The sequence below is a fragment of the Adiantum capillus-veneris genome, chromosome 2 (assembly GCF_014529385.1).
Source record: "Adiantum capillus-veneris isolate H3 chromosome 2, ASM1452938v2, whole genome shotgun sequence".
Taxonomy (NCBI): Eukaryota; Viridiplantae; Streptophyta; class Polypodiopsida; order Polypodiales; family Pteridaceae; genus Adiantum; species Adiantum capillus-veneris.
In genome coordinates, this window is record NC_140932.1 from 123,646,047 (window position 1) to 123,718,135 (window position 72,089).

A 72,089-nucleotide genomic window follows, 5' to 3' on the forward strand; every position below is an offset into this window, starting at 1 on the left:
CACACATACGGTATGTACCATCTTTCTTTTGCACTAAAAGGACTGGAGAACAAAAGGGAGAGGAACTAGGCCTCACCATCCCTTTGTCTACCAGCTCTTGTACTTGCCTCATGATCTCCTCTTGTTGAGCTTGTGAGACTCGATAAGGAGGTTTGTTAGGCGGTGAGCTTCCTGGAAGGAGCTCAATACGATGGTCATCATCCCCTCGTTTTGGAGGTAGGTCCATAGGGATATCATCGATGAACACATCTTGGAATCCTTTTAGAAAAGTAGACAAGTCTAACTCTTCTTGATTCCTATCATTTTCATTTGATGAAACATTATTAGCTTTTAGAGACTCTTTGACATAAATCATGTACGCAGAAACTGAGCTCTTCATTGATTTATCAAAAGAAAGAGGATTTACAAGTGGAATAGTGCGACCACGCTCACTAGCATCTATATACATGTTCTTTCCCCTGTAGGTGAAGTAAATTCTCCTTTCAGGGAACTTCATGTTGGCAGCCATGCGATCAAACCATGGTGCCCCTAGGATAACATCCTGATGTTGGAGGGGAGAGATGAAGAAGTCTTCTTTGTCGACATAGCTTTGGACATGAAGCCTCAACTTCCCAATCAAGGGAGTAACGGAGGCTTGTTGTCCCTTGAAAGCTGCATCAGCTGTTACTATATCTCCCATCTCAAAAGCTTGAATGCCCAACTTGGTGGCCAACTCTATTGATATGAAGTTGAGAGTAGAGCCAGGGTCAAACAAGATGAAGGCATCATGCTCTCTTACCTTTCCCCAAGCATAGGAGAGTGATGATCCTTTGTAATGAGCATCCTCTTTTGGAGCTTCGATGGTGGAAGCCCTAGGAGTCTCATTGCGAGTATTCTTCTTGGGGCAAGAACGATAGCCATGTCCTTACTCCCCACACTTGAAACATTTATGGTCCTTGCGAAAAGCTTCAAGCTCTTCAGGAGAGAGTTTGTTTTTACCTTTGTAAACTCCCTTCTCCTTGGACCGATTGTTGTTGTTGTTGTTGTTGTTGTTGGAAGTGCCTTGGGAATTATTTTGAGCATTGGGTTTCCCCTTTGTATCATTTTTATCTTTGTTTTCCATGGGCTTGACATTACGTCTAGCCCCTTGATGGAAATTGATGCGTGAAGCAACCATGGTGTGGTGGATTACTTCGGTAATAGTACCGGGCCGTTGAGAGTTGATGTATTCGGCCATCTCTTCAGGTAATCCGCACAGAATTGCTGTCTTTGCTCTGCAAAGTCTATCTTTTGAAAGACAGTAGCTTTGAGATGTAAATCCCAAAACTTGTCTACATACTTGTTGATAGACTCATGAGAGAGAAGCTTCAAGCCGCGCCATTCAGTAAGAACTTTATCTTTAGTATCGCTTGGAAGAAATTGCTTCATGATGGAAACTCGTATAGTTTTCCATGTCTTTGGGGCTTCTCCATTGCCACGAAGGGTAGCCCACCATTGACGAGCTGATTTTTGGAAGTGCATAGCTACATGGCGTAGCTTGGAGGACTCTGTGAAGCCCTCGTCCCCAAAGGCCGCATCAAATTGCTGGATGAAGGCCAACACTTTGTCGGTAGCACCAAAGGTGCCATCGTAGGTGAGAAAAGAGATACTCTTTCCTCCCTCCTTGAACTTCTTTAGCTTTGTGACCTTCGCCATGCAGGAAATGATTTGCGATGTCCTCCCCTCTTGTATTCTCTAGGAGAATAGCCATAACTTTCATCGGAAGAGGAGGAAGGTGAAGAAGAAGGAGAAGAGGGTGACCTCTTCCTAGCCCTTTTCTTCCTTTGTTTCCTCTCTTGCCTTTCAGAGTGATGAGGAGAAGGACTATGGGTTGCTCTTTTCCTCTTGGGAGGAGTAGGCGATCGTCTAGACCGCCTTCTTCGTGGAGCCACATCTTCAGAAGAACTTAGACTTTCATTGCTTTCTTTCTCTTTGGATTCCTCCTCTCGAATGGGAGAGAGTCTTCTTTTGTGGGTCTCTTCAAGAGGCCTCCTAAGCTCTCTCTCCTCTTGGAGAGGAAGGGAAATTCCATAGGCACGAAGTTGTTGAGTAACTTCGGCTTGCAAGGTAGGGTTGCCCATAGCTTGTTGCAACCTAGTCACAAGATAATTCACAAACATGGGAGCATCATCATTAGCACCTTCATGTGCAAAATCAAAGCTATCAATGTTCATTCTACTCTCTTGATTATTGTCAGCCATGTTAACAAAATTTTATGTATGTACTTAGTGTATGCTTTGGCAATTCAAAACCTTAGTTGCCACTCCTCTTAGCCTTTGAAAATTGGCTCTTAAGTATCTACACCCACGGCTCAAAGTGGTTAATTATAGAGAGTAGAGGAGTAGGTCTAACATAGCAGAGTTGCCAAGGGCTAGCTCCTTTCGGACTTCTTATGGCTCAATAATGGTAAAGCCGTAGGCAAGTCTAAAAGACTCCATTATTAAGTCCAAAGCTCCCGAGGTGTGCACCATCCCCCACATAGTGGGCTTAACAAAACCGATATTAGATCCCAGCTCCACTTACTCTATTATAATTAACAACATCAACCATTTATAGGCTACTTAAGGACCTCTCTTCTTAAGCAAGAAAAGAGAAACCAAATGCTTTGATACCAATGTAATGAAATTTGCCTATTCAATTTGAGAATAGCGGAATTTAATGAGAGTACTTTCAAGAAATGATTTTGTGAGCATAGCGGGTAGACATAGTTGAAGATAGCAACATAAACATAGCAATTAGTTAACTTGGCATAGTACACAATGAGAGTGCTTGTGAGTGTGTGTGGGTGAGTATACCCCCTAGGCACCCCCCTAGCTTGCTTGGGTCGACCCCCCCTTGTAGATCATGCTTGAAGCTCATTGGACCCCTCCAGGCCTAGCCAATCACAAGCAGGAGCCATTACAAGCAACATGGGTAGCCTTGGGACAAGTGTCCCCCTTTCCCCTTTGAGAGAGAGGACTTGATAAATGCTAAAACAATTAGATAATTCATGTAATTTATCATTGGACCCCTTTGAAGCCTAGCCAATAGGCTTCAAGCAACACATGAAGGTAACATGGGTAGGGGCCTGACATGTGTCCTTGCTGCCTCTTCAAGTTGGGGCTTCCCTTGTGTGTGTGAGTGGGTGTTCTCTCTCTAGCCCCTAGCAAAAGGGCTCGCCTCCCCTCTTGTAGGAATGTTTTTGACTTAAGTGATCAAGCACCTTACTCACCAAGCATGACAAAGCACTTGAACTAGGGAGTGTTCCCACAAGCATCTCAGGCAAGCTTCTCAAGGCACCTCAAGTACCTTAATCATGCAGCAAGTCAAGCACCTCAAGCATGGAGCCAGTCAAGCACCTCAAGAATCTTAATCAAGCACCTCAAGCATGACAAACACCTCAAGCACGTCAAGCACCTCAAGCAGGACAAGCACCTCGAGCTTGGGCCGGGTTCCCACCTCAAGCTCAGCCCTAGCTTACCTAAGGTCAAAGGACTTTTACACACATTTATTGGAGGTCTTCAATGAAGCTAACCCTAAGGTCTTATGCTCCATTGGTTAGCCTTGCTCTTTGATAGACCATCTCCCTTTTGGGCCCCTTTACCATTGGCCCCGTGTTGAGATAGATCTATAAGCACATATCTATATCTTAACACTTGTTCCCGTTTATTCTCCCACATTAAGTGATCAATTTAATATGAGAAAATCATTTGGGTTGGTTAGATATTAGATTTTATGACATCTTCGCTTGCTAATCTACACCTAGAACATCTGTCGGGTCCAATCCCATGCACTTGGATCTTGACACCTGTCGACAAGGCCCCCCGGAGTACTTTCCACAAAAAATATCTTCATAAACTGAGGCCACTGCAGATTCCAGATGTTCTTCGTGACCTCTACCCATCGAGCCTCCGACCATTGCTTCTTCCACTGCTTATTTAAAGGGGCGAACCAATCAGCCTCATAGATTAACATTTGGTAAATGCCCTTTGTGTGGGGTTTAGAGAATCGGCTACTCATGGGCCATTTCTAGGCTTTCCACTAAAAAATAGATTCATATATCAGCATGAGAACACGGTCCATGCCTTCTATAACCTTGTTGACCATTTCCACTGCCCACCTTCAGAGCAAAGTTTGGCCTTGTCAATCATATCATTGGTCATGATAGCCCAAGCATCGTCTTGATTTGCGATTGAGACCACAAACTTGGCACACAGGGCCTCAACATGAACAACGGGGTTGAGAATTCCAAGGCCACCTTGGATCACCGGTCATGCAATACCTTCCCACTTTGCCCATTGCCACGGTGCCGAGGTTTTGGTGTTGTTTCTCCGTAAGAATCTGTTAATTGGTTTTAGAAACTCCCTCCAATTGAATTTGGCTATTTTGAGGAGCGGACTAGTGAAGGCAATATAAAGAAGCATAAAAGAGTTAATCACTCTTATTCGAGTCTGGAAGGGGAGCAACACATCTCCCACCTTCTCATTTTCCTATGAATCTTCTCAAGGACCCATTAGAACCTTTGCTTATGAGTAACATCCACCCCTAAGGGGACCCCCAAATGCCTAAAGATCCTACCTTTAGAGACAATCTCCCCAGACCAGACCGATGGGTCAAAAGAGTCATTTTCCATCAGGGAGATCAGTCTCGACTTTTTAAGATTACATTTTGACCCAGAATCCACAGAAAATGTCTACGCAATCTCAAGGGCCTTCTTGAGCACCTGAGGGCATGCTTTCAAGAAGAGGAGGGAGTCGTCCGTGAAAATCTTGGCCAGGAGATGATTGTTACTCTAGACAGAGTTAATCCTTGTATTTCCCTTGCTCAACAGCAACTTCAAGCATCGTTACAAGAGGATGCGATCCAATAGCAAAGAGAAGAGGGGCCAGGGGGCATCCTTGTTCGATCAATCGTTGGCTTCAAAGGAGCCCACATTTCTATCATTGAACAGGAGCTCCGAATGGCCACCTGCACCTAGAGTGTGTCTGAGTTGACAGAGGTGCATTCCAAAGCCCAACGATTTCATGACATCTTCAATGAAGGATCACACAATCCTATCATAAGCCTTATCCAGATCTAGCTATAGCAGAATGCACTCCTGCTTCGTGAAGGCTGCGTACTCAATGCCAACCTTTGTTGTCAATATGTTGTCATAAATTGACCTTCCTTTGATAAACCCGTGCTGATGAGGGGAGATGACTCTGTCAAGGAGGGATGCCATTCTAAGAGCAACTACCTTGGCAATGATTTTGTACACAACCGACATCATGATTATGGGAGCCAGTGCTTAAGCTGCGAGCAGCAAACCTGTTTTTGGGATAGGCCTGATAAGTCCTCTTTTCACATTGCGATCCAAGGACCCCTTGACTAGAGCCTGGTTAGCCATATGATCGGGACCTTGAGGTCCTCCCAGAACTCCCTGAAGAACTCAGTGGTCATAACATCCCAACCATGGGATTTCCTTGCCAAGAGCTTGTAGAGCAAGTGAGCATTCATCTTCAGAGAAGGCCATCTCACGCCGGTCGGCTTCAGGTGGGAGACTTTCCTATTGACACCCTCGAGCAGGGTCTCTATGGCTTCATCCACCCCTTGAGAGCGTGTCTCTGGTTGTCCGATGGTTTGGCTAAGGTGATTGAGCATCAACTAGCCATTTGTCTTGGTCGTGTGTAGCATTCTCATTCTCATTTGTGAGCGAGTGGATGGTGCCACAACTTTTCTTGATTTTTAGGGCCCTTAAAAAATGTGCTTGATTAGTGACCTCTGGCTGGAGGAAGGTCTCTCGGGGAATCAATCTTGCCCTCTTGACCTCCTCGAGTTGCTACTCAGCTAGGTTGGCTTTTGCTTCAAGCCACCTTATGTGTTATCCTTCAGAGGCCATTCCAGAAGATTTTTTTAAAGTCAGAATAGCAACCTCCTCTTAAAGATGCTTTCGGTGCTCTTCCCGAGCCTTTTTCATCCAAGGGCCTGAGCTTTTGATTGCTTTTTTGATACTTCGAGCAAAGAGATACCAAGCTTTAGGTCTTTCGAGATTAACATATTTATTGAGTTTGCTCAGATCTTTCTTGGTAAAACTTTTAAATAGAGGGTCCTTGAAAAAGTGTGCCCATGTAACAAGAAGCTTCTTACTCCCCTTGGGGTTCTGACCTACACCATTGGCTTTCTTGAGTTCCAAGTGTAACAGAATATGGTCCGACATGTTCTTTGTTGGTACCACCTTCATTTCACCCACCTTGTGACGCATCAGGAATACCCATCACCTAGTCCTTTCCTACTGAACTTACGGTACAATCCCCTTCACGATGCTCTATGTCACCCATCCTATGACGCATCAGAGATGTCCGTTCCCGGATGGTCGGATACTTCTTACTAATGCCCCCTCTCACCCATCCGTTGTGACGCATCAGAAGTACTCGTTCCAGGTGGCCTTACAGATATTCCCTTTTCACAGTGCTCCTGTCATTACTTTGAATGATGTACTAGGGATACTCTGTACTCGGATGTCTCCAGTGAGAAAAACCCTCTCACTTAAAATTCCAATAATTCATTTATAATTATTTTCTTGGTGTTCCAAGAGAGAACCCTCTCACTTATAAATCCAATAATTCATTCAGAATTATTTTTCTGTCAAATAAAGCCAATTTAGCAATAGTTTAGAACCCTTCTCCCGTTTCTTCTTGAAGATTGAGGTGTTGGTAGAGCTTTCCTTCCAAGATTAATCCATGCTCCTCATGAAACTCCTCTCATGTATAGAAGAATCATTTTTGCTTGGGGTATTGAACCTTCCGTGAAGTTAATGCTACAAACAAAATTTGACAGCATAAATAGTCATTGAAATGCACATTTCTACCTGTATTTGAAGTGAGAGAGAGTTGATATCTACCAATGCTTTTGTCACCGTGAGTTTTAGAATTTCCATCCAATGTTGTCTCCCTAGGGTTGCTGCTAGATGAACGCACACTAATTGAACCCACATCAGCCCCACTGCCTTCTTTGTCATGGTGTACATTTGCAGAGGAGTCAAACAAACACAATGCTCAACAAAATAAGCAAAAGTGACGCACACAAAGAGAGAGAGAGAGAGAGAGAGAGAGAGAGAGAGAGCATGGTGTACTCTACATACAAGATGAAGATTGTTGTCACACAAAGGTGATAGGCGTGCACACTTTTTTCCCGCTTTGTCCACGTCGAATGCAGGAAACTGAAGTAGCGCATGGAACATTTCTTGCTCCGTAGCTTCGCATGTGAGGAGTCAGCCCGTGAGTGAGAATCTATTGCATCATGGACGGGAGAGGTTCAAAACATGTTGCCTTCTTGACGTACCCTTTTGAATTTCTTTGAGATTTTCCACATCTCCAATAAATACAGACAAGGGAACAAATGAAGTCTTAGAAGCACCTCAAAACCACCTAGATATGCCCTTAAAATTGATCACCTTTTCATGCGATCAACCCTTTCACTAGTTGCTTTTGTTGTGGTGTGGTTGTCCAACGAATGAATGTGCTCCTATGTTGCATCATGGCATCAATGAACTGTTTGAAAACTCAACTAATTGTGGAGCGGCCAAGACCGTACACATTTGCAATATTATGGATGCGGGCCCTCCAATGCTGAGCATGTGTAGTGACAAAGCAACATTCCTTTGCACAATGAGAATTCGCGTGGGCACCACATCTGCTATTTAGCGAGGAATAGGCTTTGGTTGAAGGTCCCCTTACACCAGAGCACATTTGAAGTCGAAGAAATCTTGTAGAGCTCACAAGTTATCCTCGAAGCGAATGTCGTCACCCTCTGTGTAGTCAAAGAAAGTGTGCCAAAAGTGCCGGCTTCAAGGTTTGACATACTATACGCCGATTGCGGAACTATTTCATTGCCGGTAGGAGACCGCAAGATTGCAAATGCGATGATGCAATTGATTGTTGAAATTGCAGCCTCAATGACAAGGTCATCATCATCGTAGAGCTCGGCATCGCCGTTGATTGGGGGAAGACCCTGTGTTGTGATGTTGGCCACCCAATAGTGCATAGATAAAGAGACTACCATTATTGTTGCGCCAAGGACTTGCTTGACGATGTCCATATCCCAGCAAGGATTGCTGCTTATAGAGTGTGGGCTCAGTGTATGTGTGTGTGTGTGTGCATCCATGAGAGAGAGAGAGTGTATTCGATAGCAAGATGGAGTATGTGTGTGTGTAGCACATAGAGAGAGGGGGAGAGAGCTTATACATGCACACACGAGCACGCGCATGCATGTGTGTGTGTATGTGTGTGTGTGTGTGTGTGAGAGAGAGAGAGAGAGAGAGAGAGAGAGAGAGTGAGAGAGAGAGAGTGAGAGAGAGAGAGAGAGAGAGAGAGAGAGAGAATGGAAAATGGGGGCATCTAGCTACAGCATTGTGGAAAGCCTGATCAAGAGTTGTGATCACGAGTGTGGAGATCTGCAATGCGTAAATTGCTTGCTGCTCTATATTGGTAAGGGCTTCACAATCATGCATATAGTTGGTAAAGAGTGAGCTGGTGGTGTCTGGCGCTAAACCCGCTATCATGGTTGTATGGGGAATTTCTTTATGAAGGGCCCTCCAAAAATAGTGGCCACCAGCTATAGTCATCTTGAGATAAACCCCTATGGGGGATCACTCTATGCTTTGCAATTTCAAAGTTCCTATACTCTCAGTTCCTATACTCTCTAAAAGAAAACAAGGCGAAAAGTTCACAATGGCCTCTTAACTAGACAAGTTGATGTTTAGAAAAGAAAATGGAGCAAGTGCACTACCTTAAAATAAGAGAAATAGACTTCTTTTAAAATAAGAGAAACAAACTTTTGTTGAAAGATGTATGATCTATAGTCGAGAACCAGAATTGCAAGATCCAACAGATCAACCAATAGGAGCCAGTCTAATTGGAGAACCAAGCCAAAGATGGTACAAAGGTAAAGATGGAGCATTCTACAAATTGATGCTTAGTGTTTTATAAGAAGATGCCGACAATTTGGCAGGCATAGAAATAGAAGCTTCTCGGCAAGAGCTTGACATGACAAAACCAAATGAAATACCACGAGTCATGGTGTATTGCTCAGATTGTGGTTGAAAAGGTGGACATTTTGTGCATTTAACTTGTCACTTTTAATGCAATCAGATGATTCTGCATTACCATTAGAAGCACCAGTAAATGCACTGCAAGTTCAAATTATCAGCATAAAGATGCACAGACACTTGAAAAGCTTAAAATTGATTCTTTGAACAACAAATTCCTACATGAATTTGGTCAAGATGTCCAGATATCACTGAATGTTGAAAAGATTGTTAGGTTTGCAAATGATTCTGCATCCACTTCCACAAGTGTGCAATCAATCACGAGTCTAAGGGACACATCAAACAAAATGATGTTAGCATTGTATGGTACACATAATTCATATGCACACTATGTTGACAAGAAAGGGCAACTGTACAAAAAGGATCAACCAGTATTTGAACGGCCCACATACCAACTCATAAAAGTGTTTCCACTGACAGATAAAAAAGGATGGTTCATTTCAGAGGAAAGAATCTATTATAGCCCATCCTCTCTAGAGTTGAAGGATATTACCCGAGTGAACCCATAAATTTGTTCAGAGCCAAACTCTCCTTCATCGAAAATCAAGCTTCGACTTTGTAACCAAACGAACATATACTTTGACCAAAACAGTCCTAGATATAGACGAGAGTCTAGCATCTATGATGCCTTGGGTCCTGAAACCACAGAAGCTCATATCATAGGAGACCCATGGGATAGACAATATCAGGGCAAAGATAATGCTATCTATAGCTTGGCTTGGGGAATAATTTGTCATGTTTCACGAAGATACGTAGGAACTATGCAGAAGGTTTTATAGATGCCAAGCATCAACAGTGCTACCCAAAGTGTACCTTCACAGTCCCAAAAGATGAGAGTAAACCAGAGTTAAACAATTTTGAACTCTCACAATGAAGCAAGCTATAGTGATCACCCTAGGAAGGGGGGAGCTGTAAATCCATGAGGCTTAGCTCTTGTACCCCTAGAGACTATAGCCAACAGACCCCTTCAAAGCAAAAGCCATTCAAAGATCAAAGGTTGTTAGGAAATAAGACGTAGCTAAATAGATAATTGAGTAGATTACTTAATGGAGAGAGACAGATTTATATACACGAGATTATAGAGTAGAGAGAGAGAGAGAGAGAGAGAGAGAGAGAGAGAGAGTACACACGATATACGTGGTTCACCCAATGTGGGCTACGTCCACGGGAAAGCAGCCACTCAATGGCTTTAGTACTTCAAAACAAGAAGTAGTTTACAAAGGGATTATACCCTTAATGGAGCTCCCGCCGTGCTTCACTCTCACCACCTCACACTCACCTTGTTGCATCAACTTCACACTATGAAATGTGTGTAGAAATGGCCTCCTTTTATAGGCCAAAAGGGCTGCCCTCTCTTATGAGAGACAGCCATGTGTAGCTGCCCTTGTGCGAATAAGTCCAAATCGGACCCTCCAATCCGCCCATGTGTGGCCGCCCTTGAGAAGACAAGTCCGCTTTTGAATTCGGCCACCGGCCACCGGCCATTGACTTCCGACCACCGGCCACCGGCCATTGACTTCCGACCACCGGCCATCGGCCATTGACTAACGACCACCAGCCAACCGACTGGTTGTTTTCCGACCACTTTCCGGCCGCCGTCCGGCCATAATATTCCGGCGGAAAAAAAAGTCTCGAGGGCCTCCGCCCCCGAGGCCTTTAAAGTTGCCCTTGATTCTTGTCCGTGAAAACTTTGGTTTCCGGTGAGTGATTTTCCTTCATGCACGATGGCTTCTCCTCATAATGGGGGCCTTACAAATGTGCGCTTTTACCACAGAAAATTACAAGGGTAAATCAGGCTCCATACTTAACAATCTCCCACTTGGAGACTGATCTCCAAACCAAACCTGTGACTGCTTTCCATTCTGGCTTCTTATCCTTGAATGCCGATTGAAGATGAGCAAAAGCTCAACTTCTCCTTGTTGACCACCTTTGTAAACATGTCTGCAGGATTTTCACTTGTATGCACCTTTCCTAGCTTTAGTTGTCCCTCTTCCAAAAGAGTGCGTATGAAGTGATATCTCACCTCAATGTGCTTTGTCGTTGAATGAAAGGCTGAGTTCTTCGCAAGATGGATAGCTCTTTGGCTATCACTGTACAAGACACAATTGTCTTGTTTGAATCCAAGCTCTTCTAAGAATCTGTGAAGCCACATAATTTCTTTGCTTGCCTCCGTCATTGCTACATACTCTGCTTCCGTGGTAGAAAGTGAAACCACTTTCTGCAGCTTTGAAGCCCAGCTTACTGCTGTGCCTCCAACCGTGAACACATAGCCAGTAGTGCTCCTTCGAGTATCTTTGTCACCTGCCATATCTGCATCAGTATACCCTTCTAGAAAAATATCAGTTCCTCCAAAATACAAAGCATTTGTTGTTGTCCCTTTTAGATACCTAAGTATCCACTTCACAGCTTGCCAATGCTCTTTACCTGGGTTGTCCATGAACCTACTCACAACTCCCACTGCATGTGCAATGTCTGGCCTTGTCCAGACCATAGCATACATTAGAGAACCTACCGCTGCAGCATATGGAACTTTAGACATATAGGCTATCTCCTCTTGTGTCTTTGGACACATATCCTTCGTTAGTTTAAAATGACCAGCCAAAGGTGTAGAAACTGGTTTTGCATTTTGCATTGCAAACCTTTCTAGTACCTTCTTGATGTAATCTTCTTGAGATAGCTTTATTGTCTTCTTCGTCCTGTCCCTTGATATTTTCATACCAAGTATCCTCTTTGCAGCACCTAAATCTTTCATTGAAAAAGATTTGGACAGCTCCTCTTTTAGGTCTTTGATGTCCTGCATGTTAGCACTTGCAATCAACATGTCATCAACATATAACATTAGGATGATGAATTTCCCATCTCCCAAATTCTCCGTGTAGACGCAGTGATCCGAGTTGCATCTTGTGAATCCATGATCCAACATCCATCGATCAAACTTCAAGTACCATTGTCTTTATGCTTGCTTTAAACCATACAAGCTCTTCTTTAATCTGCAAACCATTTTCTCCTTACCTTTTTCTTCATACCCCTTTGGTTGAAGCATGTAGATTTCCTCCTCTAAGTCACCGTGAGGGAATGCCGTATTTACATCCATTTGCTCGAGATTTAGATCATGAGCAGCCACAAGGCTTAAGACAAGCCTAATTGAGTTCATTTTTACAACAGGAGAAAATATTTCATTGAAGTCAATACCTTTCTTTTGAGAAAAACCTTTTACCACAAGCCTAGACTTGTACCTTTTCTTCCCACCTTCTTCTTCCTTTAGCTTGTACACCCATTTGTTTTGAAGTGCCCGCTTACCTTTAGGCAACTCAACCAACTCCCATGTTTGGTTGCGATGTAGTGAGTCCATCTCCACTTGCATGCTCTTCGTCCATTCTTCTTTGGATTCATGTTGCATAGCTTCTTCATATGATTCCGGCTCTCCAGAATCTGAGATCAAGAGATGGTTGAAGGAAGGAACAAACCTTTCTGGAGGTCTACTTGCTCTTGTAGATCTTCGGGGAATAGGTTGAGGCTCCTCATTTGGTTGACGTTGTTGCACATTGTCACCGTTTGCAGTCCTTGAGTCTTCACCGTCCTCAAGCTCCATGTACTCATCACCTGTTTCTTTTGTTTGTTTTCTTTCCAAGTAATCTTTGTACATATTTTGTTCGTTAAAAATTACATCCCTACTCCTTAAGATTTTACCATCTTCAGGATTCCATAGGCGATACCCAAAGTCTCCTTCTCCATAGCCAATGAAGAAACACTTTTTGGACTTTGCATCTAACTTTGATCTTAAGCTTCTATCTATGTGCATGAAAGCCTCACACCCAAACACTTTGACAAATGCATAATTCACCGGTTTACCTGTCCATGCCTCTTCTGGAACTCCTCCATCCAATGCCGTTGAGGGTGACCGATTGATTAAGTACACAGACGTACTTACAGCTTCCACCCAAAGCTCAAGCGGTAGGCCTGCATGTAGCTGCATGCTTCGTGCTCGTTCCATGAATGTCCTGTTCATCCTTTCCGAAATCCCATTTTGTTGAGGTGTCCTTGGGGTTGTCCTTTGCCTCCGAATGCCATTGCTAGCACAAAAGCTTTCAAAAGCTTGGCTGCAATATTCACCTCCATTGTCGGATCTGAGGCATTTAACCTTGGTACCTGTTTCATTCTCCACAAAGGCTTTCCACCTTTGAAATATGGAAAATACATCGGATTTATTCTTCATGACATAAACCCATGTTTTTCTAGTCGCATCGTCTATGAATGTTACATAGTACAATGAGCCACCAAGTGATGGTGTACTTGCAGGACTCCAAACATCAGAATGAACCAACTCAAGTTTTTTATTTTTTCTTTCATTTCCTGATTTTTGAAATTTTACCCTCTTTTGTTTACCATAAACACAATCTTCACAGAACTCTAAGTCCACTTCTTTCGAACCTGGTAGAAGCTTCTTTGTTTGAAGGATTTGCATTCCTTTGGCACTCATATGCCCAAGTCGGTAGTGCCACACCGCACTGTCAACTTCTGTAGTTGCTGCACAAGATGAAGGTTGCGTGCTAACAGTACACAAGTAAAGTGTACCGACTTTTTCACCCTTGGCAACCACCAAAGATCCCTTTGAGATCTTCCACCGTTTGTTTCCGAATGCAATGTTGTGACCTTCATCGTCCAATTGTCCTGTAGAGATCAAATTTTTGCGAAGAGAAGGAACATGCCTAACATCTTTAAGCTTCCATTCATTTCCATTAGCAGTTTTGACAGAAACTGTACCTTTGCCGACAATCTCACAAGCTTCATCATCTCCCAAGTATACATACCCAAAATTACCTTTGGTGTAGTCTTGGAAATGTTGCTTGTGTGGTGTCGCATGGAATGAAGCCCCGGAATCTACTATCCAGGAATTAGACACATTGTCTAATGAGAGAATTAGAGCATCTTGCTCTACTTTACCTGCCACATTGGCCTCCGATGTTGGCTTGTTGTCTTGAGACTCTGTCTCCTTCTTCTTCTTGGACCAGCAATCCTTCTTGACGTGGCCCTTCTTGCCGCAGTTCCAACATTCAAGAACTGACTTTGTGCGTGACTTGCTCCACCTTGAGCGATCACGACCCTTTTGGTTTTTGAACCTCTCCTTAAGCCTTCCTCTTGTTTCCACTGATAGTGCAACACTTGATGATTCTCCTGTGCTTCTCCTTCGCATTTCCTCGCTTAGGAGAACACCCACAACATCATCAAACTTAAGAGTATTTGTTCCAGAGATAGAATTACTTACAGCCATCACAAGGCTGTCCCAACTATCCGGTAGAGATGATAGTATAAGGAGAGCTCGCACTTCGTCATCGAAATTGATTTTCACTGATCGAAGTTGACTTATGTTTGTGTTAAAGTCATTTAGGTGTTCTGCAACTGAACCATTCTCTGCCATCTTTAGATTGAACAAGCGCTTCATAAGAAATACCTTATTGGATGCCGATGGTTTCTCGTAGAAGTAGTCAAGTGACTTCATCAAGTCCTCTGTGGTCTTCATCTCCGAAACATTGAAGGCCACCGTTGACGCCAAGCTTAACCGGATTGTTCCCAGTGCCTTTCGATCAAGGACAATCCATGCTTCATCTGCCATTGTTGCGGGCTTCTTCGCAAGACCACCTAGTGGCAAATAGAGGTCCTTCTGGTAGAGATAGTCTTCAATCTGCATCTTCCAATGTTGGTAGTTTTTGCCGTTGAACTTCTCAATCTTGAGCTTCCCTTCCTCCGCCATAACTCCCACTCAATTCAAGGAATCCTTTCCTTGAGATAATTTAGCTACGAGCCAACCTTGCTCTGATACCAGTTGTTAGGAAATAAGACGTAGCTAAGTAGATAATTGAGTAGATTACTTAATGGAGAGAGACAGATTTATATACACGAGATTATAGAGTAGAGAGAGAGAGAGAGAGAGAGAGAGAGAGTACACACGATATACGTGGTTCACCCAATGTGGGCTACGTCCACGGGAAAGCAGCCACTCAATGGCTTTAGTACTTCAAAACAAGAAGTAGTTTACAAAGGGATTATACCCTTAATGGAGCTCCCGCCTTGCTTCACTCTCACCACCTCACACTCACCTTGTTGCATCAACTTCACACTATGAAATGTGTGTAGAAATGGCCTCCTTTTATAGGCCAAAAGGGTTGCCCTCTCTTATGAGAGACAGCCATGTGTAGCCGCCCTTGTGCGAATAAGTCCAAATCGGACCCTCCAATCCGCCCATGTGTCGCCGCCCTTGAGAAGACAAGTCCGCTTTTGAATTCGGCCACCGGCCATTGAATTTGGCCACCGGCCACCGGCCATTGACTTCCGACCACCGGCCACCGGCCATTGACTTCCGACCACCGGCCATCGGCCATTGACTACCGGCCACCAGCCAACCGACTGGTTGTTTTCCGACCACTTTCTGGCCGCCGTCCGGCCATAATATTCTGGCGAAAAAAAAAAAATTCTCGAGGGCCTCCGCCCCCAAGGCCTTTAAAGTTGCCCCTGATTCTTGTCCGTGAAAATTTTGGTTTCCGGTGAGTGATTTTCCTTCACGCACGATGGCTTCTCCTCATAATGGGGGCCTTACAAATGTGCGCTTTTACCACAGAAAATTACAAGGGTAAATCAGGCTCCATACTTAACAGGGTTGTTGGAAGTTTCTAATTGACCCAGATTCCCTCAGAATCTACAGACAAATGCTTATATGAAGATTACCAGAGACAAAAGTTTCTGATGATCTCCACAAGTCAAAGTCAAAAGCCGACAAATCTAATAGTGTTCAAATAGTTACATGTGACCAAGCTCACATATGCATATCGAGATGCACAGGGTAACAAATATCAGTAGGATCATGACCTTGTACAAACCCCTATGGATGGTAAGACTGAAGTCAAAGACTATCTAAAGATGATGCAAAGCCTCAAGTTGCCAGAACAGGTGACAAAAAAGTCAAAGTCAATGAAAGCTAAAGTCCAAAAAGCTACACAAAGGTCACCACCAAAATCTCCTCCGAAGAGATAGATTTTGCCAGGAAGTACAGTGGATGTATTAAGATCAAGGGTTACTCAGATGCAAGTGGACAATGCTCATCAATTGCAAACAAAACGTGCACTATCATAGTCATATGAGTCTACATCAACGGAAGCAGGTGGTCAAAGCAAAGAGAATACTGATAAAGCTCAACCAAAGGACACTACCACAACAGAAGCAATCAATTCAGACACAAATCCTAAGATGATCAAGTGCAACATTATTGGTGAACACGAAGAAAAGCTGACAAGAAAAGTTAAGCTAGATCTTCAGTTAGACAAGAACCTCCTGTCTTTTCACACTTGGAAAATATGTGGCCAACCACAGCTAGAAGATGCTCCTGAATTTGTGAGCATATTAAGAGACAAACGAGCAGAATGCTGGGGAATCATCTCCACCACCATTAAAGTAAGTTTATAGATCATCATTGCTCAATTACACCTGATCACAACAAAAGATATGCCAGATAACATCATAATGGGAATGCCAATGGCCGAGAAGATGTTAGAGATACAGAATGTAAACAGGATGCAGTCTCCAGGGACAACAAAGAATGGAGACCAAGACTGGTCACCCGTGGACAACATCACAAAGTCCTCAAGCACAATTCAAATGGAAGATCTTATGGAAGATGATTCATCTCCATCAAACAGAACTTCAGAAGAGCTACAAGCAGATCAAGAAACAACAAGTGCAGATAAAAAAGAGCAGAGAATGCTGCCAAAGCCAGAAGTTAAGAAGAGCAGGGTTGCAGACAACCAAGAAGCAATAGGAAGTCCAAAGATCAATCAGACATTGCCAGCTAAATCGGCTGAAGAAAGTCAGATTGGAAAACAGAGTCTCAAGTCACCCTCCATAGAGACACAAAGCATGACAAAAATCTTCAATAGAACCAACAATGAGAATAGCTATAGTTCTCAGTAGTACAAAAGGAGCAAGCGTCAGATGCAATGCTCTACTGGATAAAGACGCAAAGTGCAATATGGTTGCAGACAACATTCAAAGCATTCTAGAGATTACTCCATGCAAACATGATAGCAAAACACTGCTAGGTTTGCATACAGGTCAAAAAGAAATGGTTGCTACTCTTAGCATCCAAAATCATGAAGAGCAAGTAAAGTTTCAGGTGAAGCCTTCAAAGGAAATGATTGCAAATGTCATCATTGGACATCAGTGGTTAGACCAACACAAAGCCTGCAAAGAAGATACAATGCTAATACTCTCTTTTCCAAGAGGTAGCCAACAACATTTACATGTACCGTTAATGCTAGATTCAGAGTTGCAGAAGTCACAAGAATCAAAGACAAATCTTGCAAACAAAGGTAAAGCTAAAGTGGACCCTCCACCGAGTAGCAAAGAATGTGTGACAGCATATGCCTCTACATCAAAGAACCCTCATGGATCAGATACTTCTAGCAAGTTAGGATTTCAAAATTTTAAGTCAATTGCTGACCCAACTAAAACCTCTAAGGAGACATCCAAAAAACCAAAGGTATATCAGCCAAAGTACTCAAGAAAGCAAAGGGAAGTCAAGCAAGTGTTTTTTCCGAGCAGTTTAGTCAAAGTCAATGATCCGATTTGGGTTAAAGACGAGAAATCAACACAGAAAGACAAACACATGGGATGGATAGCATCATAATGGAGCTTAAAAGAACAGGAGTACTATAGAGGTAATAGACATATATGGATACCAAAACTGCAGTTTAGAGCATATGAAGTAACTTCAAATCCCTCCCAAGGAAGAAGACCCACTAGGTATCAACCTCGACAATATCCTAGGATACCTAAGAAGCAGGTATACAACAAAACAACATTGAAAGATGCTAAAGTCTACCGCAACTCTCAAGAGGATACATAACAAAGACGAATCTCAAGGAATATTCCTCTTGGACAAGGATTCTACACAAGTTATATAAATATTTGGCTACCAGTCAACCACAAGCCAAATGCAACTACACTAGACCTGCATGAAGATCTTAAGAGCTCAGCAAGACCTAGAGCGAAGCAAAGTCAACAATGGAGATACAAAGGGCATCAAGAGATTTGGATTCCTAAGTCTTCCAATGCTCCTAGTCAAAAGCCGAATGCCGATACTGAACAGAGGCCTACAACAACATCAAAGACTCCTATCAACATGCCTAATTGGAGAATCAAACAGATAATGGAGTCTTCACAGTCAAAGAAGGATAACCCAACCAATGAGAATGCAGATTCAAAGATGATAAAACAGGTATGGCAAAAGAAACCTTCAATGCCAACTTGGTCCTTCACTAATCCTCTTTTTGAGGATTCAAGCTTACTTTTACCTGAAGAAATGTTTGTAGTAAGCACAAGAATGTAAAGAGTCAAGTCGCCAGGGTGCAAAAAACACTCTTTGGCATAGTCAGAGTCGACGAGCTGTTGAGCTATAAAATGAGCAAAGCATTAGTCCCAAAGCTTCAAGTCATATTAAACTCTATGCTAAGAGTCATAGTTATTAGGCTTACGCTCAAGTTGGAACAATTGAGCATATCTAAATCGTGTCGCTCATGATGATGAGATGAGCATAAGAGTCGAAGTCTATTAATTTACAATTGGTGGAGTGTTGTAGAGTCCAACACTCACGCACAATGCACAATAAGATGAGAGCATATATCCTCAACAACAAAAACCATTCTTAAAGGAGTGCCAGCTTGCAAAGCCATGTCATATGATTTTATAGCTACACCATCTTTCTGAAGAACCCCTCAAAATCTTTCTTGCACATCATATTGTTTTCCATGCATTTCTGTGTATGCATAAATACGATGTCCCATTATTGGACATATGCATTAGACACTCTTTTTGCTACCACCTATGCACCTTGAGTGGACTACAACATGCAAACCAATGTCATGCTAACCGACGCATCATGCAGTGGAGTCAATACTGGGCAAATAGAAGGCTTGGTGACTACCCAACGCTCCCCATCGCTTGGTGCTAACCTTGGCAAATTGGTGTTGGACCAATAAATTTCCATGAATATCACATTGTTTAATTCTATATCTATTAGCAAATAATCCATTGAGTACTTTATTAATATTTCCCATGCTAATAAGTACTCCAATAATGTGCGTATCCCAAAGGCACTTTTTTCCCACTAGGTTTTTTCCCTTTGGTCATTCAGGTATTAGACCCTAATTTAGAACCTCATCATTCTACTTCCCTTGTACATACTTTTCATAAATAAACAGAAGCCTTCTCATTATGCTATTACAACGGACAAATGCAACATCATCTCTCACATCAGACATATTCAGACGAATCAAGATGCTGCTCCAAATTGAACCTCATCAGCACATTCAACGACAAATGAAGACAATTAGTCCATCAACAACCAATCAAAAACCTTCCACAGCCTCCACGGGCGCTGTCGGAGGACGGGCGCTAAAATCGAAAGGGGGGAATGTTAACCGAGTCAACGTCAGTATAAAGAAGCTGCTAAAGACCGAAGACTTACGGATGCACATCAAAGATCAACATGAACAAGCAGTAAAGGTTGGAGCTACACATTTTTCACATTTTCCCAAAATGGTCATGTATTGCAAATTCCCGATTTATTTCAAGCCATTGTAATATTTTTAATGTGTTATGGGCTCAATGGGAGTTCCAAACTGTAAAGAACAGGTCAGTTAGTGTGCCTAGGTAGCAGATTCAGTAAGTGGTGGATCCCTAAAGACCTTGGGCACCCGGACATTGCATATTTTTACCCTAGGTATATAAGGCAGTGTGTAAAAGAAATTAGGGTTCTCAAGCTCATTTGTGGAGAGCACTCTTTGGTGAGAGCTCTTGAGGTGTGTGGCTATGGAGTCCTTGAGCTTCTCCTTGGTCATGTGACTTGATTAACACTAATCAATGTTTAATTCTCTTTCACTATGCCTCTCTCATGCTTCTTGTGATTGCTAATGATGCTTTGATTAGCTAGATCGTAACTAATTAGTGGTTAATCCCTCTCTAATCTTGTGTGATCGCCCTCTTTTGCTTGTGTGTGCATGTATGTTTGATTGGAGTGTGGTGCTCGATAGATCTATGTGTGTGTGCTTGCGATTAGTGTGTTGCATGATAGGATTAATGTTGTGTGTGTCTTGCAATCGTTAGTGTGTGTGATTGGGTTGATTGGAGGTGAAGGGAAGTGGATGTGGAGATTGCCCATCATTGTGGCTTAGCTCCTCCATAGGCCAAGAAGCTCACCTCGTAGAGTCAACCATTCGTGTTCCCATGATTAGCTCACTTTCATGTGAGTGTTTCCATGCCCTTGCCGGGTAGCTCATCCCTCCGGATTGATTATTTTGTTGGTCATTGGAGCTATGCAACAATGGAAACCCCCAACAACACAATAAAAATTTCATGTGATTGTAGGCACTTATAAAACTCACTTTCCATAAATCTCATGCCCCCTTTAACTTAGCACGCCTCCATGCCTCTTCACCTTGTTTTGTAAAGTGGTGCAAAATAGGTGGGTTAAATTTTGAAATCAGGCTTCATTAGAGAGAATTTTGGCAAGATATTGTGCCCACTTTGAGGAGAAAGAGACGAGATGATCAATTCCTTGTTTTGGTGTTCATTAGAAGGTATCTTTCTAGATAACTTCTAGCAAACAAAAAGAAAAAGGAAAGAGTGCACACAAATGATGGTGAAGTGAGGCAGCACAAGCATGGGTGTAGATATTCTCTCTCTCTCTCTCTCTCTCTCTCTCTCTCTCTCTCTCTCTCTCTCTCTCTCTCTATTCAAGTAAAAGAGGAGATCTCTCGCAAGATTGAAGATGATGTGGCATCCAAGCTACGTGAACAAAAACGGAAAGACAATATAACTCTCAATGTTCACATTGGAGGGCTCCCAAGCGATTGGAAAGGGGAGGGGGACCTCAAGTTCAATGAGTCCCTTGCTCGAATTCAGGCGACAATCCCTATGGAAGTACAATAGAACCAAGCAACAATCACCACCCTAGCGCATGACCACCACACCAACCATGCGATCCTCACTTTCAAGACCAAGGCGGATCGAATAAAATTCCTCGAGCAATCGAGGCTTCTCAAAGACACCACACTTTGGTTTGCAGAGGACCTTACACCCGCCCAACTTAAACAGAAGAAGGTAGAACTCCAAAAGGTACGTGAAGCGCGCACAACAAGAGAATGGGTAGTTTACCGAGGAGGTAAAGCCATGTCCAGGAGTTTCGAACTCCAAAACCGGCTACCCTCTCACGTGCCCTTCCTTAGGTTTCATTGGACCCTTAGTCCTTAACTGAGATGTATGAACTGTTTTGTTTTGTTTTCCGGTCCCATAGGTCATATCTGACCTCCATGGACAATAATTCAATCAATCAATCTATCTATCTATCTATCTCTCTCTTTCTCTTTCTCTCTCTCTCTCTCTCTCTCTCTCTCTCTCTCTCTCTCTCTCTCTCTTTCCCATGGTGCAGGTACGCAAGAACCAGTAGGGCCAAGAGTGAATCTAGCAAAGAAGGAATATAGAGAGAGATTGAGAGTATGTATGGTTGTCTCAAGAAGGGATACCCCTTGGAGGTGATACTCGTGGTGGCAAAGCACGACAAGGCATAGTTGTCACTGTCGCAACACTTCTTCATGTAGGGTGGGGCACTAAAGGTCGAGCCAAATAGGTAATGGTCGTGCAGTTGGGACTGAGCCGAAGGCGAGAGGCAATAGAGGAGTAGGCGTAGGGGATATAATTGGGGATTGACATTTCACTCTTTCTCTCTTTGCTGCACACGCGAGAAAATGGACATTCTCCCTTTGTTGCAGACGTGCAAATTCTCTCGCTCTCCCTCCCTCTCTCTCTCTCTCTCTCTCTAGCTATCAAGTCCCATCGTGGCTACAACAAAGAAGCATGGATAGAGAGTTGCGGTAGGAACTGATTCTCTCTCTCTCTCTCTCTCTCTCTCTCTGGCGAGAGCCTCATGCAACTAGTAGCCAATATAGCAAGGAAAGGGTGCCCCCCGAAGGGGGGGGGGTTGCACAGGGCTGCTCATCGAGGCAAGGGCAAGGGAGGGAAGGAGCATGGAATGTCAGTGATAGTGATGGCAATGGCGGTGCGCTATGAAGAGAGACAAAGCAACATGGCAAGCCTAAAATTCTCAGATTCTCTTGAAATATCAAGGGAAATTAATTGAGCATTAGTAACCATCATGCTTAGTGATAAAGTTACAACACCTAGCCAGTCCTCAATCCTTGCAATGAGTGTCTTCTAAGCTCTATTTGTTCACCCCGGTTCCCCCTCCCCTTGCCTTGTGGGACACCACGCGTGAAACCGACTTCGAAACAAGAAGATATCATAAAGAGAAGCCCTTCTAGTTACTTTCGTATTGTCCTCATCCCTTTCTTCTGCCAGCGTTTGCCCTCCTTGAGTCCTCCATCGCCAACATGCAGATCTTCGTCAAGACCCTGACCGGCAAGACCATCACCCTTGAGGTGGAAAGCTCCGACACCATCGACAATGTCAAGACCAAGATCCAAGACAAGGAAGGCATCCCCCCCGATCAGCAACGTCTCATCTTTGCCGGCAAGCAGCTTGAAGACGGCCGCACCCTCGCCGACTACAACATCCAGAAGGAGTCCACACTCCATCTTGTCCTCCGTCTACGTGGTGGGATGCAAATCTTCGTCAAAACCCTCACCGGAAAGACCATTACCCTTGAAGTTGAGAGCTCCGACACCATTGACAACGTGAAGACCAAGATCCAGGATAAGGAGGGCATCCCCCCTGACCAGCAGCGTCTGATCTTTGCTGGGAAGCAGCTGGAGGATGGCCGCACCCTTGCAGACTACAACATCCAGAAGGAGTCTACCCTCCACCTTGTGCTTCGTCTGCGTGGAGGGATGCAGATCTTTGTGAAAACGCTGACTGGTAAGACCATAACCCTGGAAGTTGAGAGTTCTGACACCATTGACAATGTGAAGACCAAGATCCAGGACAAGGAGGGGATTCCTCCAGATCAGCAGCGACTGATCTTTGCTGGAAAGCAGCTTGAGGATGGCCGCACCTTGGCGGACTATAACATCCAGAAAGAGTCGACTCTTCACCTTGTGCTTCGCCTCCGTGGTGGGCAGTAAAAGCCCTCTGCTGAGCGCTAGAGAGGGTTGAACTGTTTTGAAGTATGTTATTTTGGTTGGAAAGGCTTTGTTGGTGTGGGTGCCTGTGATTTCTGCATTTCAAGTACTTGATTAGACTGTTGTTTTCCAATCAATAAAAGCTTCTCTTTTTTAAACTGTGCTGATGGATCTTTTGTTTGATCGGATGGAGTATCTTACTTTATCCTTGACATTTTCAATTGTAATACTGTAGTGGTTTGCTGTTTTCTCGTCAGTCTTTGTTCATGATTGTTAAGGTATTGTTACTATATCTGCATTTATTTGAGTCCGAAGATGGTATTTTGGTTGCCTTGTTGGCATTTAGGGTAGTGGAGAATTCCCAAATACTGGTATGGTCACTTCTTTTGCAGATGGAAATTGAATGGAGGCTGCCCCAGCACTGGATTATGTGTTATGCGACATGAAGCAGTAAGAAATAGCTATCCATTTAGTCTCTCCTGCTCTTCTGCTGATTATCTGTGGTGTTCATACGTAATGACTGCGGTATTTGCGGATGAACTATATGAATGAACTTAGTCTTTAAGCTGTGGTGGATGTTGCTTTTGGTGATATTTAAAATTTAACTGGTTCCTGACAATGATATGGGGATGTGAAAATGCCAGTAGGTATAGTACACTATATAAGAATGACAAACGGTGCACTTAGATCTCTAGTTTTTTCTTCTATTCTAGTGATTGCAGTGTAATATTTTGCATCAATGCTTCTTATGTAACTTGTTCTGATCAACTTGTTCTTAGGAAATGCAAAGCCATAAATATTTAACAGTGTTTCATCAACTTCATAACAAAGTATCTGTATCTTCATAGTGTGCAAATTTCTAGATGACATGTTCCTGCTTGTCGTCAATTTTGTTTGAAAAGAGCAAACAAAAGAAGTTGATGAAGGTAATGCTCACTAATGGATGACATTGCTCCTGCAAGAAGTTGTGCTGAAAATTGAGCTTGAAAGTAAATTACTTATTTTTGAAGGAAATTGACAAAAATGTGGATGCAGGTAGAAAGTGTCATGTTGTAAAATTTTGGTGTAAAGTGAGGTTTTGAATTTGCTTGAAATTGAACTTCTCTTTGTGATTGTGAATCCTAGGATTTGAATGTAAAATCACCAATAATTAACTATAAATATGTTGTAGAACTCTAGATTTTTCATCTACAGTTTAAAATAATATTTGCTAAACAGACACAAGATAGTTTCGAATCTCATTTCTCAATAAGAGATTCATGCCTCTAAATTCTAAAATCTTTCAAACACGAAGTGAATTATAAACCTAGTATGCCTTCACAGTCTTGGTATGCTTGAGAGAGAGAGAGAGGGGGAGAGGGAGATGGGAGTATAATCCTCGAGAAATTAATCAAGTGAGAGAAATTAACCAAGTGGTTATAATTGTTGAGTAGTCATTGGTTCATCATTCAATCTGGGAGTATCGTCCGGTAAGATGCGAGTGAAATATTAGTGGAACTTTGGTAGTTGATGTGCACTTTCTTCGAAGTCGCAAAGTACAAAGTGGATTACATAATAGGTGTTCACTTTGTGAGGTTGTTAAACGTCATGTGTTTTAATAAGTGAAGTTTGTCTATTACTTGGATGAACGTTATCAAGCAGAGCTTGCTTTTGTATTTGAAAAGGTCATTTGTGACTATGTAAATGGTTTTTTTTCCGTGTCCCATAATGCAAAATCTGGAACCAGAAGAAGATTGTGTGGTAGTAGGATGTCAACCAATTGGACATGAAAGCCAACAATGCCTCTTACCTAGTCAAGTGAGTTGGAAAGATTGTTCTAACTATTGCGAATGATAGTTTTATCGCGCTTGTTGATGCATGTTATGTACCAAGGATAAAAAAGAAACTTTTTTTTTCTTTTTTTTTTTGTATTCGCACTTGCAAAACTTGGTCTTGTTGTCAAATTTGTGGATGATAGATGTACAGTTTATGATCTCAATTTCAGTGATGAAATTGTTGCATATGGCATTTTGTGCCATGGGCTATATAAGCTCACTTTGTAAAACAAGTGGGTAAAATTTTGCAAATGCAATTGTGGATTTCAAAGCTATTGTATGTTTTGCGACATCTACAATTTTTCAATTTAGTCTATTTGCAAAAAATGTGATATGGTTGTTCCTTTGTCGCATCTTGAAGCACCTTCTAAGTATGTTTATGAAGCCAGTATTTTGTGTAAAAGATACGTCGCTCAAATTTTCCAAATGATTGTTCGTTAAGGGCTACATGCAAGTTGCAACTTGTGTGTAATAATGTTTGTGGGCCTATGCAAACTCTATCCTTGGGTAATATCCTTTATTTTGTGACTTTCATTGATGATTACTCCAAGCATGCATGGGTGTATCTGTAATTTTTGGTTATGGTTGAAAATGTCTCTAAATGTACTATGGGCATCCTCCATTTAGATCGAGGTGGGAGTATATGTCTCATGTATTTAATGCATTTTAGCTAGTCGAGGGATAAAACACCAATGTACACTGTTGTACACACCTCAACACAATGGTGCTCCTAAAAGGGGAAAAAAAAAGTCTCTTACGGAGATGGGATGTTGTATGGTCAAGAATCAAGATTTACCATATTCGTTTTGTCTTGAGGTATTATGTGTCGTACTTATGTACGTAATAGGTGTCCTACCAAAGCCTCGTGTGTATGAATCCTTATGACAAATGGCATGATAAGAAGCCATCTATTGATCACATGCTTGTTTTTGGTTGTTTTAACTTATGCTTTGGTGCCACAAAAGCAGTGCAAAAAATTGGACGATAAGGCTATCAAATGGTTATAGTCCTGCAAGCAAAGTTTACACGTTATACCATTTGTAAAGAAAATGTATCTTGCTTTTACGAGATGTTGTATTTATGGAAGATTTTGTTTAGCCTTTACTATTATACCAAATATGGTAATGTAACTTGTAAGCTCACATGACATTTATGACACTTTGTTACCTCTTTCTAATGGTGGAAACTTGAAATGTAAGATTCAATGAGGCACAAGTATAGCCTATGGGGGTTTCTGAAAATGTTACAAATAAGCCTATACAGATGTAGATGATGTACTTGATATGGAAAGGGCTAAGAAGAAAGAGGCTAGGGGTATGCCAAACTGGTTGGCGAAAACTTTACATGACAATTTATTAGATGCACCTATGTCTAGTCGTACTTGTTCACATTCTTGCCATGCATCATATGTGTTAGATTGTTATGTTGTGACTGTTTCTAGTTTATGTGATAAAGAGAAACCTCTTCCTTTTGATGAAGCACAAAATTCAAAAAATTGGATGATTGCAATGCAATCAGCATTATACGATGCACTTATAGAGAATGAAACATGGACTTTATGTGATTTTTGTCTTGGAAAAAAGTCCATTGGTATGAAGTGGGTTTACAAGTTGACACGTAAGCCGGATGGTGAGATTGATCACTACAAGGCTAGAATTGTTGCAAAAGGTTATACACAAAAAAAATCCATTGATTATGAAGAGACTTTTGCTCCCACTTGTCGAATGACTACTGTTCAATTTCTATGTGCATCCATAGCTCATTTTAAGATGGAATGTACATCAATTAAACATTGTTACTGGTTTCTTGAATGGTGATATGTTTGAGGAAGTATATGTAACACAACCTTGCAGTTTTGTCAATAAAGGACAAGAAACAAAAGTGTGCAAATGCAAGAAAACTTTGTATAGGTTGAAGCAATCTCCTCATGCTTAGTGTAAATATTCTTATTTGGTTAAACAAGGCTTTAGTAATAGTCCAACTGAAAGCACTTTGTATGTCAAATGTGAGGGTGATGTGTATCTCATCGTCATATGTAGATTTTTTAAATAAAAATTATAGTCCAAATGAGACACACATTGTTGAATTCAAGGCTAAATTGAATGCTTTTAAGATAAAAGACTTGGGGCTTTGCATCATTACTTGGGCATATAGTTTAAGCAGTGTGATGGAGGTATTGCTTTGTGTCAAGCAAGACACATGGAGACATTACTATGGAAGTTTGGACTTGAGGGCTGCTAATCTATTACTACTCCAATGGAAGACATGTTTGCAATTGATTCTTCATGATGCTAGAGATCTTGTTGATGCCACTCTTTTTGGCTACTATTGGATACCTTATTTATGAATGCAATATGAGGATAGATATTCAATTTACACTCACAGGTCACCAGATTTATACATAGCCCCTACGCTTTAAGCATTGACAGGCTGTTAGAAGGATGTTTTGCCATTTGAGTGGAATATTACATCTTGGGTTGTTTTATCCCAAGAGGAGATCATTGCCAGTAAATTTGCATGCTTTTTTGGACTTAGATCAGGCTGGTTGTTATGACACATGAGCGTCCATAACTGCTTTTTTTTTAATGCTTGACAGTTCACACATATTATGGTTGAGAAAGAAGCAACCTATTTTGGCCACTTCTACTTGTGAAGTTGAGTATATGGTAGTCTTCATAACTAGGATTGAGTGTATATGGCTTAGATGCCTTTTGATTGTTTTGGGTGTTGGACAAGACACTGCCAACATCATGTACATTGATAATCAGAGTGCATTGGCAATTGCAAGAAACCCGATTTTTCATGGGTGGACAAAGCACATTGGGATGTATTATCATTGTGTTAGGGAGAGACTCTCAGTAGGAGAGATCAATTTGGATTATGTGCCAATACAGGACTACCTTGCAAATCTATTCACAAAGGCATTTCCCTATGACACGTTCAAAGCTTTTTGCAGAGCTTTGGGCTTGCTGCTCTTCGTAAATTGATCATGTTCTCAAAGCATGACACTTCCCTATAAACTATGTGCCATCTCTCACTCACCGCATCACTCCTGGGGAGATTTATGACCATATATGTGGTAGTGTGTGAACACACTTAGGACCATCGGGGCACTTTTTTTCTCACTTGAAGGTTTTTCCCCCGTGCATTGTATAATCACTCTAGGGCTAACTTATGTATCTATTTGCACACTAAGCAATACACTCTCTGTTGTGTGCATTGAGATTCTTCATCTTCTCTTCTTCATCTTCTCCAAGTGCGTGCATCCCTAATTCCAACATGACACACAATTCAATTGAGCTCTAAAAATGCAATCAAATGCTAATTACTAATCTACTAGGATCTTGAAGGTGACTAGGAAGTGCTAATCACACACCATTCATGGTTTTGGTTGTGCCATAGCAATAGATAATTAGGTAGATTAGAGAAAGAGAGCTCTCAATACACAATGTAGAGGCTGAAAAAGCCATGTAGATTTTTGTTATTTGTTGGGACCATCATTAGCAAAGATTCCCACTTGATATATTCAATGTTATAGAGAAGCTTTGCATTGGGAGCTTTGCTTCCTAGATCTTTGGAGCAAATTTATTCTTCTATGTGTAGGGCCTCTGTTTTCTAGAAGTAACATCCTCCTTGTTGAGAGGGATGGTGTGTTGGCACATCTTAGGTCAACTCCCTTCAAACCCTTGTCAATCTAGCCAAAAAAATCTATATATTCTTTTAAGGCCTTGGCGAGTAATGAATCTTCTTCTTTCATCACATTTTTATAAACCCACACCTTTTTGGGCTTGTTCCCATGTGTGAAGAAATCGCCTTGTTTTTTAGATGCTGACCTATGAGACTACAATTGAATATCTAATCTAGTATTGAATACATAAATAAGGCATCCAAAAAAAATTCTAATAAAAGTGATATCTACAAGATCTCAAACATCATGAAGACTGAACTCCAAACCTTTTTCCATTGGAGTAAGAGTAGGTTTGCAGTCCTCAAGTCCAGACTTACATAGTAATGTCTTTATGTACTTTACTTGACACAAAGCAATACCTCCATCACATTGCTTAAACTGTATGCCCAAGTAATGATGCAAAAGATCCAAGTCTTTCATCTTGAAAGTAGCATTTAGTTCAACCTGAAATTCAACAATGTGTGTCTCATTGAGACCAATAATCAACAATCATTTGCATATAAAATGACAATGAGATATATATCACCCTCACGTTTGACATACAAATTGCATTCTATTGGACTATTATGAAAGCCTTGTTTAACCAAATGAATGTTAGATTTATCATACCAAGCATGAGGAGGCTGCTTCAACCCATATAAACATATCTTGCATTTGGACACTTACTTTTCTTTTGCTTTCTTGACAAAACCATGATGCTGCATTACATATTCTTCCTCAAGTATATCACCATTCAAGAAAGAAGTAACAATGTCTGGTTGATGGATATTCCATTAAAATAGGCTTCCAATGTACATCAGAAACAAATAGTAGTCATGTGACAAGTGGGAGCAAAAGTCTCTTCATATTCAATGCCTTTTTGCCTTCACCTTCTTGTTGCTCCCCACAACTGGCTTTACACAAGAAAACACATCACCCCAATCTTTATTACTAACATTCTTTCCATGTAGATTTCGAGGATTAACTCCAGTCAGTGGTGATAGGCCTTTCTCTTCATGAAACTCCTCAGCAGTTTTCTACTGATTTGGTGGGAGTATTGCCTTGATCATACTTTTTGCATACTCTAGTTTTGTAGTGCTTGATTCAGATTTTGGTGTCCTCCCCATCCTAGATATTCATTAGAGACGAGCCATAAATTCATGATCCAAGTAACTTATATGCATGATAATCAAAAAATTATTATCTCTCTAGCCATACAGAATTTCTTATCAAACCAACCATACACATTGTGATTGTGTCTTTCTCTCTCTCTCTCTCTCTCTCTCTCTCTCTCTCTCTCTCCACACACACACACACACACACACAAACATTCACAGAGTTCTCTCCCTTACAGACACACAAACAAAGACACATGCATAGAGAGGGGGGAATTGATGAGAGAGAGAGAGAGAGAGAGAGAGAGAGAGAGAGAGAGAGAGAGAGAGAGAGAGAGAGAGAGAGAGAGAGAGAGAGAGAGAGACCTACTCCTTATAATGCTCCTTACAGGTGCAAGTAGTGACTTGCTACCACAATGCTCCTTTGAGGTGCAAGAAGTTTGACGTTGCAAGATTCAAGAAGCGTGCAAGAAGGGAGAGGGCTAGAAACGCGAGCTAGCATGCAAATTTTGATTTTGCATGAGATGAATTGACGGGCGGGAGGATGAATTAGTGCAATCATGATTTGAGGTGGGGAGGAGGTAGTGAATTTCAAAACAATCATAGCTTGAGTTGGGAAACTGCTGTATATCTAATTGTCTGCTATATAGCCATAGTTTTTTTTCCTCAAATTTAAAACTCCTAAGATATGGGGAGTAATAATTTAGACAAATAGTATTCCACCATACAATGCTTCTTCCTGTGTCGTTTGTTAGAAGCATGTGTTTATGCATAAATGCAGTGTTCAAGCTGTTGACCCGGCCATATGAATGTCATATAAATTGTATGTGCATGTATATTCATTGTTTGTTTAGTACTATATTCACAAAATATGTGGTTGGTAATGCAGCTATGGGGATCATTTTGTATAGAACTTTTTATGATGTCTATAAATGTTTGTGTTGATTGTTTTTGTCAATTATCTCATATCAAATCATAATCCATATATAAAAAAGAGAATTATAATTATTTGTCAACTATCTCTATTCTATTAACAAATTTTATTAAGAAACTAATTTTTTGTAATATAATGCTGTTTTTTTCTTTAAAATATTGGACTTTGGATATCAATCCATCACAATAATAAACTTCAACTGCCAATCTTTCATCTCTCTCTCTCTCTCTCTCTCTCTCTCTCTCTCTCTCTCTCTCTCTCTCAAGGATACAAAACTTATAGTGAGCTATAAAATAGACTTGAGCCACAAAAATTGCTCAAATAATAGAGTTTAGTAAAAGAGACACTACTTTTGTAAGTAACACCAACACCTCGTGAAACTTCTTACATATGGAATTAAGAAAAGAAAAGCTCGATTTACATATGTATGAATCTTACAATTGCCATGAAAGCACAGGTAAAAAATTTACCTCAAATTGGCAAATTATTTGTAAAATTGAATTCTATTAAATACTTTGGAGGAGTAAAAAATATCAATAATCTTGAAAGATTTAATTCCCTCTCAAAATAAACTAACAAAATATTGTTCGATTTTGCAGATTATCTATCAAAAACAACCATGGAGAGACAATTGTAGACTTTCACTTAGCTTTTTAACATATTTAATTAACTTTAGATATACCTGGCACTAGTAATCAAAATGTGAACCAATGTCTTATGATTTACAATGGTTTTTGAAAGTGTTACATGTCTTTAACTACAAGTATGGTTTGGAAGATACAATCAATGTATTTGATTAGCCTTATTGTTATGATTTTTTCCATATTTTATCAACTTTGGACATAACTAGTGCTAACAATCAAAATGTGAACCAATGTCTTATGATTTAGCATAGTTTTTTGAAAGTTACATATCTTTCAGAAGATTGAGTCAATGTATTTGATTAGCCTTATCGTCATGGTTTGTGCCATATTTTATTAAATTTGGACATAAATAGTGCTAGCAATCAAAATGTGAACCAATGTCTTATAGTTTAGCATAGTTTTTAAAAGTGTTCCATATCTTTAACCTATATTGTGTGAAAGATTGAGTCAATGTATTTGATTAGCCTTATCATCATGGTTTGTGCCATATTTTATCAACTTTGGACAAAACTAGTACTAGCAATCAAAATGTGAACTAATGTTTTATGGTTTAACATACTTTTTTCCAATGTTACATATATTTAACCTAATACTTTAATAGTTTAACATGTGTAAAACGTAGATGTGCTATGCAATAATATTTAAATCATTCTTTTAATTGACCAGTGTAGAAATGATGCTCGAGCAAAAGATCATCATGGGAGCCATTTGCAAAGACTGTATACATGCAATTTCAACGTGTGCAAATGAAAAATCCAAGAGATTAATGAAAGGAACATTTTTATTAAACATTTTATTAGTACAGTCTGGGAGAATATAGATTGCAGGCTATGTGAAGAAGACTAGTACGAGTTATTGATGCCAATAGGTATCTAAGAATTTGACCTGCATCACAATATCAGAACAGTGCTTGGCAGCATCAAGATATGTTGCAGAGACTTGAAAAAAAATAATTCCCACATGCAACAGACCAAGGTAAAGTTATGGAACAAACAGTGGGAGAAACAGAAGGTGAAGATGAAGAGAGTGAAAGTACAAGATAAGTGCATTTAGCACAAGCAAATAGAGATGGCGTAAGATGTGCAAGGAGCCATTAGCACAACAGATCAAATGTCAGTGGTACATGAACATCCATGCCCATAGCATTGAATGCTAAGCATGCACATTTGATTGCCATTCCCCCCAAAGCCTTAGTAGAAGGTGCCAAAATTGGATCATGTTCATTTGGTGTTTGTAGCTTATATACCATTGAGAGCATATCTTTCTTTCCAGAACACATACGTAGTCAAACGCTATAAGAAAGGGGCAAAAGCAAATTTTGACAACTTCTGGACAAAGCAAGACATGTAAACATTGCATTCATTCATTCTAGACAAAGCAAGACATGTAAACATTGCATTCATTCATTGTCAAATGCATCCGTTTCACCACATAGGCTCCATGGATCACTTTCTTTCTGTACTATAATGGGGGCTCGATGGGAGACTAGAAATGTGGAGTACCCTTCTTGCAAGGTGCATTTCAACATTGGATACACAAACTCCAGTACACTTGAAAGAAATTTCCCCCAACCCATCAACAACCATCAAATATAGAGCCAGCATATCTCATAATGGTGATTAAACACATGCTAGCCATTTTGTACGCATTGGTTGATGGCATCATAGCCGTTTACTCAATTGGCATTGTACACTGCAATCTACGTCCATATAACGTAATGTTAGATTTCACCCACGCAAATAAACCTTGCATTGAAATTATTGATTGGGGCATGATACTTAGAATCCCAACCAAGCGGGTGTTAAATAATTATGTATATAATGCAGCTGATTCTTTGACGGTAATTTTGGAGGCAAAGAGTGTAAGAGAACATAAGCTATCAAAACAGCCATGTATTGCTTCAAAAATCTATGATATATGATGTAATGATGCTTACACAAAGCTAGTGATATATATGTGCTAGGTTTTATGTACGAGATGTTGATAGATTTTTGGAATGCAACTAGAAGAGTATTCTTCAAAGATGAAGTGTTTTTCCACCCTGACCATGATACTCTTAAAGCCATTCAGCAGAAGGTGGACACATCAATGAAGCTAAGAGAGTGTAAGGCCAAAAGGAATGCTTTAAAAAAAATTCTATTTTTCAAGGAGCATTTAAAGATAGATCCTAACCTTGTTCAATGGCCTCTCATTGAGCTTATGTTGGCTTTTTATCTGGCTTAAACACTTAAAAATTACGAGTGTTTGTTGTAAATGGTTTGTCATTTGGGTACTTCATTTGGGCCCATTGTCTATAATCAATTGTGTTGATTACTCTATATACGAATGGTCTTTCATTTGGGCCAACCATCTATAATGGTGTTGATTAATCTATTTTTGAATGCTTTTTCATTTGAGCCAACTATCTATAATTGTGTTGATTACTTTGTTTAAGAAATTTGATTTCTCTAGTCATATGTGGTCTTGTCATGTTTGATAAATATTTTGAACTAAAGAGTGAAAGAGTAGATGTTCAAGAGAACAATGTTTGGCCAAGATATTTAATATTTTTCTATCGTTTTGTAGACAGTGGCTTTGAGATGTAAATCCCAAAACTTGTCTACATATTTGTGGATAGATTCATAGGGAGAGAGCTTTCAAGCTTTGCCATCCGGTGAGTACTTTGTCTTTGGCATAGGTAGCCAAAAATTGCTTCATGATGGAAGCTCTTAAAGATTTCCATGTTCATGGAGCTTCATCGTTTGCTCGTAGGCTAGACCACCATTGCCTGGTGGACTTTTGAAAATGCATAGCTACATGATGTAGCTTAGAGGACCCCGTGAAGCCCTCATCTCCAAACGCCACATCGATGAATTGTTGGATAAAGGCCAAGACTTTGTCCGTAGCACCAAAAGGGCCATTGTAGGTAAGGAAAGAGATGTTCTTTCCTCCCTCTTTGAACTTTTTGAGCTTGGACAACCTTTTCTAGGCGGCATAGGATTTCCTATGGCCTCTTCTCTCGGGTGGCTTGAGAGCTGCACCATCACTTTCTTCAAAAGAGGAAGAGGATGAGGAGGATGGAGAAGAGGGTGACCTCTTTCTCGCCTTTTTCTTCCCTTGGTCCTCCTTTTCTGCACCATCACTTTCTTTAGAAGAGGATGAGGATGAGGAAGATGGAGAAGAGGGCGACCTCTTTCTCGCCTTTTTCTTCTCTTGTTTTCTCTCTTTTCTCTTTGAATTATGGTGAAGAGGAGTATGCGATGGTCTTCTCCGTTTAGGGGGTGTTGGAGAACGTTTTTCCCACCGTCTTTGTGGAGCCATCTCCACCGAGGTGGCAGGAGACTCGCTTCTTTCTCATTCTTTCGGTGGGGGCTTAACCTTTGAAACTTGGGTTCTCCTTTGAGAGGGAGATGCCTCGTCCAGTAGTAGGCTTTTGAGCCCTTCGTACGGATCCTCCTCTTCTTCCCTTATTGGAGAGAGTCCTCTTTTGGAAGTCTCACCAGGCGCTTTCCTAGGTACTCTCTCTTCTTGGTGGGGAATTTGGAGAATACCACGGGTGTGCAATTGGTGTAGCACTTCACCTTGGAGGGATGGATTGCCCAGGGCTTGTTGAAGCCTAGAAACAAGATAGTTTACAAGCATAGGGGCATCATTAGTTTCTCTTTCATTAGCAAAATCAAAGCTATCAACATTCATTTCAATCTCTTTTCCCTCGTCATCCATACTAGCAAATTTTAGGTAAAATTTTTTACTTGTACTTTGGCACTTCAAGCCCTAGTTGCTACTCCTCTACCTTCAAAGATAAGCACTCAAGCATCTATACCCGTGGCTCAAATATTATTAATTGCAAGGAATAGAAGAGAGGGTTCAATAGAGCCAAGACAACATCGATTCTTGTCAAGTTTCTAATAGCTCAGTAATGGATAAGCCGTAGGCAAGCCCCGTAGGACTCCATTATTAAGATCATATATTTTGATGGTATCCCCGTTAACTGCATAAAGCAGGCGTGCTTCAAGGATGAGAAATCCCTATTCTACTTACTCTTTTGCAATTAATAACACCAACCATTTGTAGCAAGCTTGAGGACCTCTCTTCTTGAGCAAGAAAAGAGAAACCAATAGCTCTGATACCGATGTAACACTTAATGCACTAGTAGTGTGTGTAGCGAAAATTGATAACATAGTGAGCATTTCATTAAGAACAAGTTCCCAATGAGCATAGAGAGAGTACTTAATTTGAGAAAGCAACATAGAAATTTACACCTAGCTAGTTTAGCATAGACAATACTTGAAAAGACAGAGAAATAGAACAATTGACAATGATTGAGGACTGGATTTACATGGAGCCGGTCCCCCCTCCAAAAAGGCTTTGTATTATAGCTTCTCTCATTAAAGGAGACTTTTGTACAATACAATATTTGTGTTCCTTGACAAAACTCATTGGCGCAATGAAGATGGAAGCTTCATGTACCAAATTATGCTTGAAAAACACACTTAGTGTCCCTAGCCTCAGTCTTAAGACCTCACACCACCTTCAAAAATGGTGAGAGCTAGCAGGGAATGAGGAAAGATTGAGAGGAAGAAGATGTATCTTACGGAAAATAAGTATTCTCCTCACATAATCACTCTTAGCATAGCTTAGCTTAGTAATTAGCATGGTAGAGGAGATGAGCATGCCATTGAAGCTTGGCTCTTGGTTGGATTTTCATTCCATAGCCAAGAGTTGTTGGTGTAGGCCTCTACTTCTCAATGCTTGGAGAAGGAGATGGAGTTCTTGCTCAACACATGAGTAGTGAGTGTTGTGTAGCAAAAATTGGTTAGTCAAAAATGCCCACCTCTCTCTCTTCTTGGTCGACCCCTCTTCCCATTTGCTCTTGCTGGCTTCCCATTGGCTCTTGCAAAGCTTATCCAATAAAAATTAAGAAGCATAGTTGATAGCCTTGTGACAAGTGTCCCCCTTTCCCCTTTTTTGAGAGCTTTAGGTAATTAAAATAAATTATTTAAACTCTCATTGGACCTTTTAGTCTTCTGGCCAATAGGAATCATGCAAGCCATTGTGGGCTACTGGATGCTCATTGGACCCCTTGGTAGACTATCCAATAGTCTTCTAGGGAGCTTAATTTCTATTGGTTCTTTTCTCAAGCATTTTGTAATTGTGTTGACAGGCCAACCTTTCAACAACGCTTCCACAAAGATTCCATGAAGATTTCTCAAAGATTCTCTAAAGACTCCACATGAAGATGCTAATGAAGTGATGAAGATAAAGATGGATGCTGTAATGTGAAGATACAAGCTCATGGACATCATCAAATATCTTGTTATTATCATTTTGAGCCATTATGGCCACTTTTGTAATGTTTACAGGAACTTCATATTTTAAGTCGGCAATTGTATTTTGGCCGCAGATGCTTGTTGGATGATCAAAGCCAGCTCGCGGTGTTGTAATTAAGGTCTATAGAAGCCTAGGGACAAATCAGGTCATTTTGGCCGGACATTAGGTTTTCTAAAGCTTAGTATATAAACCAAAACCTAGAGCGTTGTAAAGGTGACTTCTAATAATCTTATCTTCCGTGTCTACTGGGAGACTGCGAGAGTGTGTGTGTGTGTGCTACAAGAGCTACGGTGGTCGGAATCGCAAACAGAGAGAAGCAGCGTGTTGCCGACCAGGAGAGCTATGCGTTGATGCTTACATCACGCGCGTTCGTCTGTGTTTTGGCAGATTCACCCGCGAGCTACTTTTGGAGTTTTGGTGAGTAAACGTTGTCCGTTTTTGCATTTTAGCATATCCACATGATCAGAGCGAGTAGAGCTACGCATTAGGCATTTTAGATTTTAGAAACAGTGACCTGTAAAATCTGACCAGACATACTACGCGTTTTTTGCAGGGAGGGTATTGGGTTAGGATTTGTGGTCAAAGACCTAAGGGATAGCGGCCTTCCAGTTTGTGTAGGACTTCCCTTGAGTTTCATGAAGTTTCGAGATCGTTTGATGGGCTTTTGGCTTGCGATAGCATCATAGGAGACTCTCACATTCACAGAACCGATGGCATGTAGATTTGATATCTCTGTAGGAAGTAGTCATTAGTCGGTCAAGTAGAGGTTGACACCCCTTGCTTGCTTCCACACGCCTGCGGGTCGAGCTCCGTCCTCAGTTGACATTATATGTTAGGTGAGTTCTCGCTATGCTGACGTTCGTCGTGGTGTATCCGCCAACATTGGCGCCGCTGCCGGGGACGAGGGCCCTAAGTAGGTGATCGAGACTAGTCCTTGAGGATAGAGGCCCCTCTAGCTTGCCAGAGTATATTCATTCTTTTAGATAGGATCGGAGAGTGGTGGACTCTTTTGGTCTTAGAGGGAGTCTAGGGAGCGTGTGTCTGGCCTAGATCCTTCGACTTAGGTAGTATTAGGTAGGAGATAGGTGTGGATTGATGGGGATTTGGTGAGGTGGAAGAGGTGAAAAGTCAGCTAGAGAGTCCGTGTGAGGCTAGAAAGTGACTTGAGCATCAAAAATTTCACCATCCCATGTGATGAGTAGGAGTAGAGTAAGTAGAACGTACTAATTTTGATCTTGAGCATATCATGCATGTCATATTTGCTACTAGGCTCATCAAAGTTGTGAAAACATAAAATCAAGGAAAAAGTAAAATTGCATTTGGATGCTTCCTTGATGATTGATAATTGCTGTGAGTAGTCCAAAGGGGTTGGCAGAGCTTAAGAGAAAGTTAGAACTGAAAAAATCACAATTCTGTCATTGGGGACATCCTACGTGTAGGATGTCTCTAGAGGTAAAACTGTGAAGATTTTGAAAATTTTGAGGTCACCAGTGTGTTCAGTGGGTATGTTTTACCCTAAGAACATGTTGACTTGAGTGTTTTTACATGTTTTTGGTGTCCAAAAGTCAAAAGGCGAAGCTAGAAAAATTCATAAAGTGCTTGTTTTGAGTGATTGTTGTGCTTTTGAGTGTCGTTGGTGAATGATGTCAAGTGTAGAGACCATAAAGAAGCATAAGAAACACTCCAGTCAGGAAAATTATGCAAGAGACATCCTACACGTAGGATGTCTCTAGGGCCATTTGGGACAAGAATTTGGAAATTTTGGGGCTACCAGACTGTTCATTGGGTGGGTTTTACCCTATGTACACCTTGAAATGAGGAGTTTGACCTTATTTTGGCTTCAAAAAGGCAAAAGACGGTGAATACCAGACATCCTACCCATTTGATGTTGGGAGTGATTGAGAGACCTAAACCGTAAGCTAACTTCATACACATGTTCTAAAAGTGTTTCTAAGGGTGTCTACCAAGTTTCATCTCATTTGGACACTTAAACTGGGGTGAAGTGGACTTTAACGTTTTTGGAAAGATTGTGTCCGGAAGAGCCGTTTTGGATGATTTTGACATCCAATTGAAATTTTGAGCATACCAAGGTGTTGCTAGACTCAAGGGGAACCTTTGAACCAAATCTTGCTTCATTCTGAGCAGAAAAAAATTTGGGCGTAGTATGTCTCCAGGGGGTGTTTGGGCAGGTATTTGGAAATTCTGAGACCACCAGTGTGTTCAGAGGGTAGGTTTTACCCTAGGATCATGTTGACTTGAGTGTTTTCCCATGTTTTTGATGTCCAAAAGTCAAAAGGCGAAAAATTCATAAATTGCCTATTTGGAGTGATTTTGACATTCAAATGAAATTCTGAGCATACCAAGGTGTTGCTAGACTTAAGGGAACCTTTGAACCAAATCTTGCTTCATTCTGAGCAGAAAAAAATTAGGGCGTAGTATGTCTCCAGGGGGTTTTTGGGCAGGAATTCTGGAATTCTGAGACCACCAGTGTGTTTAGAGGGTAGGTTTTACCCTAGGAACATGTTGACTTGAGTGTTTACCCATGTTTTTGATATCCAAAAGTCAAAAGGCGAAGTCAGAAAGCGAAAAATTCATAAATTGCTTGTTTGGAGTGATTTTGACATTCAATGAAATTCTGAGCATACCAAGGTGTTGCTAGACTCAAGGGGAACCTTTGAACCAAATCTTGCTTCATTTTGAGCAGAAAAAAATTTGGGCGTAGTATGTCTCCAAGGGGTTTTTGGGCAGGAATTTGGGAATTCTGAGACCACCAGTGTGTTCAGAGGGTAGGTTTTACCCTCGGAACATGTTAACTTGAGTGTTTTCCCATGTTTTTGATATCCAAAAGTCAAAAGGCAAAGTCAGAAAGCGAAACATTCATAAATTGCGTGTTTGGAGTGATTTTTGCACATTTTTTTTCATTTGTGGAGCCTACTAGCACTTGTTGTGACCATAAGGAAGCATTATGAGCACTTCAATCTGAAAAAATAGACAGTAGACATCCTACCCGTATCCTACCCGTAGGATGTCTACAGGGTGATTTGGGAATAATTTACCAATTCTGAGGTCTCCAGAGTGTTTAGAAGGTGGGTTTTACCCTATTTACACTCTCAAACCAGGAATTTGACCTTATTTTGACAGATTAAAGGCAAAAGACGAGAATTGCCAAACATCCTACCCAAATTGTGTACAAGGGGTGATTTTGAGACCAAACCATAAGTTGACATCATATGCATGTTCTAAATGTTGTATTGAGTGTATGTGACAAGTTTCATCTCAGTTGGAAGAGTAAAATTGAAGATTAAGCGAATTTTAGCATTTTGTACCAGACAAAGGCAAGAATAGCCACCTTTGGGAGCTTTTGGCATCCAAACCCAAATCTGACCATACCACGGTGTTGCTAGACCCAAGGGGAGTCTCTGGACCAAATTTTATTCAATTCTGAGCAAAAAGACATCCTACCCATAGGATGTCTCCAAGCCAGTTTTAGGGTCCTACTGTAATTTTGACGATATAGGAGTGTTCACAGTGTCACAAAGATCCCAAATCTTCTTTTAAAATTTAATTTGAACTCATCTTGACCATTCTAAATTGCATTTCACTATTTTGGCCATAACTTTCACAAACGGTATTGGATTGGAAAGTTTTAATATCAAAACGTAGCCTGAGAGCAACACTACATATCTTCGAGCAAAACTTGAACTAAATGTATGACTTTGGCAACCTTTTAGGTCAACTTTGAAAAAAAAAAACGTCGTTTAAGGCCTCAAAATGCATCCGGAAGTCAGGTGTGTCTAAAACCGATAGTTCGAAAGAATTGTGAGAAAACGGTCACGGTTTGAACACAGGAGGAGACAAAGTGCTTCAAAGAAATGCTTTCAAAGCATGGTAAGGCTTTTGCATTTGAGCCACATGAGATAGGATCTGTTGATCCTTATATTGTAGCTCCTATGGTAATTTTCACAATACCTCATGTGCCTTGGAATCTGCGGCCTATGCCGGTTCCAAAGGCTCATTTGCCAAAGTTAGTAGAGCTACTAAATGAGAAAATCAAAATGGGAATCTTGGAGCCTTCTTGTGCTCCATACTCAAACAGGTGGTTCATAGTTCCAAAGAAGAATGGTTCTCTACGCTTCATCCAAGATATGCAACCAGTGAACAAGGTGACAATTAGAAATGTAGGAACAGGTCCAATTGTGGATGAATTTGCAGAGGCGTTTGCAGGGAGGGCAATCTACTCAATGGGGGATCTCTACTCAGGGTATGATCAATTTCAGCTTGCAATCGAAAGCAGAGACTTGACAACCATGAGGACACCTTTGGGTTTGGTAAGGATGTGTACCTTGCCACAGGGAGCAACCAACTCGGTTGCACATATGATGAATGGGATGAATAAGGTCTTACGTGACTTTATTCCTCAAATCACAATGCCTTTCATTGATGATTTGCCTATCAAAGGATGTGAAGAAAGTGACAAAGATGAAGCTTTGGATCTCAAGGGATGTCGCAGGTTTGTGGTAAATCACATAAATGATTGTGATAAAATTTTGTCTAGGTTGGAAGAAGTGAATCTTACATTGTCAGGGAAAAAGTCTATGTTTGGTGTCAAAGAAGTGCTCATTGTGGGGCACATGTGCGGGCCATATGGTAGGAAACCTCGTCCATCAAAGGTAGATGCCATCCAAAGAATGAAAGAAACATGCACTAGCATCACTGAGGTTAGAAGGTTTCTGGGAGCATGTGTCTTCTATGTTATTTATATTCCACATTATGCGCATGTAGCTGATCCTCTTTATCAGCTGCTTAGAAAGAATCAAAAGTTTAAATGGACAGAAGCACATGTAAAATCCATGAAAAAGCTAAAGGAGTTACTCCAGTCAGCAACGACTTTGAGAAAGGTAGACTATGAGTGTCAAAGGCCAGTGATTGTGACAGTAGATACCAGTCCTACAGGGATTGGATGGGCAATAGGGCAAGATGACAAAGAAGGACACAGGTATGTGGTAAGATTTGGAGCAAAGGTACTAAGTGCTCGCCAAAGAAACTATCCACAGATAAAGAGAGAGTTATGGGGTATGGTTACAGCCTTGAAAAGTGGAAAAGAGTACCTAATTGGTGCATGTGTGGTTGTAGAAACAGATTGTCTACCACTTCTTGGGATGATTACAAGCTGCTCAACACCAGACATTGCTATGTTGCGGTGGATTGCCTACATTAAGTCCTTAAATCCCGAGTTTAAGAACATTGCAAGTAAAGTCAATACAGTGGCAGATATGCTATCAAGGGCAAGGTATGAAGATGAGTCACATATGATTGATGAGGGAGATGATGTGGGCACAAAGTTCTATTCCATCTCTCATGTCAAAGGTAACAATGTTCCACTTGAATTGTTCTTGAAAGATCTTTATGAAGGTGATTGGCTTCTTATTGGAAGCTACTTGAGTACTCTAACAAAACAGGATGATTGGTCTGAACATGAATTCAAGAGGATACGCAGGAAAGCATATGGTTACTTTTTGAGGGATGGTTACTTGTGGAAGCATCCTAAACAAAAGGGTGCTACACCACAAAGGGTTATATGTAAAAAAGAGACTCAAGTAAAGCTCATGCAAGAGTTTCATGAGAGTCTATGGGTTGGACACAGGGGTGTGTGGGCAACCTTCTCCAAGTTGAAAGAAAAATACTGGTGGAAGGGTATGTATAAAGATGTATCTCAGTTTGTAGAGTCATGTGTAACTTGTCAAATGTATTCAAATGTTCGACATCGTGATGGATTGCACCCTACATATCCACTAGCCATGCACTATAAATGGGTTGTGGATCTAGTCACGATGCCTTTAGGACTCTGGCAGATGAGGTACTTGGTTCTTTCACGAGAGGACCTAACTAATCAGGTTGAAGGAAGAGCATTAAGAGCTAAAACCACAGAAGCTGTGTGCAAATTCCTTCTTGATGAGGTGATTTGCCGTTATGGTTGTGTGGGAAAGATCACTGCAGACAGAGGTGAACTGGATGCCGAAGAAGCAAGGGAGTTCTTTTCTAGATTAGGAATCAAGCTTTCTCTTACTACAGCTTACAACCCTGAAGGCAATGGAAAGAGTGAAAGAGGGCACCCTCCTATCATCAAAGCTTTGGCCAAGGCTTGCGAAGGAAGAGTTGGTGAGTGGCCAAAACTGTTACCATACGCTTTATGGGCTGATCATACAACACATAGCTCAGTAACTGGCTACATGCCTGCGGAGCTAATGTATGGTCAAAAGCCAGTGATGCCGATTGAAGATACAATTCCCACATGGAATGTACTACCTTGGCAAGAGGGGCTTAGCAGGGAAGATCTCCTTGCATTGCGCATAAGGCAACTAGAGAGAAGACCTCGAGACATTGAGGCTGCAAAAGAACGACTCAAAAATGCAAGATTGAAAAACAAGGACTACTTTGATAAGCGACATCGGCTCAGGAGCAAAGCAATTGACAAAGGTGACTGGGTTTTAGTGTACGATAGTAGCCTTGATAACCAACACACAGTCATGCGTAAGTTTTCAAAAAGATGGTTTGGACCATATGTTGTAAAACATGTGCATGAAAATGCTACTTACAGCTTGTCTGAACTAGATGGCACAGAAGTAAAGATTCCCATTGCAAGAAAAAGGATCAAAATGTTTAAGAGAAGAGGAGACAATGATCCAGAAAATGTTGATGAGGAAGAAGAGCAAAACACAGGTGAAGATCAAAGTGAAAATAAAGCTCTGGAATCATCCAGTGAAGATGAAAGCAAGGAAGATGTACAAGAGGGCTGATCTTACAAAGAAATAATTTGGCACATACCGGAGGATGTGCAGGTTTAGAGGGGGTGGATGTCGTGCTGTGACATGTACATAGTGGGAACACATGCTACAAGAGATATCTTGTAACTTTTTAGATACATAATTATATTTCCTATAATGTACATATGCATATGTAAGTATAAAAATAAGCTTTCTATCTCATCTTATTATTTATCTCAAGGGTAATGTATTCTTACTTTACCATCAAAAAATACTATGGGAAAAGTGTCAATAGCTCCGCCTCTTTAACTTGGGACAAAAAGCATTGATTCTTTATTTCTACTATTTGATTATCATCTCACACCCTAGCTAGATCCTATATCTAGGGTAAACTCCAATATATATATATTCTATGTATTTTTTATACTTTTCTTATATTTCTTTTTAAATAGCTACTAGGAGAGAATCAAATCCTAGTGGGACACTAGGTGGCATGATTTCAAAGATACACTTATTTTAATGCATTATTGCAAGCATGGTTACAAAACTTTGTCAAGGAGAAATGTCATGCTTTCATATGGCATGAGGTGTCCTTGGGAATTAAATGAAAGTCAAGGCTAAGGAGACCACATGAAGACTTTTGCTGCCATAAATGGACCCTATTTTGATGAATTTTTTACACAAGGTTCCAATCCGAATTGGAGAATGATTTTAAAAAGAAAATCGTAGCTAATGAGCTGAAGTTTCTGTCCATATTTTTATTTTTTTATTTGGAGCTACGGTTGAGGAGATATGATCAAAATACTGGACCCCAGTCTGCCCACATCATACAGGGACAGCTCATTTCCAACTTTTCCAATTCCTGTTCACACTGGCTCCTCTCTTCTTGTGTAAGTTCCCTTCACCTATAAAAGGGGACCTCTTCTTCCTTGGAAGGAACTCAAGCATTCAAGCCATTGATGAGAGGAATTCTTGAGGGAGTGAGTAGTAATGCCTAATTGTACTTAGCCATTAACGTAAGCCCAAGCCTACACTTTCTCCTAGAGGGAGACTAGCCATTCTTGCAACAAGCTAACCTTGGAAGATCAACTCTAATCAAAGAAGGTCTTGCACTTGGTGTATCAATCAAAGTTGAATTCTCCCCTCTTCTTCTCTCTCCCATCAATAATGGTGCCGAAGGGTTTCAAGTAAGATGTGTTCTACATTGATGTTTTCTTGATTTCTTGTTGTTTTCATTTTCATCTCTAATCCAAGATATATATATGTATCTAATCTCATCTCCTTAACCAAACCTATCTCTCTCATTCTTAGTAATTCATCCTCTTTAGGTTCTCTTTGCTACAGGTACATCTCTCCCCGCAGTATCCTTATTGCCTACGGGCAAGAATAGGGCTTGGGAGGGAAACTTCTCATCTCTTCACTTCTCTCATATTTACATTTCTCACATACTATCCTAGATGAATAACCCACATGATGATCATTTCTATCGCTTTCACTCTGTACGATCTATTAGAATTAACGTATGGATTAGCCGTAAAATACACTTTCAACAACGTATAGTGTTTCTCTTCGGCCCTGAAAGGCTCAATGAAATACTTCTATCACCGGATCCCATCATACTACCTCTCATAGAATATAATTTTTCTTTTGATGTAAGCGTAGTTATCTTGCTATGAACCAAGAGGATTTGTACACACAATTAATCCCAATCACTAGACAAAATATATATATTATGGTAAGCACAAAACTACAATTCCAAAGAACAATTCGTAGCCTATTTGGTCAGCCAAGATTGAATGCCATTAACTCATCCGTTAACCATTTCATATTACCCATGATACGATATGACCATAGCCTTGATGTTTTCATCTTCGTATTGTTTTGACATTCTCTTTTGCATTCTTTCTTTGTGTGTGTGTGAGTGCAAGAGAGAAAGGGTGAGTCTTCTTTGATTGCACTTCTTTCCAAACCCTAGTCTTCATGGCATCTATGGTTTAACTCCTTCATAGAGTTTTTGTTGAGTTCTCTCACAAACTCTCACAGCCATAAGCCCGGTGCTTTCCTGGCAAGACCGCAAATTTCTCGACAATGCAGCTAGAAGAATTAACAACAATAGCTGTCAATGCACAAATGAGTGGCACAACACAAGGCACAACATGGAAAGACACGACACAAGTCTCGTGCACCGCACCAGCACAAGACAAAGCACAAACACACCAAATTGCACAAACAGGGAATACGTCGGAAGTACTAGCTATGAAGATAGCACAACTTCAAAAAGAACTAGCTCGATCTCAAGAGCTACTTAACAGAGCACAACAAGTCATATCATCAGGCAATAACCAAAGGCCATTATCAGATCCTGAACCCTCTCGGATGGGGGGAGTTCAAACTCAACAAAGAGACCCTATATCTTCAAGAGTGGGGTTAAGAAGTCCAGTTTTACAAGAAGCAGTGTCCTTTTCAGGAGCCCAAGTGGAATTTCAAGAAGCATTGGAAGATGCCAAGCCGGAGGAGAGACCACCGGACATTCACAATGCCAAATGTAGAAGGTCAGGTCAAGATGTCATTGTGGTCGACAAATACGGTAGGCACTATGAAATAGCCCATGTAAAAAATATGAATGAGTTTAGAATTTGGGGGCAACCTGTAAGTCACATACTTGGACCCCGTCCAAAAGCACCATCCAGGGAAACGGAAAACAAAGATTCGGTTCGATCTTCACCCTCGGTGAAAACCTCACCAAAATCAACTCGAAAACATAGCCCTAAGGCTACGCAGAAGCCCCACGTCAAAGACCATATGCTGATGGAAGAATTAGCATTACGAATGCTAGAAAGCATGGATAGTGATTTGATCTTGTATGCAAGCAATAATGGAAGCTATTTTCAGCTTCTCAAGGACAAGCCCGATGGAGGATAAAGAGACAAAGCTAGTGGATACACCTAAGTCAGTCGTAATCTAAAGGTTCATGCATGCAAAGAAGAGGTCATATCTGTATCTAGATACCACAGGAAACCATTATCAGCAGTATTATGGAGAGATGCCTCGTCCAAAGGGTGCACATGTTGAGATAGCGACATATTGTAACCAATGTGCCATTGGTCATTTAGTGAAGGACTGCCCAACAAAGCTCTACATGGAAAAGAAGAAGCAACAAGCCAAAAGCAAAGTTCAGACAATGACAACAAGGGAACGGAAGCAAGAATCCCCAATGAGATCTCCGGAAAAGAAGCAGATCTTGTCGCAGAGCACAAAAGATAGGCTCAAGACACAGTTGCTTGAAGTCAAGGGTGTCAATGACATTATCGTAGAGAATCAAGCTTTCAAAAAAGATCAATTAAATCAGCTGATTCAAGATCTCGTAAAGAACCTTAGTGAGGACAAGTCAAAGCATCCACAAGGTGATGAAGATGAATCTCACAGTTCAAGGTTCGAGAGCAAAAGAAGCCAAGATTCTGAAGATGGTAAGCAAACCCAAGAAGAGGTGGCAGAGGTAACAACAAAACTTAGTGTCACCTCACGAGACAAAGACATGCAAGTTGAATGAATGGATGAAGCTGAAATTCTACAAGAGAATTCCTCCACTATAGAATCTATAAGGATGATTGAAGAAATCAAAGAGCAAAAGAAGCTAAAAGGAGATGTGGCTGAAGTTTTAGAACCCACAGAAGAAAGAGAAATGACCAACTCCAAAATTGACTACCAAGCACAAGCAATGCAGGATATGAATGAATATTTTTGAGAAGAGACTCTACAAAAACCCATGGAACAATGGGAACCAAAGGCCACGGCGACCACTGCATCAAAAGAAGAGAGTCAACCTCAATATCCTGCTACACAAGCTTCAAAAGATTTCCAAGAAGAAAAGTCACCATTGAATGACCTTCAAGTGCTAGAAGAAGTAAATAGTGACAGAGAGCTTGTGAAATCAAGAATCAAGGTGTCACAGTTAGAAACTAGCAATGAAGACCAACAAGCAGCTTAGGCTATAGACCTTCCCCAAAGCTATAGATTGGAAGATAGTAAGCACTTGGGACATGCTACAACCAGTCAAATGACAAAGAAGTTCAACATACAAGAGGGTGACAAAGCTTCCAAGGCACAAAAGTCCAAGACAAGTACCAAAAGCAAAGAGGACATCAGTTACTTGGCAGCCGACAAGAAGATTAAATTCTCGTTGGATGTGCATGAGAAACTGAAATTCAATTTTACAACAAAGATAGATTGCACTGCCACGACTAATGTCATGTCGTATGGGCTGTGGTTACTTCTAGATAAGCCAGAACTGTATGAAATTCAGGTACAGGTATCCCTATCAAATAGAGTTAAGGTCACAAGTTTGGGGATTGCAGAAGCTACCCTTAAACTACGGTCAAAGATAGTTAAAGACAAATTCCTAGTAGTGGACTCTTCCAAAATGAGTACACATTTGATTTTGTCCAAGCTAAGGGACAAAAACACTTGAAGAAGAATCTGAATCTTCAATGATGGTCATCACAACTAGCTCTCAAGAAAGCCAGCCTACTACCGCTCCAAGATTATCGATTGCCGACAAAGGCAAAGCCAAAATGAGCCCACAAATGTCCTACCAATAAAAGCAGCCCCTTAAATCAGAGTCTTCAATCCAACCTAGAAAAGTTCAAGACAGAGCTTCTATATCAACTGACCACATGCTTACACATGAAAGGCAGACTCCAAAGAAAATCTTTCAACCAAAATACCCTACACTACGAGATCACTGCCGCCAAAGGTTTTCAAAGGTCTACATTAAAGCTGAAGAAATAAAGGTCAAGGACCCAATATGGGTAAATGATCCTAGCCAATTGACGAAAGGTAAACACATGGGATGGATAGCCTCCCACTACAGCTTAGCAGAGCAAGGCTATTATGAGGGTCAAAAGAAACTTTGGTTACCAAAACCATAGATCTCGGCTTATGCGGTGGATAAAGGTTTCAACAAGCGTCCCCAAAAGCAACAAAGCTCATATTTATATCACCAAAGGAGGCCAACCAACAAGGCTCGCCAAAGGTATGCAGGAAATTTCAAATCCAACTGGCCTTCATACCAACATAGGACTTCATCGATAAATAATCCCAAAAATGGCACTCTTGTACATCTCAATATGACATCAAAAACATCATGGGAAGTGCCATCTACAATTCTTCAAGCACAAGGTTATTATCAAGGAAATCGGAGAATCAGGCTACCAAAGATGCCAGGTAAACATTCTTCAATCAAACGACTTCAGCTTGAAAATAATCGCAATTTCACGGAAGGAAAAATCAAGGACAATTTCACAGTCAAGGCAAGGGATATCTGCAAAGACACGTTAATGATGCAGATACAAATGGATGCCAAAAGAACAACACATACCGAAGAAGATTGAAGTCATCTCTAGCTCTCAAGAAATGTCAAGACATGATAGAAAAAGTGTTATGGAGAATGGAGCGAGCCGATCTTCTCAACCAAGGGACCAACAACAACAAAAAGAAATTTTGACAACCAAGGTTATCCAGGTATGGCAAAAGAAACCAATATTGCCAGTATGGTCCTTTACAAATCCTCTCTTCGAGGATGGGAGTTTTGAATTTCAAAACCTATTCTTGGTCGAAAGCTCCCGAGAGTAAGTCAAGTCACCATACAAATCATGGCATAAGAGTCAAGAGTCGGGCAGCTGAGCCACTAAATGAGCAAGAGTCAGACCCAAGCTTCATGTCTTAATATTTTTTGTGGTCTATGAGTCTAGATATTTAGATTATAGCTCAAGCTGGAAGAGTTGAGCTTATTGTAAAATTGAGTTGCTCATGCTGGATAGGTGAGCAGAAGAGTCAAAGTCTAACAATTTTATTTGGTGGAGAGGCGGAGTAATCTACAAAACACTCACGCACATGTACACAGTGAGGAGAGTGAAAAAACCTTGAGCATCAACAACCCCTCTTGTGAGTAACGGAGCTCTTGAAGTCAAATATATTTTTGCTTCTCTAGCTACGTTCACTCCTGGAAGCACCCATTCAAACTCTTCTCGCACAACATATTGTTTCCCATGCATCTATCTGTGCAAGCATATATAATGTCCCATCATTGGACATTTGCATTTGACACGATTTGTGTTCCACCCATGCACTTACACAACAAAATGATGATGACGAAGCGGTAACAGGTTTCATAAGCATTTGCTCAACAACAACGACTCTGACTTCAAGCTACTAACACTTATCCAATGTATATCCAGTCAATAATAGTAGCCATACGGCCATAAGTACTTTAACTCAACAAAACTCGGTTACATCAAAACATAAGTACATATAGCCTCACATTAAATTGTGACTAAAGACAATTTTTCCCATTGGGTTTTTCCCTTTAGTCCTATCCAGGTATCCAAGACCTTCATTTTGTAATATACGCCACATTTTATTTTTACTATTTTATTTTTTATATAAACACAGAAAAGCAGACCAACGACATCCCCAAACAACTACACGCTCATCAACTAGAAAATCAAAGGGGAGCGGCCCATAAAAAATTTCAAAAAGGCTTCAAGCTTACAGGTACACATGCAGGATGACACCCAAAGAACAAACAATACAGAGATGCCAAGATAAAGACTTGATGCAACAACAAACCTCACTCAACCTATTCACGATACAACAACCAATTGGAGGGGGAGAGCTATGGCTTCAACTACACCACATGTGCAAGAAAAAGGTAACTCTACAACATACAAAGCATCTAGTAGAAGCAACTGCAACAACAAAAGTGAAGCACTCATCAAGGCCACTGCAGACATAGGGTCTTGTTGGGGACGACAAGAATTCGGAGGGGGAGAGTGTTGACAGGCCAACCTTTCAACAACGCTTCCACAAACATTCCATGAAGATTCCTCAAAGATTCTCTAAAGACTCCATATGAAGATGCTGATGAAGTGATGAAGATGAAGATGGATGTTGTAATGTGAAGATACAAGCTCATGGACATCATGAATATCCCATTATTATCATTTTGAGCCATTACGGCCACTTTTGTAATGTTTATAGGAACTTCATATTTTAAGTCGACAATTGTATTTTGGCCGCAGATGCTTATTGGATGATCAAAGCCAGCTCATGGTGTTGTAATTAAGCTCTATAGAAGCCTAGGGACAAATCAGGTCATTTTGGCCCAGCATTAGGTTTCTAAGGCTTAGTATATAAACCAAAACCTAGAGAGTTGTAAAGGTGACTTCTAATAATCTTATCTTCTGTGTCGACTGGGAGACTGCGAGAGAGTGTGTGTGTGTGTGCTACAAGATCTACGGTGGTCGGAATCGCAAACAGAGAGCAGCAGCGTGTTGCCCACGAGGAGAGCTACGCGTTGATGCTTACATCACGTGCGTTCGTCTGTGTTTTGGCAGATTCACCCGCGATCTACTTTTGGAGTTTTGGTGAGTAAACGTTGTCCGTTTTTGCATTTCAGCATATTCACGCGATCAGAGCGAGTAGAGCTACACATTATGCATGTTAGATTTTAGAAACAGTGACCTGTAAAATCTAACCAGACATACTACGCGTTCTTTGCACGGAGGTATTGGGTTAGGATTTGTGGTCAAAGACCTAAGGGATAGCGGCCTTCCAGTGTGTGTAGGACTTCCCTTGAGTTTCGTGAAGTTTTGAGATCATTTGATGGGCTTTTGGCTTGCGGTAGCATCATAGGAGACTCTCACATTCACAGAACCGATGGCATGTAGATTTGATATCTCTGTAGGAAGTAGTCATTAGTCGGTCTAGTAGAGGTTGACACCCTTTGCTTGCTTCCACGTGCCTGTGGGTCGAGCTCCGTCCTCAGTTGACATTATATGTTAGGTGAGTTCTCGCTATGCTGACATTCGTCGCGGCGTATCTGCCAAAAAAATTGATTAGACTAATTTTACTCTAGCCTAATTCTCATTGGTCCACCTCTATGGCCATCCAATAGGATTTGAGGGGAGATTGGGGGCAACTCGGCTAGGAGTTTGCCATGTGTCCATTCTTCCGTTTCAAGAGAGCTTGGGAGAGTGTGTGTGTGTGTGTGTGTGTGTGTGTGTGTGTTTCTCTCTCATCCCCTACCATTAGGACTCGCCCCCTCCTTCCTAGGGATGTGGTAATACTTTTTAGTCTATCCATAACCATCCAATTTTCCCCACCTTTGGCCATTGGACTTTTAATTAGTTTTTGGAACTTTAGCGTATGGAAGTTTTAATGGAGTTGAACCTTAGGTATTTTAAGCCCCATTGAAGCACATTTCTCTTTTGCAGACTGTCCCCCTTTTGATCCCTATTTTCCCTCCTTTGGATCCCTACTGAGACCGGTCATGACCGCCTTACTAATATTCTAGCTTTTACTCCCCTGGTACTTTCCCATATTAATGATCAGTTTAACATGAGAAAATCATTTGGGGGAATTAGATATTAGTTTTTATGACGCATCTTGCAAACTTGTGACATCTTATGCTGAGTTTGTGCAGCCATCGTTGTAATATGTGTATGTTCATTGTCTATTCTGTTCTATTGAATCATCTACATCTATTATGAAGCTCTCTTTGATCTCGACTATTGTACACTGAGATATGCCAACATTGAACTCCCTTCATCTTCTGCTTAACAATCGTACTCTTCCTCGTAGCCAACACTTTCAATATAATGCAATATCTTTTCATTGCAAAACATGTGAACTAGTTTTTCAACTCCATCTGATATTAATCTAGTACAATCTGTACTATGAACATACCTATTCATACTCCAATTTCTCTCAAAGCTCAAATTCACTACACATTGTGCCAAAAATTTCATTGCAAGTGGATAAAGAGTTGAGTAATTCTCACCACCGTTCCTCATCTACCACTTCCATGCATGTTGCTCTTTTCCCATCAATTGAACGAAACTATTTGCAAAAGGTCGTTCTTTTAATCTGAATGCACTCAAATCTTTGATGTAATTAATACAATCCTGAGAATTGGAGTAGAATGTATTGATGACCTGATAGAAAGCCTTGGCCAATGCACTCAATCTTTGATGTAATTAATACGATCTATAGAAATTGAGTAGAATGTATTGATGACCTCACAGAAATCCTTGGCCACCTACACATTTGACATCAAGTCTAAATTCCAATACTCTGGATCGAGCAAGTAAGCCACACTATGAAGTGGACTATGAGCACTCTTCCACCTTGCATGAAATTACTTGGACTAACCTTTTTGTTGTCTAGCAGAGAATGGTTAAGCATCCTCATCACCCTCAACCAGCTCATAGTAGTACCCCTCAACCAAATAGGAATTTGTTGAAATTATGTTTCCCCAGGAATCCCTCAAGGCTATTGTTGTTTTGTATTTCTTCTTTGAGTACCTCAAAAGGTCAAAGTCAGCTCCATCTTCATTGGCATTGGTGGAAAAGTTATCACCAATGCATAGTGCGTCACTAATTGTGTCATGATACCCACCATACATGGGCAAATTTAATCCTCCATCATCGCTAAAATGTTCACTTTCTGCACCGTCACAATCCAAGGCCTCAAGAGTGAGATACTCCCAGTTGTCGACATGTGTGTTGTTCAAGCATCGTCTCCAACGATGGGACATATACAATTCACAAAAACAAGAGAGAAGTCTGCAACAGAGTGCACATTTGTCATTCCTTGAGTATCCATTGACACAGTGTAGTGATCGTGAGCCTTCAACTTGCTTGCAGTTCCACTTCTTCTTCCTAGGCACCTTAGCTGCTTGGACCTCCCAAAAAATCCGATTCACCCTTGTATGGCCACTTTCATTGTGAAATGTATGCTTCAAGAAGCAACCAACATCCTTGGCACACTTCATGTGCCATGCATCAGGCTTCAAATTCTCATGTGTTAAAGCCCTCTTAACAACTGCCCGTGCCCCAACATGCTCCACTTTACCATGGCCCGAGGAAAAGGAGCTCCACAACCTTTCAATGCCAATCAAAGTGTAGTACCTAAAACAATGACATACCTTTAATGCTGCGCAAAAACAAATCTCTAGAACCATTCATCAGAGATGGTAGAAAACTTAGCATACCTTGACACAAAGAAAAATGGTATAGATGACTTGAATTGAGCAGCACATCCATCCGACCGCACCCAATGCCGCTTTACAAAGCTGAAACCTTTCTCTTTGCAGCCAAGCATTGTGCAACTGCAAGCAATGCTGCAGAAAGAGCGTGTCATGATCATTATCATTTGAAATGTAGAATGTGTGTATTTTAACACCTTGTCTTCCTTGCCTTGAATGTATGTGATGTGCACCAAGATAGTGACTTGTGAAGAGTATTAATGCATTGACTGGATTGCATTTTTCTCCTTAAAAGAGTAAATTTTTTCAAAGTCTATAACACAAGCTACTACATCTCTAGGAAACCTTTGAATGCAATCTTTAAATTGTTGAGATTGCCAATGAGCAATAAAATTGTGCCACGTGTAAGTGGTGAGATGCTTTTGAAGGAAGGATGTGAAATCCTTACATCTCATTTGCTTCACCGAAATATCTTTGTACTTCTTGCCTTCAAAATGGGTTGATGCAACATCTTCAAACAACTTAACTAAAAACTAGACTGCATTTTCAAATTTTTCTTTTGAACAAAGCATTAACCTCTCCGACCCACATTCAAGACATTCTCCCTTCAGGCAAGGTAGCGTATGAAATGCAGATTCACTTGGTTTTGCACATAACACCATCTCCATTAGTGTGTTAATGCTAGTGTATGTTTACGTTGTAGCTTGACACTTACTTGGAGCCTCTTCTGGCAAGCATATAGACACATGCAGCCGCACCCATCACTGTGCATTCCTGTTTTGCTTTGTCTCATGTGTTTGAATGCTTCCTTGAGGTATATCATCTCAATATGAGAAATACATTAGCATATGTAACGGTCCTTCAACTTACAAGCAAGCCAAGGTTACAATCCCTCAAAACATCTGAGAGAGATCTTGATGTGTGGGTATTGCATTTGGAACCTCCTATAAAGCTCCCCCTATGCAAGATCACAGTGAAAATTAATGGATCTAGGGATAAAAGCAAAGGACAAAATCAAATCTAGATGGTTCAAGTGCTAGAGATGTATGACGCTTATACCTATAGGAGAACTATGTGCACATGCAATTGGTAAATGCAAAGATCATGTCAGATTAATGATTCATTCAAAGATCTCGGTGCTCCATGACTACCTTTAAGAGGTACTCTATGGCTTTTCTATCTCCAGAGAGTACCTAGAGAGCCCCTTTACTGTCATGTTACTTCCATGACTACCTTTGAAAGAAAATATGTACTTTTTCCTACCCCCAAAGTACCTAGAGAACCCATTTAAACTCTCATGGTACTTCCATGAGTACCTTTGAGATTGTACCCTATGAATACCTTGGAAAGGTACTCTATGACTTTTCTATCTCTAGAGTATCTAGAGAGCCCCTTCACTCTGATGATACTTCCATGAGTACCTTTAAGAACATGTGAGGCAAATAGTTGATTCAATGATCATGAAACTCCATGAATACCTTTGAGAGGGTACTCTATGACTTCTATCTCAAGAGTACCTAGGGGGCCCCTTTATTGTCATGGTACTTCCATGAGTACCTTTGAGAACATGTGAGACTATTGGTTTATTCAAAGATCACAAAACTCCATGACTACCTTTGAGAGGGTCCTCTATGACTTTTCTATCTACAGAGTACCTAGAGAGCCCCTTTACTATCATGGTACTTCCATGAGTACCTTTGAAGGAACTCTATGATCCTATTCTACCTACAAAGTACCTAGAGAACCCATTTAGACTATCATGGTACTTTCAAAAGCACCTTTGCAAGGTATTCTAAGACTTTTTCTATCTACGAAGTACATAAGGAACCTCTTCACTCTCATGGTGCTTCCATTAATTCCTTTGTTAGGTACTCTTAAGGCTATTATCTATCTCCAAAGTACCTATAGCTTTAGGATTGGTTCCATAAGGTTCCTGAGTACTTATCACTAAGGTACTTTTTGGGGTAATTGAACTTGTTTGTTCTCATGCTATCTGCTACCTAGCAAAAAATTACTTTCAATGCTTCCAAGCAGCTCAAAACTACGTATGAGTATACATTGGTGGTTTTTAAGTGCATGCATATAGTACCTATTATCTTACAATGTGGTTTTGAAGCACCAATCCCTTTAGCATGATAGTTTTGTACCTATTATCTTACAATGTGGTTTTGAAGCACCAATCCCTTTAGCATGATAGTTTTGTACCTATCTATAGTTTCTTTAGGAGATCCTCAAGTTTAAATCTACCATCAATGTTCTCTTGGCTAGAAGAGTGCTAGAACATTGATAGTGTAAGAGTACTTGCTTGTTCTCATGCTACCTTCTATCCCAAAGCAAAAAAAAGTTTGATACTTGTACCTACCTAAAGAGTAGCTTTGACCGGACATTGGTCCAGTCAAAGTAGCAATTACTAGTGTAATGTAGAACCTCCATTGTTGCATGTAAGATAACAACATGATTTCAACACTTTAGGAGCATACCTGTGATTCATCAAGCAAATGTAGTGGATGCTTTATGTAATCTTTTCTACCCAATCGTTTTTGACACACATCTTTTTTGTTTGGCGACACTCTTGTCTCTATTTGCCTAAAGGAAAAAACTCCCTGAAGAAGTTTCTTTAAAAGAAAATCCGTCTTGGATTTTCTCCTTAAAAAAGGTCCGCTTGAAGGATTTTCTTCAAAAAAAAGGTCGCCTGAAACATTTCATAAACAAACAAAAAATCCGGCTGAAATGGTTTGCGTCAACGTGGACTGTTTCAAGCGGATATTTTTTTTGAGTTTTTGAAAACAAAGACTATTGGGTTTTCTCCGCACCGACACAAACCATTTAGGTTTGCACTATGAATAGTCATAAATCTAAAAAATTTAAGAGTTTTTCAATGCTTCAATGTGACCATGTCGACGTAGGCACTTTTGGAGAGAAGTGGTAAGGACACTAACAAACCTCCACTATGAAAACTGACAAAATTTTGAAATTTGAAGCTACTTTGGAAAGTGGATATGCCATTAACAGACCTGGTCCAGGAAAATTCGTAAATCTTACAAACTTAAGCCTTGTTCAATGCTCTAAACTGATCGTGTCGACACGGGCAGCTTCAAAGAGCCTCAGAGATACACACTAATAGATCTTGTTTTCAATCATTCCAACAAACAATAGTGTTTCTTAAACTAAACCAAGACCTACAACCAAGTGCAAACACCAAAGCTGCTTTTCGCTTGGTCAGTTCTTAAACGAGCTCACAAACTTTGATGCTATTGTGATTCAAAGTTTCTCTACGAAATTGACCATTTTGACATGGTTTGCTTCATAACATTATATTTGCAATCTAAATTGTTTGGAAAGCTCTATGAAAGAGCCCGCGTATACACACACAGTTCCAAACACAAGCTTAGCTACATAAATTGAAGCTGCTTTTCACTAATTTGACATTTCTTATATGAGCACACAAACTAACGTTATTTGAAGTTGTTACTGTTGCCTTATGCAACTACTGCTACTGTCTTATGCTCTCCAAAAGTGATCGTGTCGATACGGTTTGTTTTGTAACATTATATTTGCAAATATATACATTAAACACAAAATAAATCATTCGATAAGCTCTTTGGAAGAGCCGGAGTCGACACGGCCTGCTACGTGAAGTAAAGCTGAGTGAATTTGTTCCTAGAAGGTTTGTCCTTGTCACATTAGATTATTGCAGTCAACACCATTGCATCATGAGTTGATAAAGAAAGAGATTAGATTGAGTTTCTTTTGAAAACCGATGTTGGTTGAGTTTGAGCTACTAGCCAAGATTGGGTTCTGATCACGCTACTGGCCGGGATTGGATTGAGTTTTTGCATGCACTGGCAAGCCAACCTAGACTTGAAATCAAGAGCAAGAGAGCCAGTATTAAAGTCTACAGACTCTGCACTCATAGCGGATGATCGTGAGCAAGTAAGGTGAGCACTAAGGTGGTACCCTTTTGATCCCCATGGCTGTCTCTCTCTCTCTCTCTCTCTCTCTCTCTCTCTCTCTCTCTCTCTCTCTCTCTCTCTCTCTCTCTCTCTCTCTCTCTCTCTCTCTCCCATATTTTTTTTTGTTTCATTTCTTGTACCACATTGATGATATAACTCTCAACACACAACACGATGTAAGTCAGCCCCAAAGTGAAGAGTACTCAATCAAGATCAATGCTTTGGTAGGACATGTACGGTTTGAATATAGAGACAAGACACATCTTCATCTCATTGTGCTTCATGAATTACATAAATAAATCACCTAGACCCACACATGATTACTCTTCTGCAAAAAATTTGGAGGGAAAAAATCCAAACCTACTTTGAAGGCATAGACCTAATGATATTCGAATCACTAGGCTCAATAATACTAAGACAACAAACTCTGTAGTACTTGCCACAAGTTGTGCCTAGATCCACGTTGTTTACAGAATAGTGGTGTACTTTAACTTTCAAGAGCATAGCATTGTACTCAATTTCAGGATTTCTCAAAGGAGGGCAATTGTTTGAAATTAAAACAAGTCTTCCCTTTGTGCCATCAAAGACTTCAAGGTAGTATTGTAATCCAAGGTGTGCTTGCCACTCTTCATTACAAGTGCAAGCCTGCTGTTGATGCTCTCTTGGGCCTTTTTCGTCTTCTTGATGGTCACCATGGTCTCTCTCTCTCTCTCTCTCTCTCTCTCTCTCTCTCTCTCTCTCTCTCTCTCTCTCTCTCTCTCTCTCTCTCTCTCTCTCTCTCTCTCTCTCTCTCTCTCTCTCTCTCTTTAAATAAAGTACACTGCAAAAAATATGATACATTTTTCAGCAACTTTATGACACACACATACACAAGCATGTGGAAAAACTCAAAAGGCCAACCAAGATGCATGTTGTGCAAATAAAAAGGCAAAACTTTGAGATGACCACACTAGGTCTGGATCATGGATTCTCACTTCCCTGAGTGCATATTGTTTCAAGGCAGGCTAAGGATGTTAAAGAGCCCCCCCCCATCCAATGGCACAAATGTCATAAAATCTAATATCTAACCAACCCAAATGATTTTCTCATATTAAATTGATCACTTAATGTGGGAGAATAAATGGGAACAAGTGTTAAGATATAGATATGTGCTTATAGATCTATCTCAACACGGAGCCAATGGTAAAGGGGCCCAAAAGGGAGATGGTCTATCAAAGAGCAAGGCTAACTAATGGAGAATAAGACCTTAGGGTTAGCTTCATTGAAGACCTCCAATAAATGTGTGTAAAAAGTCCTTTGACCTTAGGTAAGCTAGGGCTGAGCTTGAGGTGGGAACCCGAGGTGCTTGTCCTGCTTGAGGTGCTTGTCGTGCTTAAGGTGTTTGTCATGCTTGAGGTGCTTGATTAAGATGCTTGAGGTGCTTGACTGTCTCCATGATTGAGGTGCTTGACTTGCTGCATGATTAAGGTACTTGAGGTACCTTGAGAAGCTTGCCTGAGATGCTTGTGGGAAAACCCCCTAGTTCAAGTGCTTTGTCATGCTTGGTGAGTAAGGTGCTTGATCACCTAAAGTCAAAAGCATTCCTACAAGAGGGGGGGCGAGCCCTTTTCCTAGGGGCTAGAGAGATAACACCCACTCACACACACAAAGGAAGCCCCAACTTGAAGAGGCAGCAAGGACACATGTCAAGCCCCTACCCATGTTACCTTCATGTGTTGCTTGAAGCCTATTGGCTAAGCTTCAAAGGGGTCCAATGATAAATTACATGAATTATCTAATTGTTTTAGCATTTATCTAGCCCTCTCTCTCAAAAAGGAAAGGGGGACACTTGTCTCAAGGCTACCCCTACTGCTTGTAATGCCTCCTGCTCATGATTGGCTAGGCCTGGGAGGGTCCAATGAGCTTCAAGCATGAGCTACAAGGGGGGGTCGACCCAAGCTAGCTAGGGGCTTGCTTGAGGGGTATACTCACCCACACACACTCACAATCACTCTCATTGTGTGCTATGCAAAGTGCAAGAGCTCCCTCTCCTTCTCCAAGCAAGTAGAGTTTGAGAGCCTACACCAACACTCTTGGATATGGAGTGCAAATCCAACCAAGAGCCATGCTTCAATGCTTAAGCTTGACATCTCCTTCTTCTTCATTACTATGCTATTATGTATGCTAGCAACAAGAGTATGATAAGTGAGGAACTAATTCTTTCTCCTACGAAATGTTTCTTCTTCCTCTTCCCTACCCTCATTCCCTGCTAGCTCTCTCCACCTTCGAAGGTGTTTGAGGTCTTGGGACTGAGGCTTGGGATAGTTAAAGCTTTCTTCAAGTTTAGGTTATGCTATGATGGTGATGCATGAAGCTTTCCATCTTCATTGCTTCACCTAGGTCACAAGGAACACAAAGAATGTATTGTAACAAGTCTCTCTTAATGGGAGAAATCATAATACAAATGCCTATTGGAGGGGGACCGGCTCCACATAAATCCGGTCCTCAACTGTTGTCATGTTCTCTAAATTCTCTCTCTTGCAAAAGTATTGTTCATGCCAAGTTAACTAATTGCTATGATTATGTTGCTATCTTCAATTATGTCTACCCGCTATGCTCACAAAGTTATTTCTCGAAAGTATTCTCATTAATTTCCGCTATTCTCAAGTTGAATAGGCTAATTCCATTACATTGGTATCAGAGCATTTGGTTTCTCTTTTCTTGCTTAAGAAGAGAGGTCCTTAAGTAGCCTATAAATGGTTGATGTTGTTAATTATAATAGAGTAAGTGGAACTGGGATCTAATATCGGTTTTGTTAAGCCCACTATGTGGGAGATGGTGCACACCTCGGGAGCTTTGGACTTAATAATGGAGTCTTTTTAGACTTGCCTACGGCTTTACCATTATTGAGCCATAAGAAGTCCGAAAGGAGCTAGCCCTTGGCAACTCTGCTATGTTAGACCTACTCCTCTACTCTCTATAATTAACCACTTTGAGCCATGGGTGTAGATACTTAAGAGCCAATTATCAAAGGCTAAGAGGAGTGGCAACTAAGGTTTTGAATTGCCAAAGCATACACTAAGTACATACATAAAATTTTGTTAACATGGCTGACAATAATCAAGAGAGTAGAATGAACATTGATAGCTTTGATTTTGCACATGAAGGTGCTAATGATGATGCTCCCATGTTTGAGAATTATCTTGTGACTAGGTTGCAACAAGCTATGGGCAACCCTACTTTGCAAGCCGAAGTTACTCAACAACTTCGTGCCTATGGAATTTCCCTTCCTCTCCAAGAGGAGAGAGAGCTTAGGAGGCCTCTTGAAGAGACCCCAAAAAGAAGACTCTCTCCCATTCGAGAGGAGGAATCCAAAGAGAAAGAAAGCAATGAAAGTATAAGTTCTTCTGAAGATGTGGCTCCACGAAGAAGGCGGTCTAGAGGATTGCCTACTCCTCCCAAGAGGAAAAGAGCAACCCATAGTCCTTCTCCTCATCACTCTGAAAGGCAAGAGAGGAAACAAAGGAAGAAAAGGGCTAGGAAGAGGTCACCCTCTTCTCCTTCTTCTTCACCTTCCTCCTCTTCCGATGAAAGTTATGGCTATTCTCCTAGAGAATACAAGAGGGGAGGACATTGCAAATCATTTCCTGCATGGCGAAGGTCACAAAAGCTAAAGAAGTTCAAGGAGGGAGGAAAGAGTATCTCTTTTCTCACCTACGATGGCACCTTTGGTGCTATCGACAAAGTCTTGGCCTTCATCCAGCAATTTGACGTGACCTTTGGGGACGAGGGCTTCACAGAGTCCTCCAAGCTATGTCATGTAGCTATGCACTTCCAAAAATCAGCTCGTCAATGGTGGGCTACCCTTCGTGGCAATGGAGAAGCCCCAAAGACATGGAAAACTCTACGAGTTTCCATCATGAAGCAATTTCTGCCAAGCAATACTAAAGATAAAGTTCTTACCGAATGGCGCGGCTTGAAGATTCTCTCTCATGAGTCTATCAACAAGTATGTAGACAAGTTTTGAGATTTACATCTCAAAGCTACTGTCTTTCAAAAGATAGACTTTGTCGAGTAAAGACAGCAATTCTGTGCGGGATTACCTGAAGAGATGGCCGAATACATCAACTCTCAATGGCCCGGTACTATTACCGAAGTAATCCACCACACCATGGTTGCTTCACGCATCAATTTCCATCAAGGGGCTAGACGTAATGTCAAGCCCATGGAAAGATAAAAATGATGCAAAGGGGAAATCCAATGCTCAAAATAATTCCCAAGGCACTTCCAACAACAACAACAACAACAACAATCGGTCCAAGGAGAAGGGAGTTTACAAAGGTAAAAAAAAACTCTCTCCTGAAGAGCTTGAAGCTTTTCGCAAGGACCATAAGTGTTTCAAGTGTGGAGAGCAAGGACATGGCTATCGTTCTTGCCCCAAGAAGAATAGTCGCAATGAGACTCCTAGAGCTTCCACCATCGAAGCTCCAAAAGAGTATGCTCATTGCAAAGGATCATCACTCTCCTATGCCTGGGGAAAGGTAAGAGAGCATGATGCCTTCATCTTGTTTGACCCTGGCTCTACTCTTAACTTCATATCAATAGAGTTGGCCACCAAGTTGGGCATTCAAGCTTTTGAGATGGGAGATATAGTAACAGCTGATGCAGCTTTCAAGGGACAACAAGCCTCCGTTACTCCCTTGATTGGGAAGTTGAGGCTTCATGTCCAAAGCTATGTCGACAAAGAAGACTTCTTCATCTCTCCCCTCCAACATCAGGATGTTATCCTAGGGGCACCATGGTTTGATCGCATGGCTGCCAACATGAAGTTCCCTGAAAGGAGAATTTACTTCACTTACAGGGGAAAGAACATGTATATAGATGCTAGTGAGCGTGGTCGCACTATTCCACTTGTAAATCCTCTTTCTTTTGATAAATCAATGAAGAGCTCAGTTTCTGTGTACATGATTTATGTCAAAGAGTCTCTAAAAGCTAATAATGTTTCATCAAATGAAAATGTTAGAAATCAAGAAGAGTTAGACTTGTCTACTTTTCTAAAAGGATTCCAAGATGTGTTCATCGATGATATCCCTTTGGACCTACCTCCAAAACGAGGGGATGATGACCATCGTATTGAGCTCCTTCCAGGAAGCTCACCGCCTAAAAAACCTCCTTATCGAGTCTCACAAGCTCAACAAGAGGAGATTATGAGGCAAGTACAGGAATTGGTAGACAAAGGGATGGTGAGGCCTAGTTCCTCTCCCTTTTGTTCTCCAGTCCTTTTAGTGCAAAAGAAAGATGGTACATACCGTATGTGTGTGGACTATCGAGCACTAAACCATATCACGATCAAAAACAGATTTCCCGTACCTCGGGTAGAAGATCTGTTTGATAAGCTACAAGGCTCTACCTACTTTTGTAGGATTGACCTTAAGAGTGGCTATCATCAAATAAGGATAGTGGATGAAGATATCTTAAAGAGCGCGTTTCGTACAACGTTTGGTCTATATGAATATCTAGTCATGCCTTTTGGCTTGACTAATGCACCAGCTACGTTCAATCGTTTGATGGAGAAAATTTTTAGACCATATCGAAAATTCACTGGAGTGTTCTTTGATGATATCATCATCTACTCCAAGTCTTTGGAGGAACATAAGCAGCATCTCCAAGTGATTTTTCAAGCATTGAGGGAGAACAAGCTTTATCTCAACCAAAAGAAAAGCGAATTCTTCCTTCAAGAGATTCAATACTTAGGTCATATTATCTCTAAAGATGGTATCCAAATGGATCCATCAAAGTTAGAGGTAATCAAAGAATGGCCTAACCCAAGAAATCTACATGAGCTAAGAAGCTTTATTGGTATGTGTGCATACTATAGATGCTTCATAGCAAAATTCTCTCAAGTAGCAGGACCACTACATGACCTAACTAAGAAGAACGTTAAGTTTGTATGGACTGCTAAGGACCAAAACGCTTTTGAAAAACTCAAAGAGAAGCTTACTTCCCAACCAGTCGTCGTGCTTCCGGATCTCTCAAATCCATTTGAGGTCCAATGTGATGCTTGTGGTGATTGCCTTGGAGCGGTTTTGCTTCAAGAAGGGCATGCCATAGCATATGAGAGCCGAAGGCTCAATGGTGATGAACGAGTCTTGGGCATTTATGAGAAAGAGCTTTTATCTGTTCTACATGCCCTAGACACATGGACGCACTACCTATTGGGGACTCCATTTATCCTACGAACCGACCACCAAAGTCTCAAGTATTTCATGATGCAAACCAAGCTTTCCGACAAACAAATGAGGTGGGCAAATTTTCTTTCACAATTTAATTTCCATATTGCTCACATAGCTGGTAAGCACAATCAAGTTGCCGATGCACTTTCACGACGACCAAAAGTTAATGCGGTGTCTATAGCTACTCACAATGATCTATCCTCTATGATAGATGAGTATGCTACTGACCCTGACTTTAGAGACATAATGTCAGTCCTTGCTTTGGGGAAGAAAGAGGAACCATTCACCTTGCAGGATGGTTATCTTCTCCACGGCAATAGGCTATGTGTTACCCATTCCCTTCGTGAGAAGGTTATGTATGAATCCCATGCTCCTCCATATGCGGGGCATAGAGGTATTCAACCTACTCTCCGAGGAGTAGAGACGTACTTCTATTGGCCTACCATGAAAGTGGACATACAAGAGTATGTATCAAAATGTGTAGTATGCCAAAAGACCAAGTATGATAGAGGGAAGCAACCTGGATTACTCCAGCCATTGCCTATTCCAAATTCACCATGGGAGAGTATATCCATGGATTTCATCTTTGGATTACCCAAGCTATCCATGGGAATACAGGAATATGGACAATAGTCGACAGGTTTAGCAAGCAAGCACATTTCATTCCTGTCAAAAAGACTATTAAGGCACACCAAATGGCAACTCTCTTCATATCTCAGATTTTCAAGCACCATGGATTACCCACATCCATCGTGTCAGATAGAGATCCTAAAATGACCATTAATTTCTGGAAAGGTCTCTTTGAAAATCTAGGAACAAGATTGAATTTCTCTTCGGCCTATCACCCACAAACGGATGGCCAAAGTGAGATAGCCAATCTTACGATACTTGATCTACTCAAGACTTATGTTACCGAAGTAGATCAACGCTCACAATGGGAAAAGTACTTACCTCTTGTAGAGTATGCCTACAATAATATTGTACATACTTCTACGGGAAAAGCACCTTTTGAAATCATTGAGGGAAGACCTAAAAGTCCCTTGCTACTCAAAGTACATGGGAAGATCTTCGCCGCCGATGAGTATAGCCGTGACCTACAAGAATCTTTTCAAAAGATTAGGGAGGCTATATCCATCTCTCAACAAAGGCAAAAAGCTGCTGCTGATAAGCATAGAAGAGCCTTAATGTTCAAAGAAAATGATTGGGTCTTACTCAAGTTTCCTAAGGCTCGATTAGGGCAAACGACAGGCAAAAATCCTACGGGCCATCAAAAGTATTATGCTAAACTAGCAAAAAGATACTATGGTCCTTTCCAAATCTTGAAGCCCATCAATGAAACGGCTTATCAACTCAAGTTGCCCAACCATTGGCTTATACACAATGCCTTTCATGTAAGCCTGCTTAAGCCCTACAAAGGAGAGCCACCAACTGAACCAATTATTGAAGACCCTCCCGAAGTTGAAGACCAAGAAGAGGTGCTACAACCCGAAGCTATCCTTCGGCATGAAGACAAGGTACTACGACATGGTAAAATTATCCGACGGTATCTTATTAGTTCAAAAATTATCCTTTTGACGATGCTAGATGGATGCAAGGAATAAAGCTTAAGGATAGTATGAACCTTGTCAATGCTTACAATGCTACATTAGAGTAAGCACATGTACAAATTTCTTTTAAATCACTCATGTTTTTGTCTTATAAGACTAGTCCTCTTTTTAAGTGTGCACAAATTTAACTAATATGCATACTTAAAATCATGTTTGTGATGACGACGTCTCTCAAACACCAAGTAGAATTTGTCACTCTACTTTGTGAGAATGAAATGGACTAAAGAACAGACATGCTTGCGGCAGCTATGTCTCCCAAGCACCAAATGGATTAGTCATCCATCTTGGAAAGATGTCGTAGGGTAAAAAGGGATCCTTTACCCGCTAAGTACGATTGACTAATGACTAAGACTTTATCTCTTCTACCTCATAGTCGAGGACGACTATGATTTCAAGAGAGAGGTAATGTCATAAAATCTAATATCTAACCAACCCAAATGATTTTCTCATATTAAATTGATCACTTAATGTGGGAGAATAAATGGGAACAAGTGTTAAGATATAGATATGTGCTTATAGATCTATCTCAACACGAAGCCAATGGTAAAGGGGCCCAAAAGGGAGATGGTCTATCAAAGAGCAAGGCTAACCAATGAAGCTTGCCTGAGATGCTTGTGGGAACACCCCCTAGTTCAAGTGCTTTGTCATGCTTGGTGAGTAAGGTGCTTGATCACCTAAAGTCAAAAGCATTCCTACAAGAGGGGGGGCGAGCCCTTTTCCTAGGGGCTAGAGAGAGAACACCCACTCACACACACAAAGGAAGCCCCAACTTGAAGAGGCAGCAAGGACACATGTCAAGCCCCTACCCATGTTACCTTCATGTGTTGCTTGAAGCCTATTGGCTAAGCTTCAAAGGGGTCCAATGATAAATTACATGAATTATCTAATTGTTTTAGCATTTATCTAGCCCTCTCTCTCAAAAAGGAAAGGGGGAAACTTGTCTCAAGGCTACCCCTAGTGCTTGTAATGCCTCTTGCTCATGATTGGCTAGGCCTGGGAGGGTCCAATGAGCTTCAAGCATGAGCTACAAGGGGGGGTCAACCCAAGCTAGCTAGGGGCTTGCTTGAGGGGTATACTCACCCACACACACTCACAATCACTCTCATTGTGTGCGATGCAAAGTGCAAGAGCTCCCTCTCCTTCTCCAAGCAAGTAGAGTTTGAGAGCCTACACCAACACTCTTGGCTATGGAGTGCAAATCCAACCAAGAGCCATGCTTCAATGCTTAAGATTGCCATCTCCTTCTTCTTCATTACTATGCTATTATGTATGCTAGCAACAAGAGTATGATAAGTGAGGAACTAATTCTTTCTCCTACGAAATGTTTCTTCTTCCTCTTCCCTACCCTCATTCCCTGCTAGCTCTCTCCACCTTCGAAGGTGTTTGAGGTCTTGGGACTGAGGCTTGGGATAGTTAAAGATTTCTTCAAGTTTAGGTTATGCTATGATGGTGATGCATGAAGCTTTCCATCTTCATTGCTTCACCTAGGTCACAAGGAACACAAAGAATGTATTGTAACAAGTCTCTCTTAATGGGAGAAATCATAATACAAATGCCTATCGGAGGGGGGATTGGCTCCACATAAATCCGGTCCTCAACTGTTGTCATGTTCTCTAAATTCTCTCTCTTGCAAAAGTATTGTTCATGCCAAGTTAACTAATTGCTATGATTATGTTGCTATCTTCAATTATGTCTACCCGCTATGCTCACAAAGTTATTTCTCGAAAGTATTCTCATTAATTTCCGCTATTCTCAAGTTGAATAGGCTAATTCCATTACACATATGAGCATAACTAGTAGCAATAAACCCCTAGAAGCATTGTCTGCCGCTATTGATCCAATCTCTTTATTAGTAGCAATGACATGGAGTTCAAGACATGTTGACATATCCCAAAGCTTGGCGGATTTGTATGACAACAAGCTACTCCAAAGCTCTAGCCACTACAAAATGTAGATGGAAAATAAATATACATTTTTCACCGTGTGGTTAGTGAGTTCTATAAGGCTTTTTTGGTTGAGTCCATATACCACTCCCAAAAAATACGCTCTAGATCAACACCAATAGAGCTTGATGTAGGGGATATGATGTAAAATAATAATTCATCAAAAAGTATTCTCAACATGATTAGCAAACTACCTCTTCAAAGCAACCTACAAGCTACTTTATCTCAGCTCGAGGAAATTGATTTTGTCCAAGGACTTCCGAGGTACTATGATGGTTTTGTTGCATATGAGTCTCCACTTGTAACAATTAAATCTTCCATGACTAGAATGTCAAAAATATGATGGCCATCCTTGGATAGAATATGTGACAAGCATCAATGATAACTTTTGTGGTACAGTGAGGTGTAGGGTTTTTTCATCTTCAATGTGCCAATCTTGATTATCCTTACTATCATAGGAAATCTATGTTTAATGAGTCTCATGGTGTCGGAAGTAATTGTGGTTTTGAATGAGAGCCATGTTTTTTTTATATCATTACAGATGGATTTGTCGCAAAGCATGTCACTTATTTTGTGACCCTTATTGGCTTCCCATGATGCACATGTGAGTAGTTCCAGTGATGTGAGAGCAAGAGACTTACATACGTGAGATGTAAGCATATGTACTTTTTTTTTGTAGATCATGGGTATGGATCCTATGGCACATGAGTTTATGCATTAAGGTTCTGTCACTAAGGTTGAGTTGTTTCAAGCCCTTGAAGGTGCAAGAGCATCTACACAACCATAGAACTTGACACTTAGCTAGTACCTCTTTTAAGAAACACGTTTACCTTGTGTATAAGATACCATGCTACAAGTATTTTGATACATATTCTTAGGCTAACTATGTTCTTGTTATCTTGTATATTATTTTCACCGATACAATCTTAGAGCAGTATGTTGAGCTTATGTAATTGCCTCTTATTTCAAAATCTCTACTATGTGACCAGCACATGTTTTGAAAGGACTACATTTTTAACCGTCTCTCTAGTTAATAGATGAATGGGTTCAAGAAATTAATCTCATTTTTTTGTTTTAAAATCCATGTAAATTCTCTTTGCTCACAGCCTTTCTTTGGAAAAACTTTCTCGGCTTTGTGCTCACTCGGAATTTCTCTCTCGAAAGATGTGATTCCTCTGATAGCTCTAGCACCAATTGGGAGACAGTTTGCTTGTCTAGAACAACTTAGCTCAAGCCACCGTGATTGCCAAAATCAAATGAGCTAGACACTTTCAAACAGCTATTTGAGGTTGGTAGTTAGAGTTAGTTTAGGTCAGACAAGAGTCTTCAAATCAATCTAAGTATGACTGAAAGACAAAACTAGAACTGGAAAGAGACTGACACTGATGTGAGAACTGAAACTAGAATTGTACTAGTTAGACCAAAAAAGAGTATACAAATGAAGTTAGAGTGACAAGTGAGGCTCCAACTTAATGAGAATTACAAAGTACAACAACTCTTGGCTCAAGATACAAAGACACTAGGCTCGGGATTGGGAACTTAGGGATCGGATCACCCATAATGAAGTAATGGGTCTTATTTATAGCCCCTCACTAGCCTCTTGACTAACTGTTTTTTGTGCCGGTTACTTCAGTATTTGATCCAGTAATTACCAGCCTAGGCGCTCTAGTTTGGTAGCCATTCCCACTGCTTACAATACAATGCAAGTACTACAAATGTATTCATAAATCTTTTCTATCAGCTTCATGTCTGCAAGAGCAAATGATCTTGCACCTTCCAGTCCAAAACACCAAGTTCTTGATGAAAGTTATTTGTGTTTAAAATGATTACAACCTAATAGACATGCGATTCTAATATATGTAATTGACAATTGATTTGGTTCTATCATAAGTAATTGCAACTAATTTTGAAAATTACTAATCTTTTCTTGATTATTGGACACTTCTTTTTATTTTTGATAGCTTCTACCATATGTTTGAAAATGTGGCCACAAATTGTAGATGTTTCTTCCTCCATGGTGTCCAAGCATATTGCACAAATAAGCTATTATTCAAATTATACCTCAGGAGGAGAGTGTCGTGGTTTAGGATGAGAGAAGTGATACTTCTATCATTAAAAGGTTCAAAAAACCCATACTACAAGATACATACAGGAAGAATGAAAGCTCATGGTTTTGAGAGTCCTCTAGTTCATGGGATGAAAGATAAACCTCAATAGGTGGTATGAAATTCCTCCAGTTCGTCAGCAATATTATATCATTGTACATATAAGTAACAACAAACAATCTGCAACTGACTTTGCAAGCACCTTGATAATATCTCTCTCTCTCTCTCTCTCTCTCTCTCTCTCTCTCTCTAGATGGACACATAGGTCACTTCATTTAGAAGCAAATGAACATGCTGCATCTGTACAAATTATTTGTTAAGAGCTTAAATGACATTTCCTATCTTAGGCATATCTTGCAATCGTAGCATTTTGAGAGGAGATATTAATGGCAATAGCTAACACTAGGTCGGTAACCTAATCGGACATAAAAGTGTCCTTTCAGGGGTTTTCAAAAAAACCTCCAAACGCATAAGAGATGCATTACTTTTGAAAAATATTTTCTTGTGCTTGAAGTTAAGATACCACTACTTATGGGAAAAAATGAGCAACTTTGAAAATTACTCACTATAGTCATGGTAAGCCTCCAAAGCTGATGTGCCATAGCATTTCACTCAAACAATAATTTTTTGCAATCAATTGCATACTAAGAAGGTTGAGGATCTTTCTAAACCATATCATAATTTTTTCCATAAACTTCAAGGAGTTAGTGATCATACCATGTCGTTCTTTTAGTCCACCAATTTTGTTTTGGGACAAAGAATAAGGGTAAAAGAAGTTTTTTTTTTCACATTCTATTGACATCTCATATAGACATGCTCATTGGTGTTTCTAAGTGCATGTTTTCTTAGGTCCCATGGGCCATAACATTCACAACTAGCCACAGAGCACTTCAAAAACATAAAAAAAGCTTTCACCATTGGCATAATAGGAAAGCACTAAAACAACAAACATGAAAAAAATGAGGTCCATGTTTTGATCTTTTCAATCTCAATATATATGAAAATTTAGAGATCATGATTGGATATAAATATAAGCTACAAAGTTTGCATAGTTGGCTGCTGAACTTAGAAATACTATGAAGATTAAAGTTGTAAATATAGAATGGTTCTACTTCTTGTTGAAGAAAAAAACTCAACCATTCTTGTATAGTTTTTTATATGGGGTATTGGGTGCCCCAAAACTCAAGATAGAATAGTTATGATGTTATGAAACCCACGTGCATAATCAACATTTTCTTTGGATTTTATAAAAGTCACTAAGAAAATCATGTTTGTTGTAAAATTTTGTAAAAAAGGAGGATTAAAAAATTCTTGTATTTAGGTCATAACTATCGCAATGATTCTTGTTAGAAGCTTGAAAACATGTTGAGGACTACTAAGACTAATTCTCTACCACTGTAGATCTCAGAAAGATAAGTTTTCATGTGTTGTAGGTGCAATTCTTTGAAAAAAGGCCAAAAACAACACACGTTTTTTACACATTATAGGTTCAAAAATGCTTTGCAAGAATAAGGTTAAAGGTGGAATTATTAGCCACAAAAAACGTCAAGCTTTTTTCAACTCATAAGCCGACTTTGTGGAAATATAACCCTAAAATTTTCTTTTTGAAACTCCTCAAATAATACAAGGAAAATGGTCACTTAGCAGGACAAAAAAGCATCTCAGGACATATAAGTGTCCCATTACCAACCTAGTGCTAAGCAAAGAAGACCAAGCTTTATTAGGTTGCCATGATGCAAAGTTTTAATGTAATTTGTCAAGAACATGGCAGGTACAAGACTACAAGTGCGGCAACTTGTATCATGTTGGTGTTCCACCCATACATGGATAGCTTATGCTCGGGTAACAACACCCAAGCTCTAGTAGTTTAGCAACAACCATGGCAGTAGGCAATGAAGCAAAAAAGTAGTACAAGGCACGACAGAAGGTGATGAAGCAAAAAAGAAGCAAAGAGCATGACAAACAACGGGTGGTATCATATTAAAAGCATCTGAGCCAGAAGCCTACCTCAAGATGAGCGCTTTCCCACATTGAGCAAAGCCTTTGAACATCTATGTTTGCAATCACAATTACTACCATCTGTTATCATCTGATGCAAACAAACAAAAGATCCAGGTAAACCTTTGATGTCAAATGAGCTTTGGATACTTGATTGTTTTTTAACAAGATAGTTTTGGTGGTCACCTTTGATTTATGTAAGCAGTCACGTGAGATCACATACAAGGTATTTTAAAACATTTTAATTTTTGCATGTATATATACATACTAACGGGAGAAATATAGCGAGGTAAGAACAAATAATTTTTGGTACAATTTCTCACATGTTGTGCTCTTGTCCTCTACAAATTAGATATATTTTTCTTCATACTTATGGTTCATGTTCAAGACCAAGATTGATTTTGGCCATTTTGTGAGTTTAGGGACCATTTTGTGCCTGGTTGTTGGATGTGCAAGTTTGGATAGACTCATTATATCAAGTAGAACATTTTCATATTTTTGTTTTACATAAGTAGTTTGGATAAACTTTGTGATCTTTTTTGGCTAAATTGTGATCTATTCAAGAAAAAATACAATAGGGATAATTTTTGCATAAGTAGTTTGCATAAACTTTGTGATCTTTTTTGGCTAAATTGTGATATATTCATGCACAAATACATAAGGATATTTTTAATTTATTCAATTAAAAGTACACACACAAATCATACCTATTTAGAGACACATAAATATACAATATAATAGACCATCAACATGAAAGTTATGAAATGCATACA

The 72,089-nt window shown here is 40.5% G+C and overlaps 1 protein-coding gene and 1 pseudogene across 1 annotated transcript; one reads left to right on the top strand and one right to left on the bottom strand.

Moving 5' to 3' along the window:
* Positions 1–22,443: 22,443 nt before the first annotated feature.
* LOC147463527 (polyubiquitin 11) lies at positions 22,444–23,363 on the top strand. The gene has a single exon (XM_086489541.1). It carries the CDS (start codon positions 22,519–22,521, stop codon positions 23,206–23,208), a length of 690 nt encoding a protein of 229 aa, XP_086345667.1. The 5' UTR covers positions 22,444–22,518; the 3' UTR covers positions 23,209–23,363.
* A 34,448-nt stretch (positions 23,364–57,811) lies between these two features.
* Positions 57,812–58,146, bottom strand: LOC147463528 (large ribosomal subunit protein eL30 pseudogene; annotated as a pseudogene).
* Between the last annotated feature and the right edge of the window lie 13,943 nt (positions 58,147–72,089).

Coding starts and splice junctions, on each gene's coding strand:
- LOC147463527 (XM_086489541.1), top strand. CDS start 22,519: ATGCAGATCTTCGTCAAGACCCTGACCGGCAAGACCATCACCCTTGAG.